General features: G+C 50.5%; 1 protein-coding gene across 1 annotated transcript; it reads right to left on the bottom strand.

Moving 5' to 3' along the window:
- Window positions 1-8,156: 8,156 nt before the first annotated feature.
- LOC136528057 (uncharacterized) lies at window positions 8,157-28,117 on the bottom strand. The gene is made up of 10 exons (XM_066520953.1): window positions 27,512-28,117; window positions 10,918-11,098; window positions 10,571-10,704; window positions 10,039-10,151; window positions 9,570-9,693; window positions 9,269-9,433; window positions 9,013-9,165; window positions 8,814-8,893; window positions 8,651-8,700; window positions 8,157-8,560 (listed from the first exon to the last, which is right to left on the bottom strand). The coding sequence occupies exons 1-10, from the start codon at window positions 28,046-28,048 to the stop codon at window positions 8,427-8,429; spliced, it is 1,671 nt and encodes a 556-aa protein (XP_066377050.1). The 5' UTR covers window positions 28,049-28,117; the 3' UTR covers window positions 8,157-8,426.
- Window positions 28,118-55,991: the final 27,874 nt, after the last annotated feature.

A 55,991-nucleotide genomic window follows, 5' to 3' on the forward strand; every position in this document is an offset into this window, starting at 1 on the left:
TGACTCTCCATACACCCAAATCAACCTGCCTCAAGGTGACAAGCCATTCTAGCTTTATAGTACGGGAAGTTAGTGCCGTCAAAGTGCGGAGGCCTAGCGGTATCCATCCCAACCACTCTAAATAGCGTCGGCTCAACGGCAGGTTAAGCCAAAGGTCCAAATTGAGCCAACCGGCTCCGATACCAATTGAAGGGACCGTGATGCCTAAGAGGGGGGGGGTGAATTAGGAAACTTAAAAATTCTAACTCTAAACTATGGCCTCTTTTTCTAACCTTAGCAAAACCTATGCAAAAGATAAACTATCTAAATGTGCAACTACGGTTTTGCTAGTGTGTTGCTATCTCTACCGCAAATGTAGTAAAGTAATCAATGTAAATACGGAAGCTAAAGAGCAAGGTAGAGATATGCAAACTCCCATCGACGACTCTGGTATTTTTACCGAGGTATCGAGAAGAGCGCAAGCTTCCCCTAGTCCTCGTTGGAGCCCCTCGCAAGGAATCCCTCGTAAGGGCCAAGCTCCCAGTCGGGTAACTCCGTGGATAGCCTTCGGCCTTACCCCACATGCAAGTGGGTCTCCGACGTGCCTTCCGGCAAGCCTCTCCCGGATGCTCCCCGCCGTCTTCACTATCAAGCTTCCGGCCGAAACACCGCAGGGCCTTGTTCCCTCCAATACATGGTGGCGGCCACACCACAAACGTGGTTGGTGTGATCTCGCAAGACTTCAAGCCCCTTCGATGTACAACAATGGTGCTCGCAAGCACCGAGTCGTAAGAGGTATGCAAACCTCACTAAACACTAGGCCTAAACCTAGAGCAAGCGCATAAGCGGTGGTCTAATCAACCTAAGCACTTCGCAAAGCACCTACGCTAATCACCTGATGAAACACTAAGCACTATGCAAGTGGAGATCACTAAAATGGTGTATCAACACCCTTGGTATGTTTCCTCAGGCTCCACACACCTCAAATGGCCGGTTGGGGGGTCTATTTATAAGCCCCACTGAGAAAGTAGCTGTTGGGGACGAAATCCTACTTTTCTGCTACTGATCGGACTCTGACCAGCGTCCTGTCAGCACTGACCGGACGCGTCCGGTCACGAAAACGGCTCTCTAGAACCTTACTGATGTTGACTGGACTCTGGCACTCAGCGTCCTGTGCAGCATCCGGTGCAGCGTCCTGTGCATCAGAGCGTCTGGTGCAGCATCCTGTGCAGCGTCCGGTCGCTGCTGTTGACTCTACTGTTGCTTGATCGGAGCATCCGGTGCAGCGTCCTATGCAGCGTCATGTGCATTGCAGCGTCCTGTGCAGCGTCTGGTGTAGCGTCCTGTGCATCAGAGCGTCTTGTGCAGCGTCCTGTGCCCTCTGTGAGTTCGTTTCTTCACGATCTTGCGTCCGGCTTGGTTCCTATCTTCGTGCTTGGACTTTGCTTGATATCTTGTGTCTTTTCTTGTGCTCCTAAGGTCTTGCTTATGGTGTTGATCATCGAATCACGTCACCTTTTTCCAAGTCACATCTTGCACCCTATTGAACTATAAAACAAACACTTGCAAATTCATTAGTCCAATTTGGTTGTGTTAGTCATCAAACACCAAAATCTAAAGTAAATGGGCCTAGGGTCCATTTTCCTTACACTCATATCCAATATAATACACCAAAGACACAGGACTAGGGTATTACGTCGATCGAACGGCCTGAACCTGTCTAAATCGCTGTCTCTACGCCTTGTGTCACCATCCGATTCCTGATTACATGCACCTCCACCAACAAATCTACAATCGCGGGATACCCCTCGGTGGACTACTGAGCATCTTTTATCGACAGGTAGTCTCATGTGCCATCTTGAGCACGATGAAGACACTTTAGGTTTAGGAGCAACCGTTTGGTCATGTTGAGCGCTTTAAAATTCATGCGCATTACCAGTTTTGGGCTGGTTGGTCGCGCGGCCACGATCACCGTGCTCGGGCGCTTGGCGTCCTTGCATTGGTCGTGCATGCGTGTGGCTAGCCATGGCCGCTTCTGGCTTGGCCATGGCTCGGTTGCCGTTGGCCTACCACGCGGAGCCACTGTTGCTACCACCTACTCCGTCCCGCGCTGCGCTGCCATCGTGTCCGCACCGGTTCGAAGCATCTCTGTGCTGTTGTCGGCCCTGTACGTGTCGTCTCTGCCGCGCACACATGGGCGAACTGTCGTCGCCATGCCATTTATGGCACGGCGGCACGCAGGCCACACCGGTCGAACGCGCGCATATGTTATCCATAGCGTCGGCGCGTGGGCCTCCCATGCTCGCCACTCGCGTCCCGCCAAGGCGTGGGTGAGCCGAGCCCACCTATGGCACCGTCTCTCTCTTTCCTTCTTTCTCCCTCTGTTTTTCGCCGTTGTCGCGTCGTGTCACGGTGAAGCCAGAGAGCGAGCGCCTCTCATCAATTCATCATGCTCGTGTCTCCGCCTTCATGCCCCCTCTCCAACCAACCCCACCCCGTCTTGGCTCACGTCATGCCGAGCTCCAATTTTGGAAATTTGCCCGCCGCCGTGCCATTAAGGCTTATCACCGCCAACGTCGTGGCCAGCCTCCACCACTTCATCCCACGCCAATTCTTCTACACCACTAGCTAGCCTTGGCTCCCTCTTTGTCGTGCGCACGCTAGTCGCAGCTTTAGTGCCGCCTCCTCGCCACTGACGCGGTCGTGCCTTTACGGTCCGTCGTTCACCTCGTAGCACGTGCGGGCTTCCTCGCCGTGGGCCACCTCCGCTCGTGGGCCGCGCCTTGCCTGTGGCCCGCCGTGCACTCATGCGCGTGCGTTGCGCCACGTGGGCCGCTTTGGGCCGAAATCAGTTTACCTTTTTCGTGGAGAATAGAAATAGCTTTTCATTTGTATTTCTGAGCTAAACTTTGGTAAATCATATAAAATCGTGTAGGTATCCAAAAATTATGAAACTAATTTGGTTAAGTTCCTAAAATTGTGCTCTATCTATTAGTGTATTTAGTTCATATATATATACTTGTCGATGCGAGGAGCTATTAAATCATTTGAGAGTGCTTAATATTATTTGGTTAAATATTGGAGGAATTTTTGTGGTAAAATGATGATAGCTTTAGCTTTGAAAATTTTACAGTAGCTTCATGATATTATTATGTGCTCACTGTAATTTTTGTAGCTTTAGAATAGACTTAACATAAGGGTAGTTAAATGCTCTTTGTTTCAAATATACATTAAATCATTAGTAGAATTAAAGATATATCCTTCATTTGTAAAGTCAGGTGTTTGTTAGTTGAACTCAACACTTTACTTGATGAAGATGATAGTTAGCTTAGAATCTTAGTCATTAGAGCTAGCTTAGTAGTTTACCATGTGTATTCTTAATTTAGGAGTTGCTGTTGCTAAAATACTAAGTGTTGCATCATCATCACATGCATGTAGAGAATGAGTTGATGGAAATCATGACCATCAGAGACCATGAGTTCGAGGAGTATGAGGAGGAGATCCTCATGTAGGAGGAGGTCTCGGAGCCATCACTGACTAACTAAGCTGACACCACGCCTGCCCAAGGCAAGTCCCGGTGCATAACCCTTATTTTGAATGATCACTGGATATATATATGTGATGTGCATTTACGTTATAGGATTTATATTGAAACTACATGCATAGATAACCTACCTATGAGTCCTACTAGCATAGGTCGAGTAGCTGCTATGCTTAGGCTATCAGTAGCGTGAGTAACCTGTCGTTACTCACAATAGGTGATTATTATTATCACTCTCATGATAAAATGGTGAAAGGAAATAGAGACCGGGCAGGGATATGGTATAGGTATTGGTGGATGTAAGAGGTTGTGTCCCGTGGCCAATGGGACATAACTTGGTTACACTGTTTTCCCTGTCCGTGTCGGTTAAGGGCTGGTTGTTGCATTGGATTCTAGTCAGGTCACAGAATTATTATCCTGAGCATATACTTGTTTATGGGAGCAAAGAAGGCTCATTGCTCTCTTGTTGTGGGTTCTGGCTCTTTTTCGGACCGACTGATTGGATGCGGGGATAGTGGAGGTCTAAGCACCACACTAAGTCCGGGACTCAGATGTGGGGGCTTAGAGTCCAAGTTTGGATAGGGACCTAGACCCCTTGACAGGAGAGTGGTGGGTTGGTCTTGCTTGTGCCTGAGGTACAAGCGGGGCTTGTGTTTTGGGGTAGGCTACATTGTTTCACGAATCGCCGTGTAATACGGTATGACTTGTCAACAATCTAGCACCGTAGTAAGAACTGAAAGATGAAAGGTGGTGAAATGGATCTGATTGCTCAACTCTTGCTTAAAAATAGAACAGGTGCTTACATAGAATGGTTAGCTAATGAACTAATCATGACGGCTAATAAAACACATACATAAGGATTCATTATTAGTAATGCTTTTTGCAAAAAAGAAACCCAGCAAACCATAAAGCTTATCATATCCTTTGGAGTCGGGAAATTATTTCCACTAGTCAGGTAAGTCTTGCAAGTACATTGTGTACTCAGGTTTATTTACCTCTGTTGCAGGTGCAGCTTGAGGACTGACTATTGTGTGGAGGATTCTTCTGGTGGGCACAGACGGATCCTTGTATCTTATCGATAGATGATTATTTCAATTCCGCTGTTTAAATTCCACACTTTGAACTTGGTATTGTAATAATGTATTTTTGAGAACTATTGTTGTATGAAATGAACTAAGTGATGTAAACTTGTTCTCATTATTGGATCCTAGGTGAAAAACGTGGATTGTTCGAGTTCTCTCCCGGGGTGTGCTCGATAGAACCGTCCGATATAGCTTACTTTTGGGGTGCTTACTGTCTGGTGGGAGATGAGCGCCTCCAGAAGCATGCTAGTTCGGGCGGTTCTGTCACATTATCATACCAATCAAACTATGCTTTTTCAAATGCGCATCAACGGGAAGAGTGCAAATGTAATACATGCACTTCAAACACCTTAAAATTCATAATTAAAGAGCAATACCACAAGTTATAAAATCAAAGAAATAACTTCAACTATTTCAAGATATCTAGCTAGTGTGAGGAAATGAGATTTAGTGAAGACATTTCTAACAACATACTTAAAACATATGGACCTTAGAGCCACGTGTACTTGCCTTGATCGATGATCAAGCTAAATAGAGTTAGGCACGCTCTGAAGGCAAGCCACCCGATCACAAGCACAGTTTAGTATGAACACCATCATAGAGTAACACCCTAACACACCCAAACTCGACAATTAAGCCATTTCCAATGCAGTACCGTTCATGACATCAACATTGTCTCTCTTTTTTAGACTTCCAACCACTCATCCAAAAAAATCTTAAAGTTTACCAAATGATACAAAACAATATTATCTTAATATTGGTATAATATAATTTTGAATAAGATCTCTCCAATATGGCGTAAACAACCACTAAACTTAGCTAGATTTTTCTAACAAACATAACAGGGTTGCATACTTTTAAAATCCATAATTGGAGATATACTGATTCATTCCGAAAAATTATGAGAAATAACATAACTTTTGTTAAGTTAGAAAGCTGAAATTATTCCATGAAGATTGCCAGAAACGGATTCGTATTTGAAACTTTCTCTCTCGTCCCAAAAAACAGTCATCTTGTAATGATTGTATCTATTAAATTGCAACATCTCTATTGGTGATCTTGGTATCAAATGGAAGGTATTGACGTCATCTACAACTTTGTCCGCAATAACATAATTTGTTACAGGCATTAAGATGACTGGAGACTATATAATGATAAATTTTAGAACATGGATGAGATTAATTTAGGAATTACTCTAACTAAATCCCTTCTAATCAAATGATTTCAATCAACACTAAACGTGGCATAGCTAGATGATGCTTAACCAGTTTCTGAAGAGTAACGAGCATGGCGAGCGAAATAGAAAGTCATAATTCCTCTTTCTCTTTTTCTCCCTTTGTGCTTCTTCTTTCTCTTATGTGTGGAACATAGAGGTTGCGGTTGAAGGGGCACACCTAGATCATGGGACAGTGCTTCTCTTTCTCTTATGCGTGGAACATAGAGGTTGCGGTTGAAGGGCTGCAACTAGATCATGGGACGAAGGGACACAAAAAGGAGAAAAAAAAAAGAAAACAAAGACTCGACAGGGACTCTCCCATGGACTGACGTACTTACCCACGGACTGACGTACTTACTTGGGGTGTACTTGTTTCAAAAGCCAGGCAGAGGTGCCTGCCAGGCAGTTTTCCCAGGCCATTGGATTTGGTCGCCTGGTGGTTACGATTGTTGCTTGGCAGTTGACTTGTATTATTAAACCAAATACGCCTTAGGGTCCTTTCTTTTCTTTCCTTGTTCAAACTAGTGACTAAGGGCCTGTTTGGCATGGCTCCACTCCTAAACTCCAGCAACTCCATAAAAAAATCCAGCCAAACACCCCAACTCCGAAACTCTATGGAGCTGCCGACTCCATGGAGCTGTAGTACAAATGGAGGTGGAGTTTTGGAGCACCTCTTTTGCAGCTCCAAAACCACTCAATATGAACCTCCTCGTGGAGTTGGTGGGAAATTACCCACACTGTCACTGGTTACACAGAAAAACGGTTCGATTCTATTTCTCCTGAGCCCCCCGCGCGGTGACTCTCTCCCTCCCGCGCCGTCGTCTTCCTCCCCCGCCGCCATGGGTGGCCGCCGAGCTCCTCTGCGACCGAGCCCTCCCCCTCGCCGCCGAGCTCCTCTGCGGCCGTTTCCCTCCCGTCGAGCGCGGCCGTCCGCCTCCCCTCCGGCGACCGCGGCTGCCCGCCCGTCTCCCTCCGGCGAGCGCAGCATGGGAGTGGCTCCTCCGAGCTCACCGGCTGGCGCACAAGCCCGATGCCCGGCGACGCAGATCCCGCGCGGACACGATGCGGACGCGGCGGCTCCCCCTTCCCGATGGCCGGCGGCGCAGGGGCCGTGCAGACGCAGCGGCTCTCCCCTTCCCGATGGCCGGCGGCGCGAGAACGTGACGCGGATGCGCACATGCCCGATGCCCGGCGACGCAGATCCCGCGCGGACACGATGCGGACGCGGCGGCTTCCCCTTCCCGATGGCCGGCGGCGCAGGGGCCGCGCGGACGCAGCGGCTCTCCCCTTCCCGATGGCCGGCGGCGCGAGAACGTGGCGCGGATGCGACGGCTCCTCCCTTCCAGATGGCCGGCGCCACACGATGCAGTCACTGATAGTGGGACCCACATAAGCAGGGCAAGAATGGCAATCTACCCTCAAACTCCTCTTTTTTGGAGCTAGGGACACCCTTCCAGCCAAACACCTCCATCAGACAGTTCCAACTTCACCCAGAGCTGGCTCCACCTGGAGTTCTGGAGTGGAGTAGCTCCACCCAGAGTTGAAGCCATGCCAAACAGGGCCTAAAATATCTCTGCAATCGAAATTCTAATTGGTGAGTTTGAGTACTTAAATGGGCTTCATTTGACGAGTTTTACGCATCCATAGCCTCCGATCATTCAACTGATAAAGATTTATTTCTTATACATTCGTGGAAAAACAATTTTAATAGCGGAAAATCACCTAGCCCTCTTATAGGTCCCTTTTAAATAGTTGGGATCCCAACAAAGAAAGTTATGTTAGGCAAAGGCAGTTTTTGTGTATGTGTGATGGATAGTGGTAACTATTTGAAATGTTCTTCTCAGTCTGTTTCATTTTTGGCTTCATTTTTATAGTGCACCTTGGAGTTTTCACCTCCTCTTCACATCCGAATTTTGGACCCCTGCAGGATCCATATCCAATATCTCCTAGTCTATCCAGCAACCAAATTTGTGAGCATGCGTGAAATAAAGAATCAGTTTTTTAATATGTTTAACACCCAAATTGAAGTGTTGCAAAAATTAGGGTATTTTAGTGGAGTCAACTCATAAACTTTTAGTTACATCATCTCTACTAAGAAATTACTCTAAAAGAATCAATACAACTATAGTGTACATAACTTACTATAAAAACAGTATGAATTAACTATAACAAAGGTGTGAAATGAATTTGGGTGCTCAAGGCTTTAGAAACACCTGACTTTTGTTTCCCATTTTTTGTATATGCTACATATATACTCTGGAAGAAGAAAGAAAAACAAAATATTTTGGGGGCTAGGAAGAAAAAAGTTACCGAGCATCTTATAGCAATTATGTTATTTTTCAATATCGCAATCAGAAGAAATACTGGTCAGTTTCAGAAACAGAAACTAAGCATTAAGCAACCTTTCATTCATGATTTGTCCAAGAGTGTTTAAGTTTTATAGTTTCTGTTGATAAGTGAAATAACTGAAGTGGCTTTTCGCCTTTTGTCATCTTACTTGCTACTGTCCCTGTGATCGTCCTGTGCGTTATAAGGAAATTTTCCTTTTTATTTCTTTCAAAGACTAGATGTTAACTTGTCTTGACTGTAACACAGCCATATAGCACCTTTAGGATACTTGCGCCATGTCTTGATGATACTGATCTATCCATCCCTGTATGATCTCAACTTCTTGTCTCCTTTGTTCTATAACCCAGTCTGGATCATCCTTGGTTGCAGATCTGAGGTCCAAATGATGAGCCCCTGGCCATCGTGAAAAGCAACTGCACATAAGTGAACAGCGAAAAATGCCATTATGATCTTAAATTTTCTTCCAGAAGTTACCATGCTCACCTTTCTCTGTGACAAGGGCAACGATGCTGGATGAGATGTTCTTGAGCACCCTGATTGCAATAGAATAGTGAAACATTGCGGTGTACTCCAGCACATATGTTATCTGACAGACTGAAACCATGCTGATGAATAATCAGATAATGAGACGGACAGATGGACCTACCCGCCTCGACTCCATGGGTCTCGCATTCCGTTGGAGAAGATGATGTTGCTCCCAAACCTCTTCAGCACCTTATCGATTTTCTGCAGGAACGAAGTTGTGCAACGCAGCACCAGATGAACAATTTAAATATATATACCAGCAATACCTTCCACCGAGGGCTTATATATGTGTACACTGAAACTCTGAAAACGACGCTTACATATCCACCATATTCAGTGGTGATCCAATGCGGCCTGGGCCGAACCCCAGAGAACTGGAAACAGGTATTGGACCTTTCCTCGTAACTGAAGGTGGATGGTGGGAACATGCTCTCATTTGAGTCCGACATCGGCATGATCATCTCTGTGCAAGCCTACATACACATACACAGGAGTATGTCACAATCTCTGGTTCTCAGTGTTGTCACTAACATTCTACAGTACTAGTTATCTTTCAGTTTTATATATTGCATGTACCTGCCACCCCCAGCCACTGAGACCAAGAGAACTGGAGCTGTCGTCGTCATACTCTATCTGGTTGCAACTCTGGTCTCCTGTGAAGTTATAATACAAGCTCGCCGCTGCAAACACCTTTTCCAGGATGTCCGCATTTGCGGGGAACCCATCGATGATCTTGCACATCTGGATAGGTTTTCGTGAGAAATAACATGTTCAGTACAACAGAAGTGCAGTTTTTGTTCATGCAGATGGAGGGTTCAGTTTGGCAAATTTGTTGAAACGAGAGAAGTGTTGGCGGAGCATGGGTAAAATGGAGAACCTCCTTGACGGGGTAGGCAGGCAAATTCATCAGGAAATTGGCCGGTGTTGGGTAGTCCACCATGGCAGTGTAGATGAACGCTGTCTGTAGCCAGCCTGCAATTGAATCAGCGTACTTCACGGTCCTAAAATTGAGTGGAAAAACAATGTCATATAGTATAGCAGGCTGAAAGATACACGGGCCCATCAACCCGTGGTTCCATACGGGCTAGTAACTACACTGTCAACAGGCACGAATTGGATGTAGGATTAAATATAAAGTTGGTTTTCATTTATCCCAATTTACCACTAAGGTTTCACTATGAATTTAATGTATTTAGATTATTTGCTGCTAATTATATGATTTGACTAGTACTGATTCCCTTTTGCTTTCACAGAATGTTATGATCTTTCTAACTATTTTTTCCCCCCCCCCCCCCCCCCCTCCCCCCAGATTAATCATGACTATTTTGAGTTTGAGATGAACTTACTTGCAGGCTCTGAACAGTTTACTGAGCTCCAGGAGCCCTCTGTCATTGGATCCCCTCTCATCAAGCACATCCCAGGTTGCCTTGATCACACTGAAGCAGTTCAAGCTCTCAGACTGCAAAATTAATTGGAAATCACAATCAGTTGTCAGTTCATGCTCTCAGACTGCAAAATTAATTCTGAGGCCAAAATCAGTTGATATCTATAGAAGATGGCATTATTTAGCTTGAGACGAAGACTAACCTTACCATTATCAATCAGACAAAGATGAGCCATTTGGTTTGATTTTTTACATTATTCACGAATGAAATGCCAGATATGACAGGATATCATTCTTATAGAACCCAAAAAGGAAAAAAAACACTGTTTTGTACCACATTAGATTTGTCTAGAGTATAGTAATGATGTTATCATATATCAATCATTAGTACTCCATTCTAAAACGAAAGTTGCTTTGGTTTTATCCTAATATTAATATCAACGGCACCAAATCAATGCACGATGAAGACATACATTTTGAAACAAAAACAGTACCTTGTAGTCTTGTGAGACGGCATCACTGAAGCTGCTCCATGGTGTTATGTAGTCGAACTGCAGGATTGGTGCAGAGGATGCCAGGGCCCCAATTGCGACGTGGGGATACTTGAGCCTGAACCAAGAAGCCAGCACTGCAAACAAGCATTGGATCAGCCGATCAGGCGCAACATAGAAAAATGGGTGAGTTTAATTAGCTCACAATATGGACATACTTAGTTCACTGCACGGCCATCCACATATAACTAAACTAATGGATCATTGATCTTTTCAGAATAAGTTGGTAGGCTCATTCATCATGTGCATGCCTGGTAATTATAAGAGGTAGATGTTTAGGAATGACTTACTGCCTCCATAGGAGCCGCCGAAGACGACTACGGGTGCGGTCTCAGCTGAGAGGTTCCGCTTAAGACTGGTGATGAGGATGGCGAAGTCGGCGAGCGCCTGCGTTGACGTCAAGTAACCCTCTGTCTTCGCTGAGTTGTAGGAGTCATCCCCAAACGGCAATGACTCCCCGTAGTACCGATGCTGATCATGGAGAAATGTTCGTCAAGCTTGATTATTTTCTTGGGTTAAAAATACTTGTGCAATCTTCAATGTACGTCTTTATCATTTGGTTCCTTTATTCCTTAAATCTACATGTTTATGAGGTTTTACAAGTATTTTCAAATACAAATATACACATATTACTTGTGTGTTTTCTAATTCCATAATTAAAAGTTAGTGTTCGTAATTTTAAGATTTAACCAAATCTTGTCCTAAACAATGTGTTTTTCATTACCAAATGGAGTAGCATTATATAGTACCCTTCACTACTACAGATAGCTTTTCTAGAGGTTGTACATGGATTATAATGATGCGTCTCTTTATATCAACGATTTCTAGAGACCTGTTTTTTCACGCAAAATATGTACGTGTGCGGCCGTGTCACGCCCCGTTGCCGCCAGCCAGGCCATCGACGCGAGGAGATCGAGAGGGATCGCGAGATGGTAGAACAGCAGAGGAATCTCCCCTGAGCCGAGTTCTATTATCAGATAAGCAATTGTTCTCCAAACCAGATACAACTCACGCTTAATACCCAGTCTTGGCCAGTGGGCCACACGTTTACATAATAATAGAAATACGCCTTCTCCAGTGTAACACGCCTTCATCCAACGCACGGCTCTTCTTCAACTGGTTGGCGCACCAGGTGTAACATCTCTCCCCCACCCCCCCCCCCCCCCCCCCCCCCCCCCCCCCCCCCCCCCCCGCGCCGAACTTGCTGCTTGACCCTAAGCAGGTGCCTGAGGGTACCTCTGACGGAGCACATTGTAGTCCTCCCAGGTTGCCGACGTCGCCGGTAGTCCTGTCCACTGAATAAGGACCTGTGGAATAGCAGAGTTACCTCTTTTCACTAGACGACGTTGGATGATTTTGTCAGGCATGGCAGCTGCCGCTTCGATGTCCGTGGTGACCGGAAGCTCAGAAAAGACTGGAGTATAGTCTGGCACAAATGGTTTCAGTTGTGAAACATGAAAGACGTTGTGAATCTTACTGTCATCAGGCAGATTCAGGCGATAAGCCACCTTGCCAATTCGCTCCAGCACTGTATATCGTCCGAAAAAATTGAAGGCAGGCTTTGGGTAGGGTCGGTTGGCCACAGAACTCTGAGTATAGGGCTGCAACTTCAGTAACACTTGATCGCCCACTTGAAATTCAGTATCTGACCGATGTCTGTCAGCCATGAGCTTCATGCGATTCTGAGCATTGGCCACATGTTCTTTCAGAGACTGTAAATGCAATTCTCGGTTCTCCACGAGTCTAGCTATGGTGGGTGGAGTGGTAGGTTGTAACACTGGTGCAGCACCCACTTTGGGTTCATAGCCATATAAAGCTTTGAAGGGGGAACAGCCGATGGATGTGTGAAATGTGGAGTTGTACCATAGTTCTGCTAGGGAGATCCATGAGGACCATGTCTTTGGTGAATCTTGGACTGCACAGCGTAGAAACATCTCCAAGCATTGGTTTACTCGTTTGGTCTGTCCATCGGTTTGAGGATGGTAGGCAGTGCTTAGCTTCATATTCACTCTGTATAGCTTGAAGAGCTCCTTCCAGAACTGACTGACAAATATTGTATCTCTGTCAGTGACAATAGAATTTGGCAGTCCATGTAACTTGACCACATTGTCCATGAAAAGATGAGCTATAGATGAAGCTGTTTAGGGATGTTTGACTGCCACAAAATGTGCAAACTTAGTGAGCCGATCAACAACCACCATGATGACAGTATACCCCTGGGACTTAGGTAATCCCTCGATGAAGTCCATGGACAGGTCCATCCAAACACCTTCTGGAATAGGCAGAGGCTGTAAAAGACCAGCTGGGGCTTGGTTGAGGTGTTTGGCTTGCTGACAAGTAGCACACTGCTTAATGAAATCTTCAACAGCTTGCTTCATGCCTTTCCAGTAGAAATGATTTTTAAGCCTCTGATAAGTTGCTTTAGTGCCTGAGTGACCTCCAATGGCACTGGAATGGAATGCTGCAATGAGCTTGGTCTGTAAAGCCGAATTATGCCCAATCCACAACTGCTTTTTGTATCTGATTAGACCATCATGCAAGCTATACCCTGAAGCATTAGGACTGGTAATAGCCAATTGTTGCAACAACTGCTGAGCTCTTGGATCAGTCACATAGGAATGAAGGACTTCCTGTAGCCAATCAGGTTTGACCATGGAAACTGCTTGTAAGCTGTTGAGATGGCTGAGTCTTGAAAGAGCATCAGCTGCCACATTCTCCTTCCCTTTCTTGTAAACAATTTTGGGAACGGCCTGGCTGACCGAGTGGTCAGTGCAGGCTCAGTATGTCCCCCTTGGGGTGGTCAGAGTTCGAGTCCTAAGGGACTCACTCTTTATTCGTGGCTTCGGCTACAGTGACCAAGGGGGGAAAAAACTCCCTCGTATGCCCCACATCCAAAGCACAGGTCTATGGCCAACTCATCTCATGGAGCTACGGTGCCGCTGTGTATGGGTGGGGCAGGGGTTCAGGGGTTTTCTCGATCTGCGTGAGAAGATCTTCTTCATAAGCCGAAATACCCGGGGGCTGTCTAGCCACCGCGGATCAAGTTTTTTGTTAACAATTTTGAACTCGAGGCCCATCAGTCTAGTCATGGCCTTCCTCTGCATGTTAGAGTGGAGGTTCTGTTCTTGCAGATATGCTAATGACTTGTGGTCCATTAGAATTATAAATTCTTGTCTCTATAAGTAATGTTTCCACCTTTCTACAGCCATGATGAGAGCCAATAACTCTTTTTCATAGATGGAAAGGTGCTGGTGTTTGTCCCCCAAGGCTTTACTCAAATAGGCCACATGCTGACAATTCTGCATTAGCACAGCGCCTATACCATGTGCACAAGCATCTGTTTCCACTGTAAATTGCTCTTGGAAATTTGGAAGAGCCAACACTGGTGTTTGAGTCATGGCCAGCTTAAGTGCATCAAAAGCTTCCTAGGCTTGGGGATTCCATTGGAATTGCTTATGCCTCAACAGGTTTGTGAGAGGTTTTGCAATGGTTGACAAACTTGCTATAATAACCTGTCAAGCCTAAAAAGGCTCTCAGCTCTGTAACTGTTATAGGTCTTGGCCAGTGTACCATTGCTGCTGTTTTCTCAGGATCAGTGGCTACTCCCTCTAAAGATAATATGGCCAAGGTATTCCAACTGGTGCTGAGCAAAAGAGCATAGCTTCAAGTATAGCTCATTTTCTAGCAGTGTCTGTAGCACTAACTCTATCTGTCTCTGGTGTTCCTCCAGAGTCGTGCTATAGATAAGAATATCATCCAGGAAGACTAGAACAAATTTTCTAAGGAATTTTTGCAGAACTTGATTCATGATGCACTGGAATGTGGCTAAAGCATTTGTGAGGCCAAAAGGCATTACTTTGAATTGGTAATGGCCATGGTGAGTTTTGAATGATGTCTTGTATTCATCATCTGGCAGCATCCTCACTTGATGGTACCCTGACCACATATCCAACTTGGTGACATACTTTGCTCCCTCTAACTCATCCAAAATCTCCTCAATGATTGGCATTGGAAATCTGTTCTTGATAGTGATTTCATTCAATTTCTGTAGTCAACACAGAATCTCCAGGTTCCATCTCTTTTTTTGATCAATAATACATGTGAGGCAAAGGGACTATGGCTATGAGTAATCAGACCAGCCTACAACAACTTCTTGACTTGGTCTTCAATTTCATTCTTGTGTTGTGGAGAATAATGATAGGGTCTGGCATTAACAGGAATGGCTCCAGGTAGGAGAGGGATAGAGTGATCATAGCTTCTGAGTGGTGGTAGGGTTTGTGGATCATGGAAAACTTGGCTATATTTGTCAAGCAGGTGTTGAATTGGTGGAGGTGGGTTAGATGCTGGTGGGTGAAGTGGGTGGATGGCTGTTGGGGTGGAATCCACAATGACAAAGGCCCAAGTGTCATTGTAGAGTTGGGTAGCAGAGATAGGTTAAGGTTTTATGGGTGGGGTTTGCAAACCTTGGATTGTGATTGGTTTGTTGTTGAGACTGAATTGAATGGTTTTATTGTTCTAATCCAACTTCATAGGTGTCAAGGGCCTCAAACCCTCGGATAGCTGGCCCTCGGCTACGCAACTCGTAGCCTCTGTCCATCGTCTTCTCCGGCGAGGTTCTCCCTGCCGCAGGCTTAGTTGAGAGGAGGAGATAGGAGATTAGATGGTAATATCTTTCTTATTCCTTTAATTGTGTCAAGTACAAATCTATATAGCCTGAGGCCTAACTGACTAGAGCCAATCGGCTCCTAGAATTAAGGACTACGAATAGCAACTAATCCTATCTTTCCTCCTAACCACCGGTGGCTGGCTCGACCTGGCCCAACCGCGCGTGATCAACGCGCACGGCAGCACGCCGCACGTCCCTGGTGCGCCGTCGCCTGCTATACGTCTGGCCCCACATGACATATCTCCCCCCCCCTCGAGGTCCAGCTCGTCCTCGAGCTGAAAATCTAGGTACTTGGCGCGGAACTCATCGAGGTCTTCCCATGTAGCAGAGGTCGCTGGCTCGCCACGCCAATGCACAAGGACCTGGCGAACACCTCTCGCCAAGCGAGCTTGCTCCACCCGAGCAGGCTCTGGCACTATGGCGCCATGGTAGATGTCTGGCAGGGGTGGCGGGGCTGATGGAGGTGTCCCGATGAACTTCTTGAGAGTGCCCACATGGAACACGTCATGAATGCAAGCCTACGGGGGCAGGTCCAGGCGCACGGCGGCGTCGTTGATGAGCTCGACGACGCGGTATGGCCCGAGGAAGCGAGCCTTCAGCTTGCCCGTTGTAGACTGGGGAAGCGACGATGGGGTGTGATGGTGGAGACGAAGAAGCGCCCAGTCGCCCACCTCATAGGAAACCGGGCGGTGCTGCTTATCGTAGTGGCGTTTCTGAACAGCCTGCGCCTGCTCCAGACGATAGTGCACGTCAGTGAGGAAAGCCTCGCGCTCCTCCATGTCGCGCGCGACCGTAGCGACCCGTGTCTCACCAGGCCCATACGAGTGGATGGTGGGTGGGTCACGGCCGTACACCACGCGGAACGGTGTCTCCTGGAGCGAAAACTGGTAGTCCGTGTTGTACACGTACTCGGCCCACGGCAGCCAACGCAGCCACTGTCGAGGACGGTCGCCGGTGAAGCAGCGCAGGTACATGACGATGACGCGATCGGCCGCCTCCGTCTGGCCGTCCGACTGGGGGTGGAAGGCCGATGACATGTGTAGTTTGGTGCCCATGAGCCGCATAAGCTCATGCCAGAACGTCGAGGTAAACACCGGGTCGCGGTCGGACACCATGGACTGCGGCACGCCATGGAGGCGCACAATGTCGGCGAAGAAGGCTTGCGCCACGGACTCGGCGGTGTACGGGTGGGCCAAGGCGATGAAGTGGCAGTACTTGCTAAAGCAGCCGACGACGGAGAGGATCACCGACTTCCTGTTGACACGGGGCAGGGCTTCCACAAAGTCGAGGCCGATGTCCGCCCAGACGACGGTGGGGATCGGCAGTGGCATGAGGAGGCCGGCCGGGTGGAGGTGCTCGGACTTGTATCGCTGACAAGTGGCACATGCCCTAACAAAGTCCTGCACAAGACGCCGCATGTTGGGGAAGTGGAAGTCGCGGCGGAGTCGGTGCAGGGTGCGCTGGACGCCCTCGTGTCCATCTTCGTGGACAGCCGCCACGATCTCCTGCAAGAGTGGCGAGGTCGGCGGTATGTACAGGCGCCCGGCGTAGAGGACCATGTCATCAGCCACCGTCCATGGTGCAGCGTGCGTGCCGGCGCGGACATCGTCGTGGATGGCGACCAGGGCAGGGGCGGTGGCCTGGGCGTGGCGCAGCCGGCCGATGAAGTCAAAGCGGGGGGCTGAGATCGCCTAGAGGACGCCCGTGCTGTTCTCGTCGGTGTCGCGGCACGAGAGGGCGTCGGCCACCGTGTTCGTCGCCCCCGACTTGTATTCGACGGAGAAGTCGAAGCCGAGTAGCTTCCCCACCTAGTGGTGCTGAGGGATGGTGGCGAGGCGCTGGTCGAGGAGGTACTTGAGGCTGTAGTGGTCCGTCTTGACGATGAAACGGCGCCCCCACAGGTACGGCCTCCAGTGCCACACAGCGAGGACAAGCCCTATGAGCTCACGCTCATAAGCGGCGAGGGAGCGATGGCGGGGCGCCACCGGCCTGCTGAAGAAAGCGATCAGGTGAGCCTCCTGGATGAGCACGGCCCCAAAGCCATAGGTGGACGCGTCGCACTCCACGACGAAGGGCTTGGTGAAGTCCGGCAAGGTCAGCACCGGGGCCGACGTGACTGCCCCTTTGAGGGCGCTGAAGGCCTCCGCCGCCTCGGTCGTCCATGCGAACCCCTCCTTCTTCAGGAGAGCCGTGAGGGGTGCGGCAATGGTGCCGTAATTGTGGACGAACTTGCGGTAGTAGCCCGCTAAGCCGAGGAAGCCGCGCACGGCCCATGCAGATCGGGGCTGGGGCCAGTCGTGGATGGCTTGGACCTTGGCGGGGTCCATGGCGACGCCAGCCATGGAAATGATGTGGCCGAGGTAGGCGACGGAGTGGACGCCGAACGAGCACTTGGACCGCTTCACAAAGAGGCGGTGCTGGCGCAGGACGGTGAGGACGACGCGGAGGTGTCGCAGGTGGTCTGCCCAAGTAGTGTTGTAGATCAGAATGTCGTCAAAGAAGACAAGCACAAACCGGCGTAGGTAGGCGCGCAGCATGTCGTTCATCAAGGCCTGGAATGTCGCTGGGGCGTTGCACAGCCCGAACGGCATCACCAGGAACTCGTAGAGGCCGTCATGGGTGCGGAACGCCGTCTTGTGGATGTCCTCCTGCCGCATCCGCACCTGATGGTACCCCGACCTCAGGTCCAGCTTGGTGAAGAAGCGCGCGCCATGAAGCTTGTCGAGGAGCTTGTCGACTACGGGGATGGGGAATGCGTCCTTGATGGTGAGGGCGTTGAGGGCGCGGTAGTCGATGCAGAAACACCATGAGCCATCGGCCTTCTTCACGAGGAGGACCGGCGAGGAGAACGCCGAGTCGCTGTGGCGGACGATGCCCTGCTCGATCATGGCGGCGCATTGCCGCTCCAGTTCGTCCTTGTGGGCCGCCGGGTACCGGTACGGCCGGACAGCGACGGGGCCGCGTCCGGCTTGAGTACGATGGCGTGGTAGCGGGCGCGCTGTGGGGGCACCCCCCTAGGCTCGGCGAAGACGTCCCCGAAGGCGGCCAGGAGCTTGTCGAGTATCGACTCACTGGCCGTTGTCGTGGCGCGGAGGCGTGGCGTGGTGGTCGACAGCACACCCGACCAGCAAAAGGCGCGCCCGTGGTACTGGAAGGACATGGAGCGCGCCGCGAAGTCCCAGACGATGGGGCCCAGGGTCGCCATCCATTGGGTGCCCAGCACAATGTCGTACCCTACAAGTGGCATGACAAAGAGATCAACGGTGAAGGAGGTGTTGTCGATGGAGACCGAGGCGTGCCGGATCACGCTAGGGCAGGCGACCTTCTCGCCATTAGCCACAGTCGCCGTCAGGCGCGAACGGGGCTGGACAGGCAGCCCAGTGTGGCGTGCCGCCTCCTCGACGATGAAGTTGTGGGTGGAGCCGCTGTTGAGGAGGGCGGTGAAGGTCGCAGTGCCCAATGACACCTGGACCTGCATCGTGTCGAAGACCGGAACGCCCGCGACGGCGTGGAGGGAGAAGACCGGGGACTCCGTGTCCGGCGTGGCCTCGTCTGTGGTCGCGTTGTCGTCGTCGTCGTCGTCCACAGCGCAGTCCAAGAGGAAGAGGCATTTACACACCTTGTTGTGGTCGCGGCTGTACCTCTCGTCACAGTTGAAGCACAGGCCGAGGCGTCGGCGCTCGTCCTTCTCTGTCTGGTTGAGCCACTTCACTGGCCGGCCCTCGATGGTGACGTTGGGCGTAGCCGGCTTGGAGCTCTGCGGGTAGGTCAGCGCGGGACGCGGCTGCGGCGCCGGCAGGAGGCCCCGTGTTGCGGCCTTGGGCGGAGCTGCGGCTGTCGCGGGGTACTGCTCCCGCAGTTCCATCTGGCGGGCCAGGCTCATGGCAGCCGCGAGGGACTGCGGGTTCTGGACCTGCACGTCGAGACTGAGCGGAGGAAGAAGGCCGCCCATGAACAGCTGCACCCGCTGCGCTTCGTCGAGGGTGGCGGCACAGGGAAGGAGCGCCTGGAAGCGGTCCTGGTACTCCGCGACGGTGGAGGTACGACGGCAATCGGCGAGCTCGAAGAGGGGGGCGGCGCGGAGGGGCGGCCCGTACCGCAGATTGATCAACTCCTTGAAGCGGCGCCACGACGGAGTACCCTCGTCCGTCTGGACTTGGATGTACCACAGCTGGGCGCCCTCCTCGAGGTTGTAGGACGCCATCCACACCTTCTCCTCCTCCATGATCCGCTGCTGGTGGAAGTACGACTCGCACCGGTTGATGAAGATGAGCGGGTCAGACTTGCCGTCGTACCGCGGAAAGTCCAACTTCTGGAACTTCGGTGGCCGATCCTGGTGGTGCTCGCCGGAGAACGGCTTGCTGCCCGACGAGGATGATCGTTCGGCGATGAGGGCGGCGATGGCCTTGGTGTTGGCATCCAACACCTTGGCGTTGGTCTCAGCGGTGGCGTGCAGGGCCGCGACGGCCTTGGCGAGGGCTTCGACGGTGGTCTTGAGGTCGCCGTTGTCTCCCATGGGTGCGGCACAGGAGGCTGCAGAGGAGGAGGTCGGGGAGGCTGGCGTGGTGGCTAGTGGTAGTGTTGGCGCGGCGGCTGGTGGTGGTGGAGGAGAGGGCGCGGCGGTTGGTGGGGAGGTGGGGCGGGACGACGAGGATCGCCGGGATCGTGATACCAGGTTGTCAAGGGCCTCAAACCCTCGGATAGCTGGCCCTCGGCTACGCAACTCGTAGCCTCGGTCCGTCGTCTTCTCCGGCGAGGTTCTCCCTGCCGCAGGCTTAGTTGAGAGGAGGAGATAGGAGATTAGATGGTAATATCTTTCTTATTCCTTTAATTGTGTCCAGTACAAATCTATATAGCCTGAGGCCTAACTGACTAGAGCCAATCGGCTCCTAGAATTAAGGACTAAGAATAGCAACTAATCCTATCTTTCCTCCTAACCACCGGTGGCTGGCTCGACCTGGCCCAACCGCGCGTGATCAACGTGCACGGCAGCACGCCGCACGTCCCTGGTGCGCCGTCACCTGCTGTACGTCTGGCCCCACATGACAATAGGACTGTTTATCTTCAACCAGTCATATCCTAGAATGGCATCATAAGGACTCATGTCCAACACTATCATGTCATGAGACAATGTGTTCCCCTGGATATACCACTGAAGGTCAGGAACCTTAGATGTTGCTGTTAACCACTCTTCATTAGCTAATTTCACCTTCCTTGGAGGGATTGGAACTGTTGGTACATGGGCTAGCTCCACAAAAACTGAACTTACAAAACTGTGTGAACTGCCACAATCTAACAAAATCAGCATAACTTTGTCTTTCACCAGGGTTTTCAACTTCATAGAGTTGTCTGTGTCCATGCTAGATAAAGCATTCAGGGATAGCTGGCAGAAATTCTCAGCTAATGCATCCTCTATAGCTAGCTGATTGAGTTGCTCTTCAGTGATCTCCTCTTTGTCCTAGTCATTGAGAGCCAATGCATGGACTTGAGGCTTCTGACGTTTGGTGCAATGCTCCTGGTGGCCAGGTTCATATTTTTCTCTCACAAGCATAACAAAGATTCTTAGCTTTCCTGTAGTCCCTCAATTGCCTAATTCTTTGCATGTTATAAGCAGACTGCTGGGTGGGGGTGTCCTTCTTGGCCAGAGCTGAATTGGATGCTTGATTATGCTTATTGTACTTGCTCTTGCCGTGTTCCAAAGTTCTTTGCGGGATTTTTGCAATGACAGCAGCCCTGTCTACTGTCACTGGCACTTGAGGCTCCACAATAGCTCTAATTTCTTCCTTGAGTCCTGCTACATATTTGCTGGCAAAAAACATCTCATCATATCCACTGTTGTGCATAGTAATATCATACTGCAGTGCTTGGAAAGCAGTGGTGTATTCCTCCACAGTTGTGGTCTGTCTCAGTTCCAGCAACTCATTGATAGCTGACCTAAAATCATCGGCGCCAAACTTCTCTTGCACAACCACACAGAATTTGGACCAAGTAGGAATTTTGTGGGACTGCTTGTAAGCTTGCCACCATTTAGCTGCATTGTCCTGTAAATGCATGGTTGCAGCTTCAACCTGAAGGCTGTCAGGAATCTTGTAGATGTTGAAGTAATTGAGACACTTATCAATCCAGATCTTTGGTTGGGAGCCATCAAATGTGGGAAACTGCATCTTGGGTAGAGCATGGTGTGGCAAAGTGTCTCTGTGAGTATGCTTCTTAGGCCTCCTGGAAGTACCTGGCTTGTGTTCAGTTTCCTTGGTGGCAAACATATTGTCAAATGACTGTTCTTCATCAGACAAAACTGACTGGCTTTCAGACTGATCAGACTGCATATCATGTTCCATTTGTTTCGGAGTCAGAGAAGCTACAGCTTGTACTTGCTGGGAAATAATCTTCTGATCTTGCTTGGTTTCAGTCAATTCTTTCTTGTGCTCCTGTTGAATGACTCCAATGTCATTAACCCGGGCAAACAACAAATCAAAATGTTCCATAATCTGCTCATATCGGCCCTTCTCGTCATCGGTCTTGGTAGACATAGTGTCTAAGATGAACTTGGTATGCACCGAAGGTTTTGGGGGTGGGGGTGGGGGGTGTCTTGAGCAAATCGAGAAATCCAATGAAGCTGGTGAAGCAACTGGTTCAGCAAACGCCTCCCCGTGAACTGCTACACCAAATTGCAGACTACACCTAGACACGCAGCACCACCAAGAAATTTTACATGAGAACTTGTCCCGCAACCCGAGTGAGTGAGCACGTCCCCGCCGTCACCACCGCAACAACAATCGAATATGGATGCTACGGAATTTTACATGAGAACTTGTCCTGCAACCCTCGCACCCCTCGATTGAGTGCTAAAACGAATTTTGGGAGCCTAAGGCCCCGTTTAGATGCCACCCAAAATCCAAAATTTTTCAAGATTTCCCGTCACATCAAATCTTGCGGCACATGCATGGAGCATTAAATATAGGTAAAAAGAATAACTAATTGCACAGTTTGCCCGTAATTGACGAGACGAATCTTTTAAGCCTAAATAGTCCATAATTGGACAATTTTTGCCAAATACCAACAAAAGTGCTACAGTAGCCAAAAGCCAAAAAAAAAAAATTTCGCATCTAAACGGGGCCTAAATGATACGCTTCCCCGTATCACGCCACCGATCCCAAAGTCGATGCTGAACGCCAGTCGAGATGAGTTACCGTACATGGAGGTGTTGGGACGCTGGATCTTGAAGTAAACGAAGACGAAACCGAAGCTGACCTCGAATCAACCAAAGAGTGGACCTATGGGACTTCCTGCACAGCTCCGCTTGGGAACCGTCGGGGATCAACCCGCCACCCGGAATTACGAAATGAGATCTAAGCTAATCGGAGTCGAAATCGCTGAAATCGAGTGCGAGCCAGTGGGGATGTAGTGAATCTGAGGTACGATGGTGGTGGATTAATGTAGATCGTCGGTGATGGCGCCGCCACGTGAGTTGGGTCGCCACCGGTTAACTAGCGTCGGAGCTGGCCGATGAAGCCTGCCACCCACGCCGAGGAAAGGGAGTCTCCAATACCACTTGTCACGCCCCGTTGCCGCCAGCCAGGCCGTCGACATGAGGAGATCGAGAGGGATTGCGAGATGGTAGAATGGCAGAGGAATCTCCCCTGAGCCGAGTTCTATTATCAGATAAGCAATCGTTCTCCAAACCGGATACAACTCATGCTTAATACCCAGTCTTGGCCAGTGGCCCACACGTCATACAAACACGTTTACATAATAATAGAAATACGCCTTCTCCAGTGTAACACGCCTTCCTCTAACGCATGGCTCGTCTTTAAGTGGTTGGCGCACCAGGTGTGACAGGCCGCAAAAGATCCAACTCATGATCTTAGACCTCGCACGTTGCCTCTTAACACTTTGCCTCAAACTTTTTTTTTACCAACTAACTAATACATTATTCACTTTAGTAAATATTATAATGCATATTTGAGACCATAGATCAAATCAAAATAAAAAAACTTTAAACTAGAAAAATGAAGATGTCTCTGAGTACTACAGCTTTGATTTAGGTAGTTTCTCCGTCTATAGTCACGTAACACCCCAAAATTTGCCACTTTTGAAAATAGAGTTAAAATGATTTATTTGTGAATTTTTGTGCACATAAAAACATAGGAAAATAAAAAATTTCATTAATTTAAAATTTATCATAAGGTAGAAACGTGTTTGTTGCATTCATGCCGGTCGCATCTCGTGTTTCTATATGCAAAATGTGTGTTTTTATACGTTTAGAAGACGAATATCTATCTCTAGGAATTTTTCAGCTTCTTTCTGGAATTTAATTCCTACCTCCTTCACCTTAATCTTTATGTTCCAAGTTCCCAAAAATATTTTTATGAGCTCCAAATACTTTATTTGGGTTCATCATGTTCCAAATTGTCTTTGAGAAATTTTCCCAAATTTTCGAAGGTCTCGGAGTATTTTTCGTGGCTTAAATATTAATTCTGCACTTTTCTAGAATTATTTTATCCATAAAATTAATTAATTCCGAAAATAATAAATCTCTCATTTTTTCCAACGCTCAAAGCCCATGTGCAATAATCCTAATAAATCCTAAAGGCCCATGCATTTATTTACTAATGGGCTTTAATGATTATTTAGGCCCATTAGTAAATGTGGAGGGGGTAACATCAATTAGTACCATATCGCTAGTTGACGTGTATGTGGGGAGTTTTTCTTTCTATATATATCAACCAACCCCTTGGGCAAAGCACACCAAAACTACCGTATGGGGAGCCCCTAGTTTGAAAAATCCCTCGTGTAGTAAATTATATTTTTCCCTCCTTCCCTCGTCGTCGTCGTCACCATCGTCGTCGCCGCACGCCACTGCCATCACAAGGTACCTCTCTTCGTTCTCTACATCTTAGCATCATTGTTTGTATCAATCAGCCACCGTATGACTGTTTCCCCTTCGTTTTCTTTTTTTTTCGGCCATGTGCCACATAAGCCCCTTCTGCTAGCCATATATATATATATCATGCTGAGCCGTTCAATCTAAGATATATGGTACAGATTAAAACATACCCCTTCGCTGTTCTTTTTGCTAAAGAGCCCGTGTATATTTTGGCAAATTAACCCGCAGTCCATGACGTATTCCCGCAATACGTTTTCTTCTTCCGGAAAGCGTAGTTTTTCGGTTTAGATCCAAAATACGTTTTCACTTATTTACAGATTTGCCACTGATTTTGTTTTAGCCATAACTTCTTCGTTTTAACTCCGATTTAACCCGTTCAAATTGCGTTAGGTTTGTAATTTCATAATCTACATGTTAATACTATTGTTAAGTAGGTTTTTAACTTTTAAAATTCGTGGCTAGATTTAATCTATTATTTTATTAAAGGAAATCTTATTTATTTCATATCTTCTGCGTTTTAATTCTGTTTTAGTCCATTCAAGTTGCGTTAGATTCATAGCAACAAGATCTACGCGTTAGTAACGATGTTTATCATGTCACTAATACTAAAATTTCATGGTTTAAATCATATCTTAAATAACAATTATGCAACTGGATTTTGTAAATAAAATATGATTTGCTTTACTTTAGTTTTATAATTTGAATCTAAATTTGACTTAATTCCATATATAGTATCTATAAAATATCTTATATATGTTATTATATAATTAAAACACATGAAGCTAATAGTTTTATGAGCAGATCTTCCGGTAGTTGTATCTTTTCAACCGTAACTCCAATTAGCGTGCTTTTCGTGTCTGTGTGTTCGTAGTGAGACGTAGATTCATTTTACAAACTTTTCATCTTGATTTTATATTTGGTGTACTGTTCTAATTTAGATCTATTATTTGCTTCGTATATGATTGTATGGATGCTTGTGTGGTGCTTTATGATTTCGTCCAGTCGATGAGATATACGTGGTGATCAAGAATAAAAAGAAGAAGAACGTTGAAGATTAAAGCTTACCGAAGGATTGATGTTTAAGACAAGTATAGCGTGGGATCATCCTTGTTGTCCTATACACCTTTAATCATTTAATTTATGCTGCATGTGTCTACCTTGACTACCACTAAGGATATCCTAGTCTTTTGTATTTGTACCTTGATTCCTATTGGGTATTGCATTGGGTAGCTTTGCTAGTGCTTAACAACAATCATGATCTTGTAACTTGACTAATGGTATATGCAATAAACACTAAAAGATGCTTTTTAGCAACATGGAAAAGGGGGCTAGAGCATTGGGTTATTTTATAGTGCTCTAGATTCCTCTCCCTAAGGACTTATCTGTAAGTGATCATCCGGAACTTACAGTACAGCTGTGAGGGCTATATGGCTCTGGCTTTAGCTCAGTATGAGGACATTTTCTAGCTTGTTAGAGGTTACCTTTATGGCGTAAGAGGGATATGTTCCGGGTTGGATATAGTGCGGCCTCTGTCCGTCAGTGTATAGATTGCGCGTCATTGTGCCTGTCGGAAGGGAAGCCCTACATTCGTAGGCCACAGAAACCTAGCGGCCCTAACTTGTTAGACGAGCCTTTGAAAGGCTTCATAGTGAACCCTGCCGACCTTCCTTGGTAGTGGGTCAAGAGGTTGACCGCCTCGGGCGAAATGGTAAATCACAACTTACAGTGAAAGTGTACAACATTTACAGAGTGTAAAACTGGTATATCAGCCGTGCTCACGGTCACGAGCGGCCTTAGAACCCTCACGGAATAGATGATCACTAATGGTTAATGATGATGAACACGGATGATACTGATGATGAATATGCTCATTAATGATTACTGTTTATGCTATTCATTACTCATATTTATCTGATCATGTGTTTATGGGCTTATGATAACTTTGTTACCACCCAATTGCTAAAAGATGACTCATTAAAAGCTAATCGCAGTGAACCAGTATCAGCCTTTTGAGCCTCATGAACCCCATGTTATATTTGTTGAGTATGACATGTACTTATGCTTGCTTTATTTTTCAATTATTTGGATAAAAATCTCGGATGGGTACCAGATTGTTAAAGTTTGGAGAAATTAGGCTTGTGATCAACCAGTCAGTTGTCCCTGTGTATTTGGAGTCTTCACCTGAAGATCGGAGTCGTCTTTCCGCCGTCTATACTCTAAGGTTATAATCTTTATACTAATACGCTATCTATTTAAGCATTGTCTTTTGATATTACCTTTATTTGTAGCTATATGTGAGATTTGACTTTCTGGGCTCACATATGGTGCGTATCTGGTTTTGTTCTTAAAACCGGGTGCTACAAGTCATTTGAAAAATTCAAAAAAAATATGAATACCAAAATCATTAATCTAAAATAGATTTTTTGGGTATTAAATGATTTCAAACGGAAAGTCGTCAACTATAAAGTTCCATATCTTTGAGTACTACAACTTTAGTTTAGGTTATTTCTCATCTGAGGTACTTTAAAAAATTAAAAACTAATTTTCAAAATCTTAAAATTAAAGAGAATTTTCTAACACTAACGATTTTAAATAAAAAAGTAGTCAACTACAAAGTTGCTAATCTCTTTGAGTACTATAACTTTAGCTTAGATAGTTTCTCCATCTGAAGCCATTTGAATTTTTTTTAAAAATTTGGCCTTAAATAATTTCAAATGGAAAAACTCACTAACTGCAAATTTGTAGATCTCTTCGAGAACTAGAACTTTTATATAAAATCTGACTTCATTCGACTTGATTCAGAAAAATTATATATTTTACTATGATGCACCTATTTTTAAAGGTAGACCAAATTACCAACTATCTCTAAAAATCCATTTCTAGAGACGGCAAAGATTCTCAGCCACATATAGAAATTCCTCTATTTCTAGAGATGGCTAGAAAGTCTAGCTGCCTTTAAAAAATAGAGAGCATTTCCAGAGACTGTTGGGATTCGGCTCACCTTTAGAAATTTCTCCATCACTAGAAAAGCAAGCTAGCGCACGGTTCAGACGAGCTGAGAAACTAGTGCCTGGGTGATGCTGGATTAGTGTGGTTTTTCTGTGACTTTTTTTTCCCTTCTTCCAGCTCCTTGTATATGACAAAGCAATGTTAACGTCAGCAAAAGAATATGTCAGGTCAGTGTTACCGACAGCGAAAGATTTGTCTTGGGTAGATGTGGATTGTGGAGCCGAAGATTTTTTACTATGTTAGCTAATTCATCCAAGATTACGACAGTAGTAGTGGTTGCTAAGTAAGCAACCATGGTTACAATTACAAGTTGGTACGGTACCTCGATGAAGACGAGGAGGGCGCCGAACTTGGGCGCGATGTCGAACATGAATCCCGTGTTAGTGGCGAACCACTCGATGTCGCCCTCGTTGCCGGTGTAGACGAACAGCGGCCCGGCGCCGGCGTCGTTGCCACCGCTGGGCCTCCGCCAGAAGGTGTCGTTGAGGAGGTACTTCTGGCGGAAGACCATGGACGCGTTGGGCGTGAAGGTGAAGTGGTCCAGCTCCTGCGCGAAGTAGTGCGCCGTGAAGGGCTTCTTCGCTGCGGTACCGTTGGCCGCGCCGCTGCCGCCATTGGCGGCCGCGGCGACGAGCTCACCGCCGCCCCTGATGCTGCTGCTTGCCCGCTGGCGCTGCAGAGCTTGCAGGTGCAGAGGAGTGACGGCCGGGAAAGCAGCAGGCTTCTTGGGGGTGGACGACGACGGCCGCGCTGCTGCTAAGGTTGGTGCTGCCGAGAAGGACGCGAGGAGTAGCAGAAGTGGCAGGAAGCAGGCGCGCAGAGGAGGCGCTGACGATGGCCAGGCAGCTGGTGCCGCCATTGTTTACCGTCCTCTCGTCAGTCGTCACTCTTGGTGGGGATTTTTAAAAGGAAGGCGCACGAGCGGGCGGGCGGACGAGAGTCAGACGAGGACGATTGTGCCTTGTTTTTTAGTAAAAACACGATTTTGCCTTGTGATGACGGAGGAGGTTGTACGTTTGGCTAGGTGACACGAGCGAAGTTTGGGAATTTCGTGGCGGTTTTGGGGATGGTGTCGCCCGGATTGGCACGAACACGAAACGGTTGTCAGTCACCGCCTTGGACCGTGTCGCCTAGCTGCTTCTTGCTTACGCCGCGTTGTTGTGTTGAAATCGAAATGATTCCTTTGTAGTTGTAGGTATCTTGTGCGCCTTGCTTTTGTAAAAAGGTACGGGTATTGCACTATGGGCGTGTTTAGTTGGGTGAAAGTTAGAAATTTGGCTATTGTATTACTTTCGTTTTTATTTGGCAAATAGTGCTCAATCATGGGCTAATTAGGCTCAAAACGTTCGTCTCGCAATTTCCAACCAAACTGTGTAATTAGTTTTTTTCGTCTACATTTAATGCTCCATGCATGTATCGCAAGATTTGATGTGATGGCTACTGTAGCACTTTTTGGGAATTTAGGGTGGAAACTAAACACGCGCTATGTCGAGGCAAAGTGCTCTGTGTCGTCCTAGTCGTGACACTGTTACAGGACAGTGGGCCGGCCAAGCGAGTCGATACGGTGGGTTCGTTTTCACATCCGACGGCCGAGAACGACCAGGAGCAGTGCCCCCCTGTCTGTTCAACGATGGCGCTCATCAGCCTGTTCGTCTGGGGCTGAAACGAACGTATACGATCATGGATTATTACTGCTGGCTGGTTTGGTGTGAGAGAAAAATACTGTTATGGCTGAAAATTTACGATCGTTTACGACCAAGCGAACAGGCTGCATGAGTGACGAGGACCGCGCCCGCGCATGCATCGTAGGAGATGAGCTGGTAGAAAACTCTTTTTTCTTGAATACACAAAAGATCTATGTATCTTTATAATTAAGGTAGAAATATTTAATACAGACAACGTGCTTTAACAAGCGCCATTTTCAGGGGAGTGTTCGGCTGGTCTTATCAGACAGCTTATTCGTTGGCTTACAAGTTATGGTATAGTATTTTTCTCTCTTAAAAAATCAGACATATAAATCAGCATCAGCGGCTTTACAGCTAGCCGAACAAGCTCCGGGATGACCGCAGTTGGCTGGACACCGAGCTGGTAGAAAACTCACTGTGCTGCGCATGCACCTGCAGTCAGCTGGAACAGTGCACGACGGCGATGAGCCAGCCGACCCGAGGTGTATGGCCCTGCGCGACTGGCCCGTAGCATCACCGGCCATTCCTGCCAAGACCAGTCCTCACTGATAGTGGAAGGCGCGACGGTTCCTTCTGGGAGTGCGTGCGCTGGGGCATGGCATGGGCCAAGCGTTTGGGTGCAAGAAAAGTGCTTGTCCCTGTTGAAGATGGTGTGCGGACTGCGGTGAAGCTCCGGTGCTCCTAGGAAAAACAAACGCAGGGGAGACGACGACGCCAACGCGGCTGCGGCGAGCACACATTCCGGGGGATTGGCTTCGTTTTCGTTTTGCCCCGCCGCCCCGCCAGATCCAGTGGAGGAGCGCCGGGAATCCTCGCGGGTCCACCGCTGTCGCCAGTGTCCGCTGCGATAAACACCAGTGCGGCACACGTCAAAGGTGGTTGGGCTGCGTGCGGGTGCGGCAGAGGGATGGATGGATGCGTATTCGCCTGCGATTTTGAGTGTGACCATGACCGGAATCTGGAACTGCCAGAACGAGCGTTAAAACATTGTTTTAGCTAAAAAAATAAACTGAAAAAGATAAATTATAAGATAAGCGAATAGGTCCTTATTGGGTTGGTTGATTGCCTGTGCTAACCAGTGACTACCGAGTATACTGACTAATAAGTGGATGGCCACCTGATCAATGCCGCATACTCCCACGGACAAAATTTAAATAAAATCAGGCACAATTCTGCTAGACACAATATAAATCCGGTCTAGTTATTTGCTCCAATGTATGTAATTTAATCGCTATAGTAAGATTTAGCCTGTGTTTGGCTACTAAGGTGGCAAGTCGCTATATAAATGGCACAGCCCACGATTTAATACACTGGTTTCAAGCCCACGATTTAATACACTGGTTTCAACCCGTGAACAAGGTAAGATGTTTGGTTTGAGAAATCTCTCTATTTTAGATGAATGCATCATAAATTTATTCTTCAAATTTAGTAAAATATTGACTTCATTCTTTGTACCAGTAGTAAGACTTTATCTCATTTCTGAAATCAAATATAATATTAGTGTTTCTTTCGCCTCCAGAGGTTGTATATGCTTCCTTCCTTAATCCTTATCATCAATTGAAATTAATACGATATTCTACCGGTTCATTCAAAAATTTTGCACAGGCCATACTCCCTCCATGTTCCTAAAAGAAAAAGTTTGGGTTGATCATTAGCAATATAAATCGTGAATAACTTTTAAGTTGTTGAGTTTGAAAATATGAAAACCATATTAATAGATTTGTCTTGAAAAATACTTTCATAAAAATATACATATATCACTTTTCAATAAATATTTTTTATAAAAATAAGAAGTCAAAGTTATGCTTTGGAGACCATGTCACCGTCCAAAACAACTTTTTTAGGAACATGGAGGGAGTATGGTAGCACGGCCGTGCTCCTTTCCCGCTCCAACAGCGATATCCATAGTCAATAAGAGAGCTCATAGTAAACAGAGTTGGAGTATACATTTCACCATTTGTATTTATACTAAATTTGCAAGCCTCTCGTTAATATGTGTGTATGCCTTTATAGTAAGAAAACCATGTCCTCGTAGTCTGAGGGTCATTTTAAAATAATGAGTATTTTGCAGTGTATGTATAGGGGTGAGTATGTCGAGTTTACAAGTTTAGAGTATGTTTGGATCGTGAGTGAGATATCGATGACGTGCAAATATTCCACTTTTATATCTTAGTGTTTGTTTTGGAGACATGTAGGATATAGAAGCGTCCTAAGAGAAAATATTCCTCTAAGATATTGTTCCTCCTCCCTCCAAAATTGAGGCCGATTCATCCCTTCATGACACCTTCGATCTCCGTTTGCACGTTGATGTCCTCTCCCTTCTTCCTCCTTCGCGTCCGAGCTCCACCTCTACCACTAGTCGATCCGACCATGTTGCGGCATACCCCTGTTGCTGCTCGTGTTATTAGCACCGAAAAATAGTTCGTAGTAGGGGTACAAACGATCGAGAGAGGAACTGGTCCTAAGTCTCTGATGGAAGGGTCGAAAGGATGCCAAGAGCTTGGTAACAGCTTGACTGTGTGTGTTGTGTTGTCAAAAGTCGGTCCCTTTGTTGGAGGAAGCACATCCCCTTTTATAGATGAAGGGGACGGCTTTACAAGTGAGAGGTCTTGGGTGTGTACGCTACCTAGCCTTGTTGTTCACGTCTACCAAGCCTTATTGTCTATTCCGGTGGGTGCGAAAGGATGATAAGCGTCTACAATACTGTCGATGCCACTGTAGAATGTCAGGATGGCTACAGAGTACTGTCCCGCGCAGGGTATGGACTCTGGTACAGTGGTTTTGACTTATGAGCCTTGCCCAACCTTGCTCCGCACGCCTTTTGTGTAACACCCTGGTGTTACATTGTAACGTTTTGCTGAAATAATTTCGTAAGCATCTGATTTATGTGCATTGGTGTATGATAGGCTTTATAATCCAAGCTTGGCTTTGAAACATTTTTACGAAATGGAAAGCATAAGGTTATGTTTCGTGTCACATAACGTGTTTATTACCTGAATCAAAATTTTGTTAACACAAAATGTTATAAACGTTTTGGGAATGATGATAAAAAGTTACGGTCGATGACATGGGTGGCTAGCGCGTACGTCTCGGGGGTCGGGTTTGGGGTTTCGACGCAAAACCTTTCAAAACGACGCCCTCCGCGGCGGTTTTTGAAGTGGTCGACGAAGCCACCTTTGGCATTAGTTGTGGAACAATTGTCTTAAGGAGTAGCGAAATGTCGCAACCGTGGGTGATGGCTCGGTGTACCCCTTGTCGCATCGAGCAATTAGCTTAGAGTTTGGGACATGGCGTACGTAATTTCTAGCTGCTTTAAAAATCGTGCACACCACCTGGCTGAGCGCTGGGCGTGGTCACCACCCCGGTCGGCTTGCCAGCGCGCTGTGTCGCGTAGGCCTGAGCCACTGCCGCGCTCGGCTGTGCTGACGACGCCGTTCACTCGCACGCCCCGCACGTCTTGACCCTCTGCCTTGCTGCTGCCCGCCTGCGCGCTCTGCCTCGCTGCTGCTCGCCTCGCCGACCGACGCGTGGCGCCCGGACCGCGGCCGTGCTCTGCCCGCGCCTTGCTCTGCGCCACCGTGGCCGTGTCGCCACCGGGTCCCGCGTTCGCGTCGCCTGCGGCTACGTTGGTACCACGCCTGGACTCCCTTGGCTGCTTGCGCGCTGGTCTACGGCCTGCTTCGCCATCACCTCGACGTCGCGTTGCGGTGTCCGTGGGCTAGTACTACCCGCAGGCGAGCCATGCCGTGTTTCGTCGTTTGCTGCTGCGGCCATGCGAACGGCTGTCGGGAGCACGCCCTGAGGTTCCCCATGGCCAGGCAAGTCAGTACCGAGCGTTGACGTCGCTGGTGAGCCATACCGCGACGGGACCTCCTCTGTATCCGTTGTCCCCTTGCCGTCGCGACCTTTTCTTCCAATTCGCCGTAGTGGGTGCACCGCTTTCCAATTGGCTTTGCTTGCAGCTCCGTTAGACAGCCGGTCGTCTAGCCTACCCCACCGCGCTGCCATTCTCGACTCACTGTGCTTCAATTTTGGACTACCGCGCCACTGGGTCCATAAGGCCGTGCCGACGCCCTCCAGCGGCGAGCCAGTCCCGCAGTGCACCTCGTGGCGATTCAGTGCACCCACAGACTCGCCATGTCCTCCTAAGCACCCCGCGCACCTCAGTCCTAGCATCGCAGCAGGCCAGCCCCACCGCCACGGTAGTGCCCCCGTCGGTCATCACCGCACCGCCGCGAGCTCACGTGGCCAGCCTTGCTTAGACCGCCTCCAACCTAACTGTCAACGCAGGGGTGTCGGTGAGTGCTCCCTAGTGCTCGCTAGCTCGTGCGCTGGCCTCGCCTTCGATGTTGCTCACGGGAACGCGCTCGCTCTTGCAGGTCAGGAGCCACCGCCGGGGAGGGAGGTTGTGCCTGCATCTCTGCTCGTCGTGTCGCCTCCAGTAGCTTCTACGTGCTATCCAGGTACCTATCGACCCCTTAGGTAGGTTGTAGGGGTTCAGGTGAGGCCGGCGTGGTCGCCCGGTGCCGTGCCGTCGCGCCGGTGCGCGCCCTGGGGGGGGGCAGTGACCTCTTTGCAGTGAAGAAGAGGAAGTAGGAGGGTGCTGGTGTAAAACGGTAGAGTAGCGAAACAGTACCGTAGAGCTCGTAGTAAATGCTGAGTTCGTTGGGGGTGTTCGTGCATTTTTACCGCGCGCGCAGGCTTTCCCCTTCGCGGGCCGTTGGCCATCTGGGCCGCGCCTCCGTGTGGGCCGCGCGCCTGGCTGCTGTCGCGCGCGGGCGGGATGGCGAGTTGGGTCGGGCCGCGCGTCGTGGGCCGGCCAGGGAGGTTTCATTTTCTCCATTTCATTGTATTAGAAATTGTTTATCTATTTAGGTTATGAACTGAACTTCAATAATTAGTAGTAAATTGCATGATTGTCCAAAAATAGCGAAACAAAGTTTGTTAGGTTCACGGAAATATCGACTACCTGTTAGTACAGTTGGTTCCCCATTAGTGGTTAGGATGGTAGGCCCATAAGCTTGAAGTAGAGGGCTTAGCGGTATATCGATCTTTAATTGCAAGATTTGTTGTGGTAAACCGACGATGACTTTAGCGTTGAAATCGTTACCGTAGGTTCCTTAGGCATTTATATACTTGTTGTAAAAACGGTAACCATAGAACGAGCCGTTTAATGCCGTAATTATTATCCTTGCTTTATCGTAAACTGGCATTAGGAGTATGAATATCCGTAGTCATCATATGAATATAGGGCGCGGTCATACATGTTAGTAGGACTGGTATATAGCTTAGACTTTAGTAGAAAGACCTCGCTTAGTAATGTAATAGAGGTACTTTTGCATTGAGAATTGCTGTTGTCATAGTGTAATCATTGCATCGTCATTTCATGTAGATCACGAATAGGTAGACTTCGTACCCATCGGTGATCCGGAGTACGACGAGGTGATCGAGGAGTACGAGGAGGAGCTTTTCACACAGGAGGGAGACCAGGAGCCTGTTGGTACTGACTTTGCTGACTCGGCACCTGCCCAAGGCAAGCCCCGGTGCATAACCTCTATTTTTAAATGATCACTGAATATATTTATATGATATGCATTTACGTTACAGGCATTTTATGAAATCTACATGCATAAATATATCCACCATGAGTCCTACTAGTACAGGTCGAGTAGCTGCTATGCTCAGGATGTCGGTTGCGAGAGTAACCTGTCGTTACTCGCAAATAGGTGATTAAACTATGATATCATGATGAAATAATGGAAAGGAAAATGGTGACCGGACAGGGATGTGGATTTGGTACTGGTGGGTGTGAGGGGTTGTGTCCTGCGGCCAACAGGGCATAGCCCGGTTACACTTTTTCCCTGTCTGTGTCGATTAAGGACCGGTCGTTACACATGACTCTAGGCAAGTCACAGATTATTGTCCCGAGCACATACTTGGGTATGAGCGTAGGGAAGGCTTGCTGCTCTCTTGTCGCAGATCCGGCTCTTTCCGGACCGACTGATGGGAAGAGGAGGTGGTGGAGGTCCTTGCACCGCACTAAGTCTGGGACTTAGAGGCGGGGGCTTGGAGTCCAAGTTTGGACGGGGACCTGGACACCCGGGACAGGAGAGTGGTGGGTTAGTCCTGCTTGTGCCTGGGGTACAAGCGGGGCGTGTGTCTTCGGGGCACCCAGCTGGGCACATTGATTCGCGAATCGCCGGGTTATCCGGTACGGCTTGTCTGTGGTTTAGCACCGTAGTAAGAACTGGAAGTGGAAAAGGAGAAGAAACAATATCAATTGCTCAACTCTTGCTTGAAAGTAGCACAGGTGCTTATATAACTTGACTAGATAAAAACTTAATACGGCTGATAATAATAATATATCAATAAGGACTCACTATTAGTACTGCTTTTGGCTAAAAGAAAACCAGCAACCATAAAGCCTAGCATATTCCTTGGAGTCGGGAGAGTATTCCCACTATCGGATAAGTCTTGCGAGTACATTGTGTACTCAGGGTTATTTACCCCTGTTGCAGGTGAAGCTTGAGGAGTACCTTGTGTGGAGGATTCTTCTGGTGGGCTCAGACGAAATCCTCGTTATCTTATCGCTAGATGTTATCTTTTAATATTCCGCTGTTTATCATTCCGAACTCTGAATTTGGTATTGTAATAATGTACTTTTCAGAAACTCTAATGTATGAGATGGACTTGTGTTGTAACTCATTTTCATTATTGGATCCTTGGGGAAAAATGTGGATCTTTCGGGCTCTCCCTCGGGGTGTGTCCGACAGATACCGCTCGCGGTAGTGGCTTTCGGGGTGCTTAGTGTCTGGTGGAAGACGAGCGCCTCCGTAAGTACGCTATTTCGGGTGGTTCTGCCACATTTTGGTTCCTATGAGTCCCTGTCGGAGGGACGTGGGGTCAGGGTCCAGAGTAGCACTGTGGGCAAGGTCTTCCGATTGGAGAGGGCGTCCGGAGGCTGAAGCGAGCTCTCCGATCTGGTGGACCTGAGGGGCCGGGAAGCGGATGCCACTCCCCTGTGATCATAACGTGGTGACCGTACATCCGTCATTTGTGGAGGACGCGAGTCCTTTCCTGGACCATAGTGGTTGTCGCATATCTACGTCGGGTTCCGTGTCCTAGAGCCGAAGGCGGCGCCTACAACTCTATAGGGCGAAGGGCACGCACCTGCAACACTTTTCAGATTCTGCTATGTCTGGGAGGGTCTAGAGCACCCATCCCGTCGTTCCCTGGCAGTACTTTTCCTACCGGGGCACAGGGTATGGTCCTTGAAGCCGCGGTTGACCCGAACATCTTGTCCTACCCCGCACCTATCATCATGAGGGAATAGTGAGAGGTTGTCAGGCAAGACAAAACTAGTCCTTAGACATCGAGTGAGGCGAGGTTCATCCTCGGACGTTGGGCGAGGCGGAGTCCAGTCCTTATCCCTCGGGCGAGACCGAGCCCATCCCTCGGGGGTCGGGCGAGGCGGAGTCAATCCCTAAGCTCTTGGGCAAGGCAGAGCTGGCCCTTATCCCTCGAGCGAGACCGAGCCTGGCCCTCGGGGGTTGGGCGAGGCGGAGTCTATCCCTAAACCCTCAGGCGAGGTAGAGCTGGCCCAAAGGCGTCGGGCGAGGTGGAACCGAACTCCCGTCAATCGGGCAAGAAACGCAGCAGCGCCCTTGTCCGTCCAGAAGTTTTTAACGTTCGATGGCTATCGGTTCCACCTCCTGGGGTACCCTGGTGTTAGGTCCCCGACAGTAGCCCCCGACCCCTTGGGCAATTCAGACAGAATTGTCCGGGGGGTGTTTTCAATTTCGTTGGAGTTAATTTGCCAGAGGGTGCGCGCGAGCGCACCCGATGGGTGTAGCCCTCGAGCCCTTGGGTGACTCAAGCAGAGTCGCCCGGGGGGTAGTATCGAACCCTTCATGGGTAAGGTTGAAGAACTTGGTTTTTTGTCGACGGGATATTTTTAAGGGAATCGTGGTATTCCGTTCGCGGGAATTTTACTCAGTTCTGGCCTAGCTGGGTCCTGACTACGGATCAAGGCCATGGTGACACTTGCGTCTTTGAGTTCTGGTTTCTCGCGGGCCCATCCTTCGTTGGGGCGGCCATTGAGTTGGTTTGGGCTGACCCCCGGTCATTATGGGCCCAGACGGATTAGAGAAGAGATTTTCCTGGTCTACGTCCCCTCTGCGGGAAAAGAGTCCGGTCGCTTCGGGAAGGCAAACCGTCTAGCGCAATTTTGGTGGGAGAGGATAGGGATCGCGAGCGCGTGTCCCGTGACGTGATGCGACGGTGCACGTGGTAGTCCCGGAGATCGAGGCAGACGGTTGCCCTTCTCGCATCTGTCGCCCCTATAAAACCACGGGGTTCGCCCCCAGGGTTCCGTATTTCGCCCCCTTGCCTTCATGTCTGAAACCTCCACCGCCAATCGCCCTAGCCTCTTGCGCCCACGCTGCCACCGCCGTCAAACTCGCTGCTGCCTTCTTCTCTGTGCTGCTCCCATTGTCGCAATGGACCCGGGGTACAAATCCAACATCTCCCTTTGGCGCCTGGAGGGCCTCGTCCGTCGAGGCCTCCTTTGCCCGTTGACCACCGCCGAGGAGTGGCGACTGCCCGGTGAGGAGGAGGAGCCGCAGCCGCCTGAAGGGTACGTCGTGTCTTTTGCTCACTTCCATGAGCGAGGATTCGCCATGTCCACCCATTCATTTTTCTGGGGATCGCTAGACTATTATCAGGTGGAACTGCAGCACCTTTCCCCCAACGGGATCCAGCACATTGCGGCGTTCATCGCCCTGTGCGAGGGGTTCTTAGGGATTGATCCCCACTTTGACCTATGGCGGTATATCTTTGCTGTTAATCTGGTGAAGAGGCGGGTCGGGCAGCAAGAGCTGCATACGCCGATGGGGTGTGCCAGCATCCACCTCCGCAACAACCGAGGGAGGATGTACCCGCTAATGCGTTTGTCCACCTCCAACAAGGGGTGGCATTCGCAATAGTTTTATATCAAGAACGACACCGCTGCCCCCTTGCTAGCTTTCACCGAGCGCTACATCTTGGAGGCCCCGGGGTCGTGGGGGTGGGGCGTCTCGGGCAAGAGGAAGAAGCAACTCAATAGCCTTCTCGCCACCATCCAAACTCTGAAGCAGAGGGGTGTAAAGGGGTCAGGGATCATCGGCGATTACCATGCGAGGAGGGTGGTGCCACTGATGGCGCACGTACTTCCCCTATATCAGATGGTGCCCGAAGCGTTGTTTGAAGGGATGGTGCTCGTTGACGAGGCGCTCCCTTTCTCTGAAGTGGCGCAGCGAATCAAGGAGGCGATGGAGCCCACGAAGGACTCTACTGGCGCTGTCCTTGACTTTGTGTATCCAGTGCCAGGGCATCCCCCGATGCGACCGGAACCGGGGTTTGTTGACTTCGTAAGTTTTCTTGCCTCTTGCTCCTTTCCTCTCTTGTAATTTCCTATCCTCTGATGTTAACCTTGGGATGGCGGGACCAGCCGGCGGGACTACACTTCAAGGACAGCCCGACTCCGTTGCTGAAGGACCCAACCCAGACGGCAGCGAACCGCGCCGTGACTGGTTGGGACAAGAAGACGCGGGAGCTTGTGAAGAGGAAGGCGATACGGAAGCAGCAAGCTCAAGATGGAGGAGAGGAGACAAGCAGTGAAGACGATGATGATGACGATGAGTCAGATGAGGAAGCAACCACTGTGGATTGGGTGACCTAGTGAATGAGGACTCGTTGCCCCTGTAGGGACCCTTCCCGTTCCACGCGGAGGGAAGCGAGTCTACGGGAGCAGTGGAGCCGGGCCTATCCCTGGGTCCGGTGGGAGCCGGTGGATCCGCCGCTACCCTCGGGGTACTGGTAGAGGATCGGTGGACGGGAGGGGTCGAATCCGAGACCATCCCCGCGGTGCTGGTGGAGGGGGTGGCTCCTATGCCGCACCCCGAGAGGTGATGGAGGGGAGCGGCTCTGGTGCTATGCCCCATGAGATGGTGGAGGGGAGCGGCTCTGACGTCGCGCCCTGAGAGGTGATGGAGGGGAGCGACTCTAGTGCTACGCCCCATGAGATGGTGGAGGGGAGTGGCTTCGACGCCATGCCCCGAGAGGTGATGGAGGGGAGCGGCTCTGGCACCGCGCCTCATGAGACAAGGGAGACGAGCCCTCCTGCCTCAGAGCAGGGGGCAGGCTCGAAACGGTCCTCCCCGCATGAGTTGGAGCAGGGGTCCAGGGGTTCGTCCCCAAAACATACCCGCCGCCCGAAAGCATCAGAGTACGTCATCGACTCCCCTCATTGTTCCCTTTATTTTTCTATTCTGATCTTATGCTTCTTCCTCTTTTGTAGATTCTTGCGATGGGGTCGTGCCCTTCAGACAGGACGGCTGGTGCTACCCGACGTCGCCCCTGTTTCAGGCGGGAGCATCGTGGCTTCGTTGGCCGCTCCGACGGCGCCCGTGGTGGTTGCTGAACAGGCGACCACGACCGCATCAGGCCAGGAGTAGCCGGACGCAGCCGTGGTCATGTTCGAGGGGGTGGCATAGTCCGCGCCTCCGGTGGCCACAGAGACGGCGCCTGACGCGGATCGAGTGGAGTTGGATGCGGCCACAGTGGCATCCGAGGGAGCGGCACAGTCCGCGCTACCGGAGGTCCAGATAGGGGAGGCCACGACCGCGTTAGGCCCGGCGGGGTCGGATGCAGCCGTGGTGGCCTCCGAGGTGGGCCGGACGAGGAAGGATACGACTGGTGGGTCTTCGAGTGTCTTGGCGGTGGTTGGAAGGACTCGTCGGCCATCGCCCCCAGCCCTATTGTCGGGGGGCAGCCGTTCCCCCGCGCGAAGCAAGCCGACGCTCCATTGGATGGATGCTCGGGATTCGTCGTCGGCTCTGTTCTCGCTTGATGATGTTGCCGAGAGTGTGGAGCAGGAGAACCTTGACATCGGGTTCTTGGTCGTGATCAATGCCTTGAACCAGGCCAATGGAGCCCTACGCGAAATCATCGTTCCTTCTAGTCGGGTATTCTCCTTGTTCTCCTCCTTTTCGTATCCTTGTGTTTTTTAGATACCGGTCTTCTTTTTAGAATCTTGCTGCCCATAGCCAGAACAAATCCCGATTTCTCCATGAGCGAAAGGCGGAGTGGGACCGCCTCACCAAGGAGGCTCGGCTGCGAGGAGATGTGAGCGCGCAGCTTGCTATCGTCCAGCGGCGGGAGGCCGAGGCGCGTCATGACGTGGAGGAGTTCCATGCAATGTTTGAGGATTTGTCGGCGAGGACGAAGCTAGATGAGGAGGAGATCGCCAAGCTCCAAAAGGAGTGAGACGAGCTGCTTTAGAAGAATGCCGCGGCTAGTGAGTGGGCTAGCGAGCTCCTAGCGGAGCTGCAGACGGAGCTGGACCTCAAGCTAAAGGCTGAGGAGAGGTCCGCGATGTTGTAGGAGAAGGCGAACCAGGATGCTGTGGTGGTCGATCGGGCCATCCGAGAGCGTGACGAAGCACGTCGAGAGGCCAAGGCACGCTGGGTGGATCTTGGAGTCGAGGTGGCCCAACGGCTAGATGCCAAAGAAGTTTCTACCGGTCTGCGCGCTGATCTCGCCGAGGCACGGGGGCTTCTTCAAGTTGAAGGTGATGAATATGATCGCCTGTCTTCCACTGTCCTGGCGGTCTATGATGACCTGCGGGTGACGCAAGGGGAGGGGGCTGATTCCCTCATGGTCTATGCTGCTGGTATCATGGCGCACGTGGGCTAGCTTGAGGAGAGCGCCTTTTGCCTTGGGATCACCCAAGCCTTCACTGTCGCCCATTCCCATTATGCTCAGGAGATCAACCTGGGGGTGATGAGCCAAGGCTTCATGCCTGTCTATGAAGACGCTAAGCTAGATGAGATGGAGAAGGCAGTGGCTCCCCTTGCGCGGAACCTGGCGGACAAGCTGAAAGAAGAGGTTCTCCCTTCGCGGAAGTAGTTAGTGGAATTGGTTTGATAAACACTTATTCGTAATATGTGAACAAGTGCCAGTGCTTTTGTGTCCTGGAAATGATTTTATAATTTTCATTTTGTTTGTTAAATCTTACCTTCTTCTTTTTTTTGTGATGAAAAGATTTCGACAATCGATCCTTCCATTTGTTAAGACCGTAGGGTCCGAAGTTTTGTGGAGGGAATTTTAAGTGTGCTGGTGAGCAAAATTACTGTAGCGTCGGGGCGTGGGCTCACGCGGGTGATCCGAGTTCGATCCCCGGCAACGATGCCATCTTGCCAGTCTGTTCCCCTGAATCTTGCCGCCAGTCTTGATGCGAGGAGGAGATCTAATGTAATGTTTTTTCGAAAAAAGAAAGGAGATACCCATACCTTTATCAGCCCCCGAGTGAGATCCGACCCCTTGTGGCTGCTGGGGTCGGATGTTACTGGAGACCAGAGCGAGGGAGGCGAACTTATGTTTGTGTTTACTCATACCTCTTACCTAGGACTTCGATGATCGCTGCGTGATCGTGCGCTATGAGCTCGCTAATAGGGATGTTCAGACAGAATCCGATCCCGTTTGCTTCACGGCGGGATCGGTGAAGCCCTCGGGGGGCGTTCCATTACTCCTTTGCCTGCCTTCCAATAGATTCCCCCTCAATGGGGTTTCTATGGGCTCGGCTAGAGGCTGGATTGAACAAGAATGTTGAGATGACCCTATTCGCCTTAATGCGGGTTAGGCAAAGGCTGTTGAGGCTCATCTGTGTTTTCTCCCCTAACTCTTGTTCGACGCGAGGTGGCCCCGGACCCTTCGCTGGTCAGCCACCGAACCTCGGTCTCTCGATCTTGGATCGAGTGGCTCGAGCCCCCGAGCCCTTGAGGGTCTACTAGGGGTCGGCCGTGTTTTCGCGTGCTACCCCGTCCTTAGTTTCTGCGGCCAGAGGGGCTGAGTTGACGACACTTGCCTCGATGGCTCGAGTGTCGTGCTCAATGAGCTTGCTGATGGGTATGTTCATGTGAAATCCGGATCCATCATTCACTGACGGGGTCGGCAGAGCTCTCATATGGCATTCCACTACTTCTGAACCCGCCTCCTGGCAGATGCCCGAGCCGTTTGTTGGGCTCAGGCGGCCCATTGGCCTCTCCTCGATGGAGATTCTGTTGGTCTGGCTCGAGGTTAGAATTGAACGAGAAAGGTCGAAATGTCCCTGTTCATTTCTGGATAGGGTCGGGCAAGGCCGCTGGGGCTCATTTTGGTTTTCCTCCCCTGGCTCTTTTTTGACACAAGGCAGCCTCGAGCCCTTCGCGGGGCAGCCTTCGAACCCCGGTCAGGCGTCGCTCATATTGAATGAAGCGGCTATCGCTTCCCGACGCGACACGAAGCGTTGGGATGCAAGAATTTGCATATGCAATGTTTGGACGTATGAATTTAACATATAGTTTAGTCAAAACAAAAGCGGGGGTCGATAATGTTACCTTGGTGGTATGAGCCATGGGAAGCTCCTACCAGACATGTCTGAGCCAGGTTCGGGTCCGATGTTTTCGGCGAGGCCGGCGCAACCTGCATAAGTATCGCTACTTTTGTTTTTGCGATTGATTTTTAAGCGATCTGCCAGCTTCCCCCCTGAAGGGGGGCTCTATAGGTGGACACCTCCAAACTCCTTTCGGGAAGGCGGGAGCCAAGGCTAGTAATGTGAGGAACTGTGAACGTGATTATGCTGGTGAACAAAAAGCACCGTAGCCGTCGGGGCGTAGGGTCTGTTGGTTTGCCCAGTTGTTTTCACGTTTTGTTCCCATACGCCGTGCTTCCGGTTTTTTTAAACGTAAGGAGGGGTCAGGCTAAGAGGGTGTTTTTAGACAAATAGGCACCCTTGGTAGCCCCTGAGCGATGTCCGTGCCTCTGCCATTGCTGGGGTCAGAAGCTCGGTAAAGAATTCAACACTCAAAGTAAGTAAACAGGGGTACTTATCTTTCAATCGGTCGTTTGTTGGTGGTTTTGCCTAGGCCGCCCGATCAACCCGGGAGGCCTGCTGGGCTCCCCCTGGAGGGAGGTTCCATCGTTGGGTCGTTCCATGGTCCTGCTTGGGGAAGTGGAGAGTTGCCTACAGGTGAGCGTGCCCCGGTTCTCGCGTCCGGGGCGCATTAGTGGTGGGCCATGCCCGGGTGACGTTCTGGCTTTCTAGGCGGTGTCCCATCGACCAGAGCGCGTCCTGTCGTTTCCGGCGCGTCCCCTCAAATTTCTGTCAGCATTGATTTCGCATTTGCATTGAATAGGGGAAGGTAGAAAGTTTTTCGTCCGAACCTTTCGCCTTTCCTTAGCTGCTAAGCCCCCTATTTAAATAGGGGGGGGGAAGAGTTCTCGCCCCACCTCCCCACCAGCCTCTGAGCCACCACCTCTTCTCCTTTCTTCTCTCCGAATGCATTGGCTCCTGAGTAAGAGAGGGTAAGGTCAGGGAGAGAAGAACTCATAAGTCCGCCCGTGATTCTGGAGCGCGATGTCGAGCTGGAGGTCATCCAACGTAGATGAGATGGCGTGGTTCACCTGTGCTGAGGGGTCGCTGCTGCTGAAGGAGAAAAAGTGCCAGAGGGCGATGAGCATTGTCGACTTTGCCGCTGTTGGTTGTGGCCTTCCCTCAGCGGGAGGCGCTTCTCGCCTTGTCGCCGTTGTCAGGGTTGCGGTTGATGACGATGGCATAGTCCCGAGGCGTCCTAGTGGAGGTGCTGTCGTCGGGGTTGCGGCTAATGATGATGGTGTAGTCCCTGGGCGTCCTGGTGGAGGGACACCACAGTCGCCGGTGTGGTGCTCATTGTTGCAGATGACGGCGCTTTCGAAGATCTGGCGGAGCGGTGGGACGTCGTCGATGGAGAGCATGGCGTGGCGGCCATAGTAGATGAACTGGTCCGTCTACATGCCTAGACATCACCGATGGAGAGCTTGGCGTGGCGTCCACAGTAGACGAACTAGTCCATGTACATGCCCGGACGCTGCCGATGGAGAGCTTGGCGCGGCGACCGCAGTAGTACTCGTAGTAAAGCTAAGCAGAGACTGTAATTGAATAAGTTTGGGGAAGCCCCCGAGTGAACAGTCCTTTGGATTTTAGGAGTACCCTAGTCCTTTGTGTGATGAAATCACTTTGTAAGTGGTGAATTTGTGCAATAATGAACAAGTTTTCATGTTTTGTTACAGAAAACAGTAACAGTTTTTCAGTTCCCTCTTTTTGTGAAGAGGTTTTGATGCCTTCCCATGGCCCAAGTTGCAAAAGACTAGGAATGCAGGTGAAGTAGTTCTGATTATGCTGGTGAGCAAAGAGGTTGTAGCCGCTGGGGCGTGGGTCTCCCACAGTCCTACCAGTTGTACTTAGAACTTGCTCCTGAAATCTTAGTTTTTAGGACTTGTTATGAGAAGAACCGAAAAAACTTAGATGAAGATTTGCAAAGACAGCGCAGGATGCGTTTGCAGAATGTGCTTGTATTATTTGTATCAGCCCCCAAGTGAGGTCTGGCCCCTAGCAATTTGCAGGGGTTGGATGTCACTAAAGATCAGGGATTTGTAAGGACAAAAACTGATAAGGAAAAACATGCGTTTATTTAAGGGTAAAAATGACGTAGCTGCTCAATGTTCTAGGCGTTGGTGAAGACCTCGCCATCTATGGTTTTCAACCTATAGATGCCCAGGCGAAGTACTTCCGTGACGACGTACGGCCCCTCCCAGGGCGGGGAGAGCTTGTGGCGGTCCTTGTTGCTCTGCACAAGGCGGAGGATGAGGTCCCCAACGTTGAAGGCTCGGTCCCACACCCGTCGGCTGTGGTACCATCGCAACGCCTACTGGTACTTAGCTGAATGGAGGAGGGTGATGTCGCGGGCTTCATCTAGCTAGTCCATGGCATCTTGGTGGGATGCCTCGGCCCCCTGTTCGTCGTATGCTCTGATTCTTGGTGCTCCGTAGTCAAGGTTCGTTGGGAGAACGGCCTCAGAACCATAGACCATGAAGAAGGGTGTGTAGCCGGTGGCCTGGCTAGGAGATGTCCTTAGGCTCCAGAGCACGGCCGGAAGCTCAGCGAGCCAGCGCGCGCCGAACTTGTTCAACCGGTTGAAAATTTTGGGCTTAAGGCCTTGTAGGAGCATGCCGTTTGCGTGCTCGACCTGCCCGTTCGTCCGGGGGTGCGCGACGGTGGCCCAATCGATCCAGATGTGTTGTTCATCGCAGAATCGAATGAATTTCCTGCCAGTGAACTGCGTGCCGTTGTCTGTGATGATGGAGTTCGGTACTCCGAAGCGATGGATGATGTCACGAAAGAATAGCACAGCTTGCTCGGATTTGATCGTGGAGATCGGTCGAGCTTCGATCCATTTTGTAAACTTGTCTATGGTGACAAGTAGATGGGTGAAGCCCTCGGGCGCCTTTTTGAGTGGCCCAACCAGGTCGAGCCCCCAGATCGCAAAGGGCCACATGATGGGGATCATCTAGAGCGCCTAGGCTAGAAGGTGAATCTGCCGAGCGTAGTACTGACACCCTTCGCAGGTGCGTACAATTTGCTCGATGTCGGTTACTACGGTGGGCCAGTAGAAGCCCTTTTGGAATGCGTTTCCAACCAAGGTCCTTGGCGCGGCATGGTGACCACAGACTCCACCGTGGATATCGCTCAGCAGAAGTTTTCCCTGTTCGCTAGGGATACAGAGCTGTAGGATCCTAGTATGGCTCCGTTTGTAGAGTTTGCCTTCTACAAGAACGAAGGACTTGGCGCGACGTGCGAGCCGTCGGGCTTCCGTCTTGTTAGCCGGTAGTGTGTTACGGAGGAGGTAGTCGAGGTAAAGTGTTCTCCAGTCGTCGGGAGGGTCGGACTCTGTGGCTGGGTCCTCTTCAAGCTCCATGACCTCGGGGTCGGGCGGAGCAGTTGGTGGATTGGCCCCTGGGGTTAGATTAGAAGGGCCATCATCGGCCTGTTCCGACCCTGTGTAGCGTACAGAAGGTTTGCGTTGATCACTGGCGAAGACACCTGTCGGGACTGGCTCTCGGCCGGATGCTGCTTTCGTGAGCACGTCGGCTGCTTTGTTGAGACACCTTGGGATGTGATTGAGTTCGAGGCCGTCGAATCTGTCCTCCAGCCTCGGACTTCTTGGTAGTATGCCTCCATCTTGGCGTCGTGGCAGCTCGACTCCTTCATGACCTGGTTGACGACCAGCTGGGAGTCACCCCTGACGTCGAGGCATCGGATGCCCAGCTTGATGGCGATTCGTAGGCCGTTGATGAGCGCTTCGTATTCTGCGATATTGTTTGATGAGGGGAAATGGAGCCGAACCATGTACCTCATGTGGACCTCGAGGGGTGATATGAAGACTAGTCCTACGCCGACGCCCTTTTTCATCAGCGATCCATCAAAGTACATTGTCCAGTACTCTTGATCAACGACTGCTGGCGGCATCTAGACTTCGGTCCACTCCACGATGAAGTAGGCCAGTACCTAGGATTTGATCGCCGTCCGAGAGGCATAAGCAATGCCCTGATCCATTAGCTTGAGCGCCCACTTTGCGGTTCTTCCTATAGCGTCCTGGCTACGGACAACCTCACCGAGGGGGAACGACGTCACGACTGTCACAGGGTGTGACTCAAAGTAGTGGAGTAGCTTCCTTTTGGTGATGAGGATGGTGTAGAGGAGTTTCTAAATTTGGGAGTAGCAGGTTTTGGAGTCGGATAATACCTCGCTGATGAAATATACAGGGCGCTTTACCTTGAAGGCATGTCCCTCTTCTTCCTGCTCTACTACCAAGGCGGCGCTAACCACTTGTGTGGTGGCCACTATGTACAGGAGGAGGGATTCTCCATTGCTTGGAGGGACCAGGACCGGGGGTTTAGTTAGAAATTGCTTAACCATGTCAAGCGCCTCCTAGGCCTCGGCTGTCCACTCAAAGCGGTCGGACTTCTTCAGGAGTCGATAAAGGGGGAGTCCTCGTTCGCCGAGGCACAAAATGAATTGGCTGAGGGCGGCAAGGCACCCTGTGATCCGCTGAACCCCCTTTATGTTTTGGATCGGGCCCATCCTTGTGATGGCTGAGATCTTTTCCGGGTTGGCTTCGATGCCACGATCGGAGACAATGAAGCCGAGCAGCATGCCCCTCAGGACCTCGAAAACACATTTTTCGGGATTGAGTTTGATGCCGTTTGCCCAGAGTTTTGCAAAGGTTTGTTCGAGGTCGGTGACAAGGTGGTTAGCCCGTTTGGACTTAACTACGATGTCGTCGACGTAGGCCTCAATGGTCCGCTCGATGAGGTCCCCAAAGCAGTTGAGCATACAGCGCTGATAAGTTGCCCCTACGTTCTTCAGACCGAACGGCATTGAAATGTAGCAGAATGATCCAAAGGGGGTGATAAAAGACATCCTGAGCTAGTCAGACTCTTTCATCATGATCTGGTGGTAGCCCGAGTATGCGTCAAGGAAGGAGAGGGTTTCGCACCCTGAGGTGGAATCGACTATTTGGTCTATTCATGGCAAAGGAAACGGATCCTTTGGACACGCCTTGTTGAGGCCCGTGTAATCGACACACATCCTCCATTTCCCGCTCTTTTTTCGCACAAGAATAGGATTTGCTAACCACTCTGGGTGGTGTACTTCCCTGATGAACCCAGCAGCTAACAGTTTTGCTATCTCTTCATCGATGGCCCTGCGTTTTTCCTTGTCGAAGCGGCACAGGAGTTACTTCACCGGCTTAGAGCCTAGGAGGATTTTTAGGGTATGCTCGGCGACCTCCCTCGGGATGCCTGGCATATCCGAGGGTTTCCACGCAAAGACGTCTTTGTTATCGCGGAGGAAGTCGACGAGCGCGTTTTCCTATTTAGAGGAGAGCATGGTTCTGATGCGGACTTTTTTGTCCTCAGAGCTACTGGGGTCCACGAGGACCTCCTTGGACCCTTCCGCTGATTCAAACGATCCAGACAACCTCTTTGCGTTGGGTGTTTCTTCAACGACCTCCTCCCTGAGGGTGGCAAGCTCTTCGGAGGCGGCGACTACTGAGGCATGGCCGCAGTATTTGACTTCGCACTCATAAGCGCGATGGAAGGAGGTGCTGACGGTGATGACCCCATGGGGGCCCGACATCTTCAGCTTGAGGTACGTGTAGTTGGGAACGGCCATGAACTTCGTGTAGCATGGACGTCCGAGGATGGCGTGGAAGGTTCTGGGGAACCCTACCACGTCGAAGGTAAGGGTCTCAGTCCTATAATTGGACTAATCCCCAAAAGTGACGGGCAGATCGATCTGCCCCAGTGGTACGGCCTGTCTGCCAGGTACGACGCCATGGAAGGGCGCTCGGATGGGGCGGAGGTTCATTCGGTCGACGCCCATCTCGTTGAGTGTCTTGGCGTACATGATGTTGAGGCCGCTGCCTCCATCCATCAGTACTTTTGTGAGTCACTTGGGGCCGACGATCGGATCGACAACCAGTGGGTACCTTCCTAGGTGTGGGACGATATCCGAATGGTCGGTCCGGTCGAAGGTTATGATAGATTTTGACCACCGGAGAAAGACGGGTGTGGCTGGTATGGCCGTATAGACCTTACGGCGCGCGACCTTCTAGCGGCGTTTGGAGTCATAGGCTGCTGATCCTCCGAAGATCATGAGGGTGCCGTTGGGCATCGGGAAGGCGTCGTCCTTCTCCTCTGCGTCGTCTGTGGTAGGGGCAGGTTCCTTCCCCTGCTCCCCTTTGTTGAGGCCCCCGGACAAGTATTTGCGCATGAGGCCGCAATCCTTGTATAGATGCTTGGTCGGGAAAGCATGGTTTGGGCATGGCCCCTCGAGCATTTTCTCAAAGTGGTTCAGAGCGCCCTCCATGGGCTTCCGGCCACCCTTGCGGTCGGCGGCAGCCACGAGCAAGCTGTCGCACCATTGCTTCTTGTTTTTTCTTTTGGCGGGACGGTTGGAGGCACCCTCATGGGCGTCCTCGTCCCGCCTCGCCTTGCCGTCGGAGCAGTCGAAGATGGCTCCAACTGCCTCCGCCCCTGAGGCATGGCTGGTGGCGATGTCCAGGAGCTCCTTGGTGGTCCGTGGGCCCCTGCGCCCTAGCTTGTGAACCAAAAACTCGCAGGTTGTCCCGGATAGGAAGGCTCCTATCACGTCGGCATCGGCAACGTTAGGGAGCTCGTTGCACTGCCGAGAGAAGCGTCGGATGTACCCATGGAGGGTTTCATCGGCCTTCTGGCGGCAGTTCTTGAGGTCCCATGGGTTTCCGGGGTGTTTGTACGTGCCCTAGAAATTGCCCACGAAGATCTCTATAAGATCCGCCCAACTTTGAATGGCGTTGGACGGTAGGTGCTCCAACCATGCTCGTGCCAAATCGGCCAAGAATAGTGGGAGATTGCGAATAATGAAATCGTCATCACTCGCACCACCGGCTTGACATGCAAGCCGATAGTCTTCGAGCCAAAGCCCAGGGTTTGTTTCCCCAGAATATTTAGAGATGTTGGTTGGCGGCCGGTACCTTAGTGGGAACACAGCATTGAGGATGTGTCGGCCGAAGGCCTGAGGGCCTGGTAGGCTAGGGCTCGGGCTTCGGTCCTCGCCGCTGTCGTAGCGTCCGCCACATCGAGGATGGTAGCCACGGCGGGTTGCCTCTCCTGCGTCGCCGTGGGCGCGCCTGCGGGCGTCGATGGTGCTGCGCATGTCGCGGTCGTGGCCGAGACGTTGATGTACAAGGACGGCGGAGGGCTGCCTGCCGCCTGGCGGTGTCTGGTGAACGGACGCGTCCTTGGTGGGGCGCACTGAGGGCGTGCGCTGGCTAGCGTCGGGCTCACGTCATTGGGACAATGAGCTTTCTGCCTGCTGCGTCGCCGCACGCTCGAGCAACGTGCGAATTTCTCGGTGGGCGCGGCGATCCTCGGACGTCGTGGCCTCTAGAAGGCCGTGCAACAAGGCCGTTGCTGCGGCGATGTTTTGGCTCGCCCGAGTGAAGTGAGGAAGGGTCCTGTCGTCGGTGCGGATCCTTTGGTGTACGGTGCGGGCCGTGGCACGGGCGCGCCCACCGCTTTTGCGGCGTTCAATCTCACGATTGATGTTCGCGTACTCCCAGACGAGCCATTGCCTGGCCTCATTGATCTCCAGCTTGCGGGCCCTCAGCTGCTCCATCCTTAGGCGAGATGGGGTCACCATCTCCTCCCCGGACCTACCGCTAGGGTTGCTTGTCGAGGTGGCCTCTTCCCCGGAGACACTTTCGACGTGCCCCTCGGGGGTCTGCGCCATGAAGCATTCCCGGGAAGAGTGGTGGCTCCCCCTGCTGGAGTCAGAGCTGGAGGACGATCCTGGCTCCTTCGTGAGGAGCCTATGGAGAGTCTCCGTATCATTTTCAATTGTCCCCACGAACTCGCTGTCCGTGGGTGGCTGAACCATGCGTAGTGCCAGAAGGTGGCCAGCGGTCGCCGCGGCGTTGCGGAGACCGAACGGAAACGCTTTCGAGGCGCTCCGTACGGGGCCTTCCGGAGAAAGGGTGATGCAGCGTGGGGCCTCCCTAAATAACTGGGGTCCAAGGGAGTCGCCTGGCTGGCCCTCAAGCCTCTGGTGGCTGAGGCTGATGGAAGGGAGAGACTGCACGACCGTGTGGGCCAGTGCCAGCTCTCCTCCTAGTGTGACGATGAAATCTAGGTCACCGAAACGCACGTGTGCACCCGGAACCCAGCTGATTGCGTGGGTGGCCATCCGAGGCCTAATTTGGAACACGCAAAGGCCCCTACCTGGCGTGCCAACTGTCGGTGTTTCGTACAAGCACCGGCAAGTAAATTTATAGTAATGCGCGTTAGGCCCGGACGGTGCGCTAAAGGACACAAGATTTATACTGGTTTGGGCCAAATGTCCCTATGTCTAGTCTGTTGCTGCTCGTGTTATTAGCACCAAAAAATAGTTCGTAGTAGGGGCTACAAACGATCGAGAGAGGGACTAGTCCCAAGTCTCTGATGGAAGGGTCGAAAGGATGCCAAGAGCTTGGTAACAACTTGACTGTGTGTGTTGTGTTGTCAAAAATCGGTCCCTTTATTGGAGGAAGCACATCCCCTTTTATAGATGAAGGGGATGGCTTTACAAGTGAGAGGTCTTGGGTGTGTACGCTATCTAGCCTTGTTGTTCACGTCTACCAAGCCTTGTTGTCCATTCCGATGGGTGCGAAAGGATGATAAGCGTCTACAATACTGTCGATGCCACTGTAGAATGTCAGGATGGCTACAGAGTACTGTCCCGCGTAGGGTATGGACTCTGGTACAGTGGTTTTGACTTATGAGCCTTGCCCAACCTTGCTCCGCACGTCTTCTGGTTCCTATGAGTCCCTGTCGGAGGGACGCGGGGTCGGGGTCCGGAGTAGCGCTGTGGGCAAGGTCTTTCGATTGGAGAGGGTGTCCGGAGGCTGAAGCGAGCTCTCTGATCTGGTGGACCCGAGGGGCTGGGAAGCGAATGCCGCTCCCCTATGATCATAACGTGGTGACCGCATATCTGTCATTTGTGGAGGACGCGAGTCCTTTCCTGGACCGTAGTGGTTGTCACATATCTATGTCGAGTTCCGTGTCCCAGAGCCGAAGGCGGCGCCTACAACTCTATAGGGCGAAGGGCACGCACCTGCAACACTTTTCAGATTCTGCTACGTCTGGGAGGGTCTAGAGCACCCATCCCGTCGTTCCCTGATAGTACTTTTCCTGCGGGGGCATAGGGTATGGTCCTTGAAGCCACGGTTGACCCGAACGTCTTGTCCTACCCCGCACCTATCATCATGAGGGAATAGGGAGAGGTTGTTAGGCAAGACAAAACCAGTCCTTGGACATCGAGTGAGGCAAGGTTCGTCCTTGGACGTCAGGCGAGGCGGAGTCCAGTCCTTGTCCCTCGGGCGAAACTGAGCCCATCCCTCGGGGGTCGGGCGAGGCGGAGTCAATCCCTAAGCTCTCGGGCGAGGCGGAGCTGGCCCTTATCCCTCGAGCGAGACCGAGCCTGGCCCTCGGGGGTCGGGCAAGGCAGAGTCTATCCCTAAACCCTCGGGCGAGGTAGAGCTGGCCCAAAGGCGTTGGGCGAGGTGGAACCAAACTCCCGTCACTCGGGCAAGAAACGCAGCGGCGCCCTTGTCCGTCCAGAAGTTTTTAACGTTCGATGGCTATTGGTTCCACCTCCTGGGGTACCCTAGTGTTAGGTCCCCGACATGGATTTTGAACCGGCAGTGGCATACCGGCAGTGATGCTCGCTGGCTACTACTGCCAGTACTTCACCCGACAGTGATAAGGTTTAGAAAAAACAAAAAAAGCAATCCAACAAGCATGCTGGATAGAGCATGCTCGTTACCGCCGCTACCGCCACCATGCTCGCTGGCTACCGCCGCCACTACATCAAGCATTTCATCCAAGAAAAAAATTCATACATCACAAAGGACGGATTCAACACATTAGAAAAACTCATCCACAAATCAATTCGTGCATCGCAGACGAAGGAGAAGGGTTCAACACATCACAAATCAACCCATCCACAGATCGATTCGTACATCGCAGACAGAGGAGCAGGGTTCAACACAAACAAAATAACTCATCTACAAATTGATTCACACAACATAGAGGAAGGTCCGGCACAACTCCTCCGTAGGTCCGGCGCAGGTCCACTGCAGCTCCTCTCCACACCACAGATGTAGCGCCCCTTTGTGCCCCCTTCAGCTCCTAGAAACCACGCGAGGTGAGCCGCGCGGTGAGGCAGGTCATCAGGAAGGCGCAATCTACGGACGGAGAAAAAGAAAAAAAAAGCGAGGACGAGGATAGGCCAGGGCGACTCACCTCGGATGGGACCTTCAACTCCAGCGCATGTGCTCTAGGCCTCCAGCCATGGAGCTACCAGAGCGCATGGAGATCTGGGGAGGAAAGTGTGGAAGCGTGGGGAGATCTGGGGAGGAGGAAGAAGCCACGCCGGGATCCTGACCGCTCGCCGGCGCCCACGGTGGCCTCGCGCCCGCGGCAGCCTGATGCCTTCGCCGCGCCGGCTTCCCGACCGCTCGTCGACGGCCGCAGCGAGGTGGATTTGGAGAAACATGAGAGAGGAGAGAGAGCGGGGAGAGATTCGGCGAAGAAACATGAGAGAGAGGAGAGAGCGCGTGGATTCGGCGGCCGCACAGTTAACCAGGATGAATTAAAATTTTGGGTCCGAAGCTATGGATCACTACCGGTCTGTGAGATGCAACCGACAGTGATACACATCACTGCCGGTTTTTATTACCAACCGGTAGTGATAATATATATCACTGTCGGTTTGTTTGAAAATCTGACAGTGATAGCTTTTTTTTTCTTACGAACCGACAGCGATGCATTTATCAGTGTCGGTTTTAAAATTCCGATAGTGATAGAGTCGGCAGTGATAGCTTATTCTGGGGTAGTGAAATGCAACCGGCCTTAGTCACATCCTTTTTCTTTTAACACAAAAAACTACGAAGGCAGAGCATGGATCTAGTAGGTTGGATAGGACACCTCTAGTAGTAAGAGTCATGTACCACTCTTGAATACAATCTCATCATGATGTATACCTACATGTGAGAATCATGTAAGGGTGTTCCCAACAGATCAGCTGCGTTAAGAGCAGCTGCCATTTCTCGTCTGACATTGAGAAGAGAGGAGGCTGGAAAATATGAGTCCCTAGTCTAGCACGGTTTCTAAAGAATCTAGTCTATGCTCTCCTAGGCCCATTCGTCTTTGCGTCAGGTTTTTGCTTTTTTATTCTTTTTTGGTGCTAGGTCAGCTAGCGAAGTTGCTAGCCTCGCTAGTGACGCCCTAATAGAGAGAGGAGCTATGTTTCCATACATTTGGGATGCACTAAGAGCTTAGCTCTTCTATTCCTATTAGTTCAAAGGATTTTTTTTTTGTGAGACCTAGTTACAGACGCAGACGCTTACATACACGAGCGCACACTCACCCCTATGAACGCACGCACATACACCCTACTCCTATGAGCACTTTCAAAGAACTAAAGTCGGACCAGCAAATCTCAAGATTGACGAAGTCACCATAGATGTCTCGCCTACCACTGAAAAAATAGCGCCGTTAAATCCTGAAATAAATCCATGAAAATACGTGTCAAGTTAGAGACTTGCACCATGTTCGCTTGTTGGTTTTAGCCAACCCAAACCAGCCAGCCAACAGTATTTTCCTCTCACAACAAACCAGCACCAGCCAGCCCAAACTAGCCCAGAAACCAACCAGCGAATAGGCCGTTGAACCCGGATGGACATGTGCCACTATAAAGAACCCAACCAACTGAGCTACGTCCAATTTGCTAGTTCAAAGGACTTCTTGCTCTTGCTTCTCTGCGTGACATCTAATACTGGGTTGGAACCGGTTATTGGAGGTATCTTAATGCTAGTTTAGAGCTAGCCATTGAATATACGCTAACTGAAGCTATTTTATTTATTTATTCAAGTCCGGCATGGGATCCGTGGAGCCAAGGGCGATGGTGTCAATGATCCCAACCTTTGACCTAGAACAGCAAAAGGGGGACATAATTTAGAACAACATCACATGAACTGCTCAGCTCAAAGATACTCCAAAATCCAAATCCGCAAATATATTTCTGACAGGATCCACCGTACATTCTTGCGAGAAATAAACAAGAAGATCAAAAGCAATCCCGCTTCACCGCCTTCACGTGAAGACAGAGAGACACCAACATGCCGAGCACTCGGTAGAAAAGTAAAAAGTTGTACCGTACACCGCAGCTGTAGTTGTCGGATACACTGGCCACAGCAGGCAACAGCTCCGTCCCCTACTCGCCATGTCGCGGATTTGTGTCTGCAGACACCAGGCAGGAGATGCGCCGCCGCTGCAGCGGAGCCGCAACCGGCCAGTCAGTGCTGCCTGCCACCTGCCAGCCACCACGTTGCGGTGCAGTTCTGGCCACAGACAGTTGACGCACCAACAGCTGCATCCACCGTCCGAAATACTCGAAGCTCCAGGTACCGGACTACGGACACCAAACGTCCGGACGGATATCGACCTAGTCCGTCTCTCTCTCTCTGCCACAGCCCAAATTTTTGTGCAGTACCCGTCACATCGAATCTTGCGGCATATGTATGGAGTACTAAATGTAGATGAAAAAAAAACTAATTGCACAGTTGGACGAGAAATCGTGAGACGAAACTTTTAAACCTAATTAATCCATAATTAGACACTAATTACCAAATAAAAACGAAAGTGCTACAGTACTCAAAACCCAAAATTTTTTGGATCTAAACGGGGCCTCACTTCAACTCGTAAGTGTACCTCACCCTCAACACTGCGCCCGCCGCTCGTGTACGGATGGACGGCCGTGTAACCCACCCCTGCCTCGCAAGCACACCCTAGCCTCCTCTCTCTCCGCGCGGGCGGGACCCGGGAGCCGGCCCCTAGCTCGCTGCGCCACCGTCCACCGGTCCCCAGCTCTGCCACGCCCCATCTCCTGGCGCCCAGCCGCCCGAGCCGTGCGCCCATCACTCATTGTGCCCTCATAAAACACTTGCAACATGAAACACTTGGATGCAACATACGTCGGATATACTGTTGCAACATATGTGTGAAACATATACAACATCTAGATAAAACACTTGCAATATGTGTGTGAAACATATACAACATCCAGATAAAAATACTTGCAACATGTGTGTGTAACATATGCAACATCTAGATAAAACACTTGCAACATGTGTGTGAAACATATGCAAGATCCAGATAAAACACTTGCTGCAACATACGTCTGAAACAGATGAAATATTTTTTTTTAAAATGCTTGTAACATACCACTAAAAAACACTTGCAAAAATATGCAATATGTGCAACATCCCGATCTACTTTTGCAACACGCATATGTAACAATTGCAATATACATTTGAAACACTTGAAACATACATTTGCAATATAGGGGAGTAGAAGGCCGGGGCCGGCGGCGCACGAGCCCCACCAGCACCGGCCATACGAGTGGGTGCCCTTGGCTCGGCCGGGGAAGACCTAAGGCGCCACGACACTGCGCCCCAGCGGCCATGGCGCGGTCAACGACGCGCCCAACGGCGAGGGAGCGAGCGGCACAGGTGATTGGGACGCAGGTGAGCGGTGCAAGGAGCGAGGGCGCGTGGCGCAGCCGACGATTGGGGAAGGGCATGACGCGGCAGCCCTACGAGTGCGTGGTGAGGGAAGAGGCAAACGGATGAGCGGCCACGC

This window comes from Miscanthus floridulus, chromosome 19 (assembly GCF_019320115.1).
Source record: "Miscanthus floridulus cultivar M001 chromosome 19, ASM1932011v1, whole genome shotgun sequence".
Lineage (NCBI taxonomy): Eukaryota > Viridiplantae > Streptophyta > Magnoliopsida > Poales > Poaceae > Miscanthus > Miscanthus floridulus.

Bases quoted from the DNA above. Each gene is read 5' to 3' on its own strand.
- LOC136528057 (XM_066520953.1), bottom strand. From the start codon at position 28,048: ATGGCGGCACCAGCTGCCTGGCCATCGTCAGCGCCTCCTCTGCGCGCC. The intron at 9,694-10,038 runs GTAAGTTCATCT...ACTCAATTTTAG, and splicing joins AAACTGTTCAGAGCCTGCAA to GACCGTGAAGTACGCTGATT. The intron at 8,561-8,650 runs GTGAGCATGGTA...CACGATGGCCAG, and splicing joins TGCCCTTGTCACAGAGAAAG to GGGCTCATCATTTGGACCTC.